Source organism: Crocuta crocuta, unplaced genomic scaffold, assembly GCF_008692635.1.
Source record: "Crocuta crocuta isolate KB4526 unplaced genomic scaffold, BGI_CrCroc_1.0 scaffold142, whole genome shotgun sequence".
NCBI classification, from domain to species: Eukaryota; Metazoa; Chordata; class Mammalia; order Carnivora; family Hyaenidae; genus Crocuta; species Crocuta crocuta.
The window spans coordinates 1,817,275-1,881,362 of record NW_027528892.1 but is presented as its reverse complement, the minus strand read 5'-3'; the positions used below and the strand labels follow the sequence as shown (position 1 = coordinate 1,881,362).

General features: G+C 43.8%; 2 protein-coding genes across 2 annotated transcripts in view; both read right to left on the bottom strand.

Moving 5' to 3' along the window:
• Positions 1-3,666: 3,666 nt before the first annotated feature.
• On the bottom strand, positions 3,667-39,870 carry NLRP5 (NLR family pyrin domain containing 5). Its single transcript, XM_077756910.1, has 12 exons — positions 39,582-39,870; positions 35,939-36,016; positions 33,618-33,674; positions 27,975-29,565; positions 26,095-26,265; positions 24,167-24,334; positions 21,290-21,460; positions 19,077-19,247; positions 15,988-16,158; positions 14,019-14,189; positions 12,372-12,542; positions 3,667-3,799 (listed from the first exon to the last, which is right to left on the bottom strand). The coding sequence occupies exons 1-12, from the start codon at positions 39,868-39,870 to the stop codon at positions 3,667-3,669; spliced, it is 3,342 nt and encodes a 1,113-aa protein (XP_077613036.1).
• Positions 39,871-48,790: 8,920 nt separating this feature from the next.
• NLRP8 (NLR family pyrin domain containing 8) overlaps positions 48,791-64,088 on the bottom strand; it is an 18,988-nt gene continuing 3,690 nt past the window's right edge. The window contains 9 exon segments of the mRNA XM_077756946.1: positions 48,791-48,920; positions 49,958-50,128; positions 53,212-53,382; positions 55,632-55,802; positions 57,024-57,188; positions 59,670-59,837; positions 61,395-61,567; positions 61,729-61,765; positions 62,586-64,088. The exon segment at positions 62,586-64,088 is cut by the window's right edge and continues 61 nt beyond it. Coding sequence (XP_077613072.1) covers positions 48,791-48,920; positions 49,958-50,128; positions 53,212-53,382; positions 55,632-55,802; positions 57,024-57,188; positions 59,670-59,837; positions 61,395-61,567; positions 61,729-61,765; positions 62,586-64,088 — 2,689 coding nt within the window.

Genomic DNA, 64,088 nt, shown 5'->3' with positions numbered 1-64,088 from the left:
GTTTTTCCCCCCCCCCCCCCCCCCCAAGGACATCTGGCAGTGTCTGGAGGCAGGGGGGCTCCATGGTAGTGGGCAGAAGCCAGGGAGACTCCTTGACATCCTGTCTTGCACAGATCCTCCCCCACAACAGCGCTAACAGGGCTGTTACAGGAAAACCTCACAACTGGGAGGCGTGGGCACTTCTTTCCGCAGGTTTGGTTTCGAAAGATAAGGCTGGTGCTCTACTACCATCTAGTGTGCATCTGGGGAAGTTCAGGGGAATTGGGGCGCCACAGAAAGGCAGGCTAGGAATCCTGACCTGAAGCCCCTATCCCTGCGACACCCAGAAACGATTCCATGGGTGGCCAGTTCCAGGTCTGGTTAACTCAGAAGCACCGGGAGGCTGTGGGGAGTGACTGAGGGGTACACACGGGCATGAGGGAGGTTTTGGGAAGATGAACCGTTCTGTATATTTTGATGAAGGCTATCCAACTGTTTGTCAAAACTGAGAACCACTCACTAAACGGAGGGAAATTTTTACTGAATGTAAATCATATCCCAAAGCCAGGTTTAAAAAATACAAACAGTGCAGAAGAAAAGTGGCCTTCTCAGGCTCCAAAGTCAACAACGGCTGGCCTGCTCTTGTTAACATGCCACTGTCTGATTCTTTGTAGGATGTTTGAGTGGACATTTGCAGCTTGTACTGGTCTCCCTGCTAGAATGTCAGAGACAGTAGGGACCTTGCTGCCTTTGTGTGCTGCTGAACAGTCAGCCCTGGCCTAGCGGCCAGCACATAGGGACTGGGCATTTCCAGGAATAATCACCACTTCATCTCCCCCATTTGGAACTTGGAATCAAATAAGAAATCAGGAGTTAGATATAGATCACAGTGTCACTTCCAACACTCAAAACTCCATTTGTTGAATGGCTTGTACTTGCAGATTACTAACACTTTGCCTTAATCAGAGTCCTCCAGCCCCTGGAAACTTGCTACATGGAACAGGAAAGCCAAGGACAGGCTGCTTGAAAGGAGTGCCCAGAGGGGCTAAGCCACACAGGTCTGGTGTCTTCCTTCTGGCCTTACCAACTAGACAACTTCTTCTCTACCCTTGGAGATGGCTCGGGGTACGGGGAGGAGCAAGATAGAAGCTGCCCTTTCCAACACAGAAGTGAGTTGAGAGTGGCTTCCCCTAGAGCCTAGAGCAGAGCATTGGACAGACTATAATGTGGCCCCATGATCCTTTCATTCCGATGTTCATGTCCTCATGGGGTCTCCTCCCCTTGAGTGTGAGGACTTGTGACTTAGAGCCAAATAGAATACAGCAAAGTTGGTGGGACTTCGCTTCTGTGGTAACATGAAATAAGAAGTCTGTTTTGCAGAGAGACCCCTTGCTAGCTTTGAAGCAGCAGCCTGCCATGTGGAGGGGGTGATATGGCAAGTATGTGGGAATGCTCCCTGGCTGACAACCAGCAGGAAAAAGCCTGAGGCCCTCCATCCAACAGCCTGCAAACACATGAGCACTTCTGGGAACCGCTTGAGTTTGGAAGAGGTTCCTTCCCCAGTTGAGTCCCAGGTGAGACCACAGCCTCATCAGACACATTCATCGTGGCTTCGTGATACCCTGTGGAGACCATGTGTTTTAAGCTGCTAAGTTTGTGACAATATTGTGAACTGTCATAGATAACACAGGTAGGTACTTAATAAATATTTGTGGAATGAATGTTCTAGCTGCCAGGGAGCTTTTCCAAAATTCTTCTCCTCAAACTGACCATAAGAGGCAGGTAGCATTTTCCTTATCTTACGGATAAGGGAACAAAGGCCGATGGAGGTTGACATTTGTCTAGTGTCACTGAGCAGAGCCAGGATTTCAATACGGATCTGAATAAGAAAAGCTGTTGCCTTCACTCTGATCTTCCTTTTTGGGCAGGAATTTTCCAAAGCGGGACATATGTACTCTTCAGGGGGAGGCAGGGACAAGCAGTACTCAGGAAACTCCATTAAACACAGAAGGCAGGCATTAGGTATTTTTTAGCTACATATAACATGATATTCTTTAAAAAGACCAAAAGAGTGATGCTTTATTAGTATTTAACAAAAGCGTTAGGGGTACTGCCTCACTGGGTCTGTAGGTCAGATGGTCACATGTCCCACGTGGGAGAATAGTATTCTGAAGACTGAGGCATCTCCAGTTTAGAAGGTATCACTGTGACAACCCTCCCCCATTCATATCCTATAAACCATGTCCCACTGGCCCAATGTACAGCATGATGTAATGTGAACACTCCCAGAACATGTGTTTAAAAAGTATTCCTGGGGCACCTGGGTGGCTCATTCAGTTGAGCATCCGACTCTTGATTTTGGCTCAGGTCATAATCCCAGGGTCATGGGATTGAGCCCCACATTGGGCTCTGTGCCAACAGTGCAGAGGCTGCTTGGGAATCTTTCTCTGTTCCTCTCTCTCTGCCCCTCCACCACTCATGTGCACTCTCTAAATGAAAAATAAACATTAAAAAAAGTATTCCTGCAAAGACACCACAGATTGAAGATAATGCTAACAGCATAAACCCAGGGAAACCACAGGGCTCATGTTTCTCCTATACCTGGCATAAACTTTTCATCAGCCATATTACAGTGATGAGAGGAGGCAGGCCAATCACCATCTAATTTGAGCTGACATGGAACAAGCCTAAAACATTTCCAGGTTTGAAAAATTATGCCTAGATTTGAAGACCAAATGAGTTGTAGATTGTGCTTAGAATAGAGCCTGGCATACAATAAAGACTATGTGTGTTAGGTATCATCATCATAGACTAGATAAACAAATATAAGGAATAAAAAAGTACATATTGGTGAGAACACCAAGAATTTCCCACTTTCCTAGGAAGAGACTTATTGTTCTGTAGCCATGGTAACAAGTAGCCACCCAACCAGGTCTAAGCCCACTAAATGGATCCAAGACAACTTGCCTCAGTGAACATGCTTTGACAAGCCAACTGAGGACTCCCCTTAGTGTCTGAAATTCAGCCAATCAGGAAGGAGTTAGTCCAGTGAACACAGCTGTGAATGACTAAGCAGTCTTACCTGAGGAGCTGCATGTCAACTCACCCCAAAGATTCACCAATCCCTGAACTTCACACTTCCCCACATCCCTGCCTACATGAGATCAGCAGTCTGCTCTTCTCAGAGGGATGGTGGTAGACCAGTTCTTCACTACAGTAAGCAATACGCTTGGCTTTGTATTTATATTTAGATACTGATAGTCACACCTTCTTTGACTTTCATATTGTGCTTTAATATTTTATTTTTTAAACTCCAGAAGTGCATCACTAACATTTGGGGGCCTCTTTTCCTACTCTTCTAGGTCACATCTCCACTGCTCAAGACCACATGGAACTTATTCCCTAAATGCTCTTAGTGTTTATTTTATTTTCTCTATATTCTCTGAGTAGGACAGACATTTCATAGATACTGAAATCCTAGGACTTGAAGGTCACACCCTATGTCAGAGGCAAATCCATAGCCAAGACATATTGGACACACAAGAATCGCTACCAATGAGGGCTTTGTGAAAATCAGAAATCATATTCCATCTGTGAGAGGGGAGTCCTGGGCATAGCTTGTCCAAGAAGACCGCTTTCAATGTTCCTCCATCAGAATGCATGTGGGTGGGGAGGGTTTTCACGTCTTCAGTTTTTCCACCAGTACCGGTCATCATCATCAAAAGAATACCAACCGTCCCCAATTACAATGTGTGGCTTGAGTAGCTGCGCCTCCTTCAGCAGCTTCCTTATTTGAGGGGGATATTGCCATTCCCACAGCCTGGGGAGGCAGAAGGAGGACATGTTACTCTGGGAATTTGCTTTTTTGAAGTTTATTTTCAGACAGACAGAGACAGCATGAATGGGGGAAGGGTTGAGAGAGATGGGGAGAATCCCAAGAACCCACAGCTGGCAACGCAGACCCTGACATGGGGCTTGAACTCACAAACCATGAGTTCATGACCCGAGGTGAAACCAAGAGTCAGTCACTTAACTGACTGAGACACTCAGGCACTCCAGGGAATTTGTTTCTGACCCTTCTCCTTTCTTTAAAGTTCCTGGAAACCCTACCAATGATTTGAAATCTATTTTTGTACTCTTGAGGAGAAGCAGAAGGTTCCCCATAGAACAAGAGGAAATCCATACATGGAAAGGCACTCTTCAAAGCGTTGGATGCTACACTGAGCTTTTTTTTTTAATTTAAAAAAATTTTTAATGTTTTATTTATTTTTGAGAGAGATAGAGACAGCATGAGCAGGGGAGGGTCAGAAAGAGAGGGAGACACAGAATCTGAAGACAGGCTCCAGGCTCTGAGCTAGCTGTCAGCACAGAACCCCATGCGGGGCTCAAACTCACGAACTGCGTGATCATGACCTGAGCTGAAGTCGAACGCTCAACCGACTGAGCCACCCAGGTGCCCCAACACTGAGCTTTTAGAAGGATCTGCCCTTCACCATGATCCTGAGTCAGGCATGATTATTCATCCATCCACAAACTCCTTGAGAACCTATTTTGTGTTAGGTCCTATTATAGGGTTTGGAGGCATTAGTAATGAACAAAGTCCCTACCCTTGTGAAGCTTATAAATTCTAGGACAGGAGAGAGAGATAGGTGTTCAAATAGATACAAAGCATCTTCCCCATTTTGCAGATAGGGAAATAGGTTTTTGAAAGGTCCATTAGTAAAATCTAGGTCTGGCTCTTCTATGCTAAGCCCCAGGGTCACAAGCTGTGCTTGTCCAAGGCTACACTACTTTTTTTTTAAGTTTGTTTTTACCTTCTAGAATTTATTTTTTAAAATTTACATACAAGTTAGTTAGCACATGGTTCAACAATGATTACAAGAGTAGATTCCTTAATGCCCTTTACCCATTTAGCCCGTCCCCCCTCCTACAACCCCTCCAGCAAACCTCTGTTCTCTATACATAAGAGTCTCTTGTGTTTTGTTCCCCTCCCTGTTTTCGTATTATTTTTGCTTCCCTTCCATTATGTTCATCTGTTTTGTATCTTAAAGTCCTCATATGAGTGAAGTCATATGGTATTTGTCTTTCTCTAATTTCTCTTAGCATAATATCCTCTAGTTCCATTCACAATCTGCAAATGACAAGATTTCATTCTTTTTGATTGCCGAGTAATGCTCCATTGTATATAAATATATACCACATCTTCTTTATCTATTCATCCATTGATGGACATTTGGGCTCTTTTCATACTTTGGCTATTGTTCATAGTGTTGCTATAAACATTGGGGTGCATGTGTCCCTTCGAAACAGCATACCTCTATCCCCTGGATAAATGCCTAGTAGTGCAATTGCTCATAGGGTAGTTCTATTTTTAATTTTTTGAGGAACCTCAATACTGTTTTCCAGAGTGACTTCACCACTTTGCATTCCCACCAGCAGTGCAAAAGAGATCCTCCTTCTCTGCATCCTCACCATCATCTGTTGTTGCCTGCGTTATTAATGTTGGCCATTCTGACAGGTGTGAGGTGGTATCTCATTGTGGTTTTGATTTGTATTTCGCTGATGATGAATGATGTTGAGCATTTTTTCATGTGTCGGTTGGCCATCTGGATGTCTTCTTTGGGGCAGTGTCTATTCATGTCTTTTGCCCATTTCTTCACTGGATTATTTGTTTTCTTGGGTGTTGAGTTTGGGAAGTTCTGTATAGATTTTGGATACTAGTCATTTGTCTGATATGTTGTTTGCAAATATCTTCTCCCATTCTGTCAGTGGCCTTTTAGTTTTGCTGATTGTTTCCTTTGCTGTGCAGAAGCTTCTTATTTTGATGAGGTCCCAGTAGTTCATTTTTGCTTTGGTTTCCCTTCCCTTCGGAGGCATGTTGAGTAAGGAATTGCTGAGGCCAAGGTCAAAGAGATTTTTGCCTGCTTTCTCCTCTAGGATTTTGGTGGCTTCCTGTCTTATGTTTAGGTCTTTCATCCATTTTGAGTTTATGTCTGTGTATGGCGTAAGAAAGTGGTCCAGGTTCATTTTTATGCATGTTGCTGTCCACTTTTCCCAGCACCATTTGCTTAAGAAACTGTCTTTATTCCATTGGATATTCTTTCCTGCTTTGCCAAAGATGAGTGGGCCATACATTTGTGGGTCCATTTCTGGGTTCTATATTCTGTTCCATTGATCTGAGTGCCTATTTTTGTGCCAGTACCATACTGTCTTGATGATTACACCTTTGTAATACAGCTTGAAGTCCGGGATTGTGATGCCTCCAGCTTTGGTTTTGTCAAGATTGCTTTGGTTATTTGGGGTCTTTTCTGGTTCCATACACATTTTGGGATTGTTTGTTCTAGCTCTGTGAAGAATGCTGGTGTTATTTTGATAGGGGTTGCATTGACTATGCAGAGTGCTTTGGGTAGTATTGACATTTTAAAAAATATTTGTCCTTCCCATCCAGGAGCATGCAATATTTTTCCTTTGTGTGTGTGTGTGTGTGTGTGTGTGTGTGTGTGTGTGTGTGTGTGTCTTCTTGAATTTCTTTCATCAGCTTTCTATAGTTTTCAGTGTATAGATTTTTCACCTCTTTGGTTAGATTTATTTCTAGGTGTTTTATGGTTTTTGGTGCAATTGTAAATGGGACCGATTCCTTGACTTCTCTTTCTGTTGCTTCATTATTGGTGTATAAAAATGCAACCTATTTCTGTGCATTGATTTTAGATCCTGCGACTTTGCTGAATTCATGGATCAGTTTTAGCAGTTTTTTGCTGGAATCTTTTGAGCTTTCCTTATAGAATAACAATGTCATCTGCAAAGAGTGAAAGTTTGACCTCCTCCTGGCCAATTCGGATGTCTTTTATTTCTTTGTGTTGTCTGACTGTTGAGGCTGAGGCTGAGATTTCCAATACTATGTTGAGTAACAGTGGGGAGAGTGGACATTCCTGTCTTTTTCCTGACCTGAGGGGGAAACTTCTGTTTTTCCCCATTGAGGATGATATTAGCAGTGTGTCTTTCATATATGGCTTTTGTGATCTTGAGGTATGATCCTTCTATCCCTACTTTCTTGAGGGTTTTTTTTTTTTTATCAAGAAAGGATGCTGTATTTTGTCAGATGCTTTCTCTGCATCATTGAGAGGATCATGTGGTTCTTCTCCTTTCTTTTATTGATGCAATGAATCACACTGATTGTTTTGCAGATATTGAACCAGCCCTGGTTCAAATCCCACTTGGTCATGGTGAATAATTCTTTTAATGTATTGTTGGATCCAGTTGGCTAGAGTCTTGTTGAGGATTTTTGCGTCCTTGTTCATCAGAGAAATTGGTCTGTAGTTCTCCTTTTTAGTGAGGTCTTTGCTGGTTTTGGAATCAAGGTAATTCTGGCTTCATAAAGAGTTTGGAAGTTTTCCTTCCATTTCTATTTTTTGGAGCAGCTTCAAGAAAATAGGTGTTAACTCTTCCTTAAAAGTTTGGTAGAATTCCCCTGGAAAGGCACCTGGCCCTGGACTCTTGTTTTTTGGGAGTTTTTTTTTTTTTTATTACTAATTCCATTTCCTTACTGGTTATGGGTTTTTTCAAATTTTCTATTTCTTCCTGTTTCAGTTTTGGTAGTTTATATGTTTCTAGGAATTTGTCCATTTCTTCCAGATTGCCCATTTTATTGGCATATAATTTCTAATATTCTCTTGTTATTGTTTGTATTTCTGCTGTGTTGGTTGTGATCGCTCCTCTTTCATTCTTGATTTTATTTATTTCAGTCTTTTTTTTTTTTTTTTGGTGAGTCTGACAAGGCGGTTATCAATTTTGTTAATTCTTTCAAAAAACCAGCTTCTGGTTTTCATTGCTCTGTTTTGTTTTGTTTGTTTTAGATTTTGGTTTTGATAGCATTGATTTCTGCTCTAGTCTTTATTATTTCTTGTCTTCTGCTGGTTTGAGGTTTTATTTGCTGTTCTTTTTTCCAGCTCTTTAAGGTGCTGGTTAGGTTGTGTATATGAGACCTTTCTTCCTTCTTTAGGAATGCCTGGATTGCTATATACTTCTCTTATGACCGCTTTTGTTGTGTCCCAGAGTTTTTGGGCTGTGGTGTTGTCATTTTCATTGGCTTCTGTATACTTTTCAATTTCCTCCTTAACTTCTTGGTTAGCCCATTTGTTCTTTAGTAAGATGTGTTTTTTTTTTTTTTAATTTATTTCTAGGAGAGAGAGAGCATGAGCAGGGGAGGGTCAGAGAGAGAGGGAGTCACAGACCGAAACAGGCTCCAGGCTCTGAGCTGGCAGTCAGCACAGAGCCCGACGCAGGGCTCGAACCCACGAACCGCGAGATCACGACCTAAGCGAAAGTCGGACGCCCAACCGACTAAGCCACCCAGGCGCCCCAAGTAAGATGTTCTTTAATCTCCAAGTATTCGTGGTCTTTCCACAGTTTTCTTGTGGTTGATTTCGAGTTCCATAGCATTGTGATATGAAATTATGCACAGTATGATATCGATCTTTTTGTACCTGTTGAGGGCTGATTTGTGTCCCAGTATGTGGTCTATTCTGGAGAACGTTCCATGTGCACTGGAGAAGAACGTGTATTCTGTTGCTTTAGAATGAAATGTTCTGAATATATATGTTAAGTCCATCTGGTCCAATGTGTCATTCAAAGCCATTGTTTCCTGGTTGATTTTCTGTTTAGGTGATCTGTCCATTGCTGTAAGTGGGGTGTTGAAGTCCCCTACTATTATGGTATTATCATCACTGAGTTTATGTTTGTGATTAATTGATTTATATATTTGGGTTCTCCCACATTTGGAGCATAAATGTTTACATTTGTTATGTCTTCTTGGTGGATAGATCCCTTGATTATCATATAATGCCTTTCTTCATCTCTCGTTACCATCTTTATTTTAAAGTCTAGATTGTCTGATATAAGTATGACTACTCTGGCTTTCTTTTGGTGGCCATTAGCATGATAGATGGTTTTCCATCCCCTTACTTTCAATCTGGAGGTGTCTTTACGTCTAGAGTGGGTCTCTTGTAAACAGCATATAGATGGATCTTGTTTTCTTATCCATTCTGTTAACCCTCTATCTTTTGACTGGAGCATTTAGTCCACTGACTTTAAGAGTGAGTACTAAAAGATATGAATTTATTGCCATTATGTTGCCTATAGAGTTGGAGTTTCTGGTGGTGTTCTATGGTCATTTCTAGTCTTTGTTGCTTTTGGTCCCCTCCCCCCCATCATTTCTCCCCTTAGAGAGTGCCCCTTAAAATTTCTTGTGAGGCTGGTTTAGTGGTCATGAACTCCTTGAATTCTTGTTCATCTGGGAAATTTTTTCTCTCTCCTTCTATTTTGAATGACAGCTTTGCTGGATAAAGAATTCTTGGCTGCATATTTTTCTGATTCAGCACATTGAATACATTCTGCCACTCCTTTCTGGCCTGCCAAGTTTCTGTGGATAGGTCTGTTGTGAAACTGGTCTGTCTTCCCTTGTGGGTTAATGACTTTTTCTTCCTTGTCTTTCTTTCTTCATGATTCTTTCCTTGCCTGAGTATTTTGTGAATTTGACTATGATATGCCTTGTTGGTGGCTGGTTTTTGTTGAATCTTGTAGGAGTCCTCTGTGTGTCTTGGATTTTGATGTCTGTGTCTTTCCCCAGGTTAGGAAAATTTTCTGCTATGATTTGCTCACATGACCCTTCTATCTCTTTCTCTCTCTCTTCATCTTCTGAGACCCCTATGATTCTGATGTTGGTCCTTTTTAATGAGTCACTGATACCGTAAATTCTTAAATCATGCTCTTTTGCCTTAGTCTCCCTCTTTTTTTTCTGCTTCATTGTTCTCCATAAGTTCATCCCCTCTCTTTGCGATTCTCTGCTCTGCCTCATCCATCCTTGCCGCTGTGGCATCTATTTGAGATTGCAGCTCAGTTAAAGCATTTTTTATTTCATCCTGACTAGCTTTTATCTCCGCAGAAAGGGATTCTAATCTGTTTTCAACCTCAGCTAGTATTCTTATCATCATGATTCTAAATTCTGGCTCAGATATTTGCTTGTATCTGTGTTAAGTCCCTCGCTGCCATTTCTGTTCTTTATTTTGGGATGAATTCCTTCATTTCATTATTTTGAAGGAAGAGAAGGAATTAATAAGGTAAAAAAATTAAAATTAAAAAATTAAAAAATCACCAAAAAAATCAAATAAAGGATGCTAGATCGTAGGTGTGTTCTGGTCTCATGGTTGAACAGAGCTTGATAGATTAGAGAAAAAAGGGAAAAATAAGAAAAAAAGGAAAATGAAAAAATGAATACAATGAAATAGAATAAAATGAAATGATGGAAGTAAAAAAGCGAATTTGAAAAATTTACAAAGAAGTAGAAAATATAGTAGAAAGAACTAAAGATAAACATTTTTTAGAAATGGAAAATAAAAGTAAATTTGTTCTGTTTTCAAGAATAAGAAAAGAATATTGAATGGATGGACCAGTGAACAGACTGAAGTACGGTTTAAATGACATCGTTCCCCCTAGAAGTCAAACTATGTCACTTTACAGTCTGTAAACTAAGCAGGCGGAGACTTGTTCCTGAAGAGCGAGGCTGGCCCTGGTGGGCGGGGCTTAGTGTCGCGGCGCCGCCCTCCACTAGATGGCGCTGCGTAGCTGACNTCGCGCGGCGCCCCCCTCCCCCTACCCGCCTCGTTCCGGCCCAGCGGGAGTGGTGCTCCCGGTCCACGGGGGCCCTGCCTGTGGGGAGTCCTCCCAGCAGGGGCCCCTCCCCGGGTGGCCCGAGGACCCCGAGGACCTCGCGCTCGGCTCCTGGGGACCCGCCTTTGCCGCCGGCACAGCGCCAGGTACGCGGCTGTGGAGGTTCGGACTCTGCCTTCGCCCTGATTACAGTCTTGACGGAGCTTAAACCCTCCCCGTTCTCCTTTTGAGTCCAGTCCCTTGCGTACTCCCTTCTCTCCAGCTGCTTTTGTGTGTGTGTGTGTGTGTGTGTGTGTGTGTGTGTGTGTGTGTGTGTGTGCGCGCGCGCTTGCTTTCCGTACTCTCCCCATGTCTCCGTCCCGTCCCCACAAGCAAAAGCAGCTCCCTGCCCTCCGCGCCTTCTCCCCCTGTTCACCTCTCAGTGTTCAAGTTGTGTAGATTGTTGTGTTAATTGTCTCCTCAGTTTTCTAGCTGTGCAGGGTGGTTTAGTGTTGATCTGGCTGTATTTCAGGGATGAAAAGTGCAAAAAAAAAAACCAAAAAAAAAAAACACCTTCCATGCTGTTCTGCCATCTTGGTCCCTTGAAGGCTACGCTGCTTCTTGAGTGACCAATACAAATATGCTGTCTTTTGACCCAATCTTCTGCCTTTTCTGCTCATTTGCTGAAGAGATCACTGTAACAGTTCTCCTTGGCCACATGAACATCTCCAAATACACTAAGTCATGCCTCCCAGTCCATCTTCCCCCTCAGATCCCACACGGCAACCACCCTTGCGTCCTTCCTGGTTACAGTGTATGCCGACGCCCGACCCCTGCATAACCCCCTCCGCTGTAGGCCGGGCCCTAAGGACAAGACACGCTCTCAGTCGGGCAGTTTCCTATTGATATAAATACAGGACACCCAACCTGTACAGTTGTCCATCTTCACTGTTTTTCAGTGTGCAGTTAAGTGGCGTTAGGTACGCTCACACTTGTGCAGCCATCCCCACATCTGTCCTCATAACTTTTCATCTTCCCCAACTGAAGCCTTGTGCCCATGAAACGCCAACTTCCCATCCATCTCCGCCAGCCTCTGGCAGCAGCACCTACTTTGTCTCTATGGATTTGACTCCTCTAGGGACCTCACTTAAGTAGAATCATGCAGGATTTGTCTTTTTTGCATCTGACTTATTTCACTTAGCAAAGTGTCCTTAAGGTTCATCCATGTTGTAATGTGTGTCGGAATTTCCTTTCGTTTTAGTGCTGAATGATACTCCATTGTGTGGAAGTACCACAGTCCATTTACTCATTCACCTGTCAACGAATGCCTGGGTTGCTTCTACCTTTTGACTGTTGTGAATAATGCTGCTATCAACATGAGTGTACAAGTAATTCTTCCACATCCTGGTTTCAGTTCTTTTGTATATGTACCCAGAAGTAGGATTGTTGGATCATATACCAATTCTATATTTAGTTTTTTAGGGACAAACATCTTATTTGTATGATGTCCCTCCACTCTTCCTAAGCCCATCCAAAAGCAAGCCCTGTGAAATCAGGCACCTTGCCTCTATGCCTGTGTCCCTGTATCTCCAGCACAGTGCCTGAAACACGGTGGGCACGTAGTGGTCTAATAACAATGTGGTTGCTGAGCCACAATCTCAACTTCTGGGATAAAGTGTTTCTACACCAACCAGCATGCCTGTAGTACAAGGAGGTTTTTACCTCAGGAGACAATGCCAGGGACTTACCCAATTATTTGTAGGTTAGATGTGGGTTGTGCAAAGGCTGGACATAGCTTCATCATTCCTGTGGCGCTGAAATTGTTCCGCATCAGGTTTAGGCTGGTCAGGCGTTGGCTGCAGAGGAGAGCCGAGGCCAGTGCCTCACAGCAGTCTGAAGTCAGTCCACATGCCTCCAACCTGTAGAGTCGACATGCCAAGAAATGCCTCCAAGATCAGTGACTAGTCCTTCAGCCCATCTGACTATCAAGTCACTGTGTAAGCCTGAGTGGTGGGCTCTACCCACAGAAGTTTCTGCTTCACAGAAACTCTGGGGAAAAACCCAAACATTTGCTTAGTTTTTTATTTTAGAGAGAGAGAGCATGGGGAAGGGGCAGAGAGAGAGAGAGAGAGAAAATCTCACGCAGGCTCCATGCTTAGTGTGGAGCCCAAAGTGGGGCTCAATCCCACCACCCTGGGATCATGACCTGAGCCAAAATCAAGAGTCAGATGCTCAACTGACTGAGCCACTCAGGGTTCCCACCCTGCCCCAGTGTTTGCATTTCCAGTGAGTTCCCAGACACTGATGTGGTCACTGCTGCTGGTTCTCATGGTAAGAGCCACTGGATGACTTAACTGCAGTTGTGGAAAGAATGAAAGATAAAGGTTGAGAGCACCTGTAACCAGGGAACAAAACAAGGCACATGGAGAAAGACTTGCTGAGAAATCGACATTTCATGTGAAACTTAAGAGACAAGAAGTAAGCCCGGTGAATAAGGCCAGGAAGCAGCAGCTGGAGCTTAGGATGTTATATGGCTCTTGTGGAAGGAAGGGGTGGGGCATGTCTGAGATATGGAAAGTCAACCAGATGGCCAGAGGGGAGCCAGAAGCAGTGGTGTGAGAGGAGGCTGGAAATTTTAGGTCATATTAAGGGTTTAGGATTTTGTCCTAAGAGCAATGGAGAGGCAAATAACATTGTTAGATGTAGATATGGTATGGTAACCGTGTTCTCACATGTTGGAGATGAGTTTTGAGGTATTTATAACTCAAACCCTATAACTCGCTAGAGCAAAATACTGATGATTGTTTAAACTGGGTGGTAAGCCTACAGGTTTTCAATGTCTCAGTCATTTTAGGTTTTGTATATTTGGGAATTTCTTGTGATAGAGTAAAAAGTCTGTGGCATGGAGCTCAAATAGTTTTAGCTGCCTAGAGTTAGATGGTGAGGTGGGATTGAATAAGGCTTATTATTGGTTTTGCCTCTAAAATAATATCTAAGCATTTATGAAAACAGAAAATCTCTACTAGGGAGGCTGTGGAAAGAGACAAGGGCAGGTAATTCAGTGATAGTATAAGGCATTTCATAGCTGATTATGGGATTCCCAATGTGAGTGAAGTTAACCTCTGATAGAGGTAGGGATTCCTCCTTTACTGTTGCAGAAAGAAGGGAATATGGGTACAAATATTAGCTGGTTTCATGGTGGAAAGTCTTTGGGTTCCCTATGAAAGGGATTTATGCTGATTTGAAGGGGGTGATGTCATTTCTTAAGCACCAGGAAGAACAAAGCAGATTCAAATGGAATCAAAGTCAGAACACCGTCTTTGTTCAAGCAACTTCACACTCAGGTCCCCGTTTCTCTTCACCCAGCCCTCAACCTGGTGACCCCAGGAGCTCACCCAAGCCTCCTCAGAGAAGCCTTCCTGTGCTTCAGTCCCTCGCACAGTGCTATGACACCATGATCACCCAGGGCATTGGCGGCAAGATCCAGGCTCTTCAGGTGTTTGCTCCTTGAGATCACATGGGACAGATTCTTGCAGCAGGCAGCAGTGAGGTGACACTTAACCAATCTGCAAGAGGAGAAGAGCCCGTGTCATTTGAGGAGAGAGTGCTTCAAGGAGATGATGCCCAGAAACAAAGGTGGGACATTTCTTTTACTCCTTCCTAACTGGTAGCCTTTTTGTTCATTCCTTAGAATGGCATAGAATGTGCAACTTCCAGTGGCTCATGTGAGGAGGGATGATGGGGTCAGGTGGGGAAAGTATGTGATGTGGCTGGAGGTATCTTTGGAAAAAAGATGAGCACATCAGAGCTTGCTTCCCACCTGGAGATGGGATAAGGATTCTCCCTGGTGGACAGGAAGAAAGACAGGGAAAGAAACCCACAAGAGAGAAGTTGGTAGAGTCCCTGATGAAAGACAGAGCCCTGAGTGGGTGAGAAAAGATGACAGAGGACAGAAGGTACTGAAATGCGAGATGGGCTTGGGGTTTGAAAGGAGAGGGGTCTCTGCTTCTGTTCCCAGTATGAACGGTGAAGGAGGGAGTAGATACGCCCCTGCAGCAAAGACCGGATGACTCATCTGAGTAGAAATCATGGGAACATCTTCACTGTTTCCTGTCTTCATCTTAAAGTGAATGATCCCATCAGGGATGAGAGAGTCCATCTTCATGAGGCATTCACACCAAGAATGAGCAAGAACGCGGTTGTTAGGACTCACACCTGCCCATCATGTGGGAATCCAGGTCTTGGATCCCAGCATGGATAAATGATGAGGTGAGGACCATATAATCCCCCAGCACTTAAATGTAATCCCAAAGAAATGGCATCTCCAATTGACTAAGCTTTAGTTTCTACTCCATGCAAAAGTAGGGCTTTCATGACAACAAACATTTATACTTGGAGGGGGCACTCTCATTTGTGGGCCATGATCTCTATCCAGTTCTTTTATTTATTATTGGGGAGGAAGAGGTCTTACAATGGTCTTACTTTTTGGTTCACTAATTCTACTTTTCTAATTGATGAGAAGATACTACCAAGTACGCAAATATTTACAAAGTAAATATGACGTATGTCCGACGGACATATGCTCAGTGTCTGGCTTTAGGGGATTTTAAAAGTTATCATGCATCATTAAATGGAATAGTTACTATTATGGTCTGTAGATCCTTGGGGGACAGAATGGGAGACCAAAGGCAAGATTTTGGCTCCTTGGGAGTTCTGGTTTCCCCCGGGAATGACTGGTAGGGGTGCTACAGGAGACTTCACATGTAAAATACATACAGCCCTGTGCCCACCACATGGCAAGAAAGCCTCCAGTGGTAACTGCTGGAATCCTTTCTTTGTAACACTAAAGGCCATTTAGGCATTTGGAGGAATTTGCCCAAGTAGTAACAGCGTTTACTTCTTGGTTGTGAGATTGGAGATTTATTTCCTCTCATTGACATTTTTTAACTTTCCTATAGTCTGTTTAAGGATGGGATACTCTTAAATAGAAGCATTCCAATAAAATATAAAGGAATGTGAGTCCCAGAGGGAAAAGGTCTTGAGAAATATAGACAGCCCCTCCATCTTCACCCTACAGACAGAATGAACAGAAGAGTAACTTAGGACAATAGGAGGTGCTCTGAGAAGTAGACAGGTTTTAGGAATCAAGGGTGACCCAAACGGCAAAAATCCTGTCTTAGGACTTCTGTTTGGACTCCTCTCTCTGTCCTTCCCACACTCACTGTAGTGTCCCCTGGAAAACATGAGCCTCAATTGACCCTAGAACTGGTTTTGGTACCAGTCTTCTGCTCCCACCTCTTAACTCTCTAGGCACCCCAGGCCCCAGTATGGTAGAGTTGACCCCCAGCAGCCTTTGAAACTTACTCCAGGTCCTGGAGGTGACAAGATGGCTCCATCATGACCTCACACAGAAGGTTCATCCCATCATCTTCCAAAGGATTCATGCTAAGGCTCAGGTGTGTCAGATGTCTGTTGCCCATAAGTGCAAATGCAAGAAAGCCACATCCAGCCACATCCAGGTTACATTCTTTTAGTCTGCAGGGCACACGCAAGGGAGAGAGGAAAGTCATACTCAGGGTGTGGTGTAACCTTGGCAGAGCAACTTCTGTTGGCCCCAGTTTCTTCCTGCTTTGGGAGGAGGATATATAAGGAGTTACTTAAGATTTTGGCTTGCTCTGGAAAATAGTATGGAGGTTCCTTGAAAAGTTAAAAATAGAACTACCTTACAACCTAGCAACTGTACCTCTAGGTATTTACTCAAACTTAACAAAAAGATAGATTCGAAGGGGCACATATACCCCAGTGTTTATAGCAGCTCTATCAACAATAGACAGACTACAGAAAGAGCTCAAATGTCCACTGACTGATGAATGGATAAATAAGATGTGGTATATTTATATAATGGAATATTACTCAGCCCTGAAAAGGATGAACTGTTGCCATTTGCAACAACGTGGATGTCTAGAGTGTATTATGCTAAGTGAAATAAGTCGGTCAAAGAAAGACAAATACCGTATGATCTCACTCATGTGTGAAATTTAGGAAACAAAACAGAGAAGCATATGGGAAGGGGGGAAAAGGGGAAATAAACCCTAAGAGACTTTAACAATACAGAAAAACAGAGTTGATGGAGGACTGTTGGGTGGGGAGATGGGCTAGATGGGTAATGGTGATTAAGGAGGGAACTTGAGATGAGCACTGAGTGTTGTGTGTAAGTGACGAATCACCAAGTTCTACTCCTGAAAATAATTTTACACTATATGTTAAGTGACTACAATTTAAGTAGAAATTTGAAGGAAAAAGAAAAAGAAGGATTCAGATTGGGTAATAGGATTATCAAGAAGTTCCTGGCTCGATGCCTGGCATAACACATGTGCCGAATGCCGTTCAAGATCCTCTGTTTTTAATTTTCCTTCACACTCAGTGTGTTAGTTTCCTATTGCTGCTCTAACAAATCAGCACAAACTTAGTGGCTTGAAACATACGTTTATGATCTTGCAGTTCTGGAGTTCAGAGTTTTACTGGAGCGAGAATCAAGGTGTCCACAGAGCTGTGCCTTCCAGAGGCTCCAGGGCATAACCTTTGTTCATTGCCTTTTGTAGCATCTACAGGCTGCTCATATTCTTAACTCCCAGTCTTCAGCCACCAATTGTATCCTCTGACCTCTGTTACCACATGTCTTCTCTCTTATAAAAATTCCTTTGACGACATTATAGCTACACAGAGAATCCTAGATAATTCCCCATCTTGAGATCCTTAACTCAGTCGCACCTGCAAAGTCCCTTTTGCCATGTGAGTTTACATATTTACATTGGCTAGGACACGGACATCTGGGGGGAGGGGCACTATTCTGTCTGCCAGGCTCAATATCCCCCATCACTTGTGAGAACTCACTGTAAGATAGACATGTACATCAAAGTCTTATTTTTTTTTTTTTAAATAGAATTTATGGCTAAAGGTACATCATCAGCCTAGATCAATTTTTTGCTTTTACAGAGTTATTGGTCAATGGGATGAAAGGGCAGAAGGTAGAGTGACCCCAGCGAGGCGAAGTGACAGTATGGAAGAAGTGTAACAAAAATCTTTCCATCTCTGGGGCGCCTGGGTGGCTTAGTCGGTTAAGCGTCCGACTTTCGCTTGGGTCATGATCTCGCGGTTCGTGGGTTCGAGCCCTGCGTCGGGCTCTGTGCTGACTGCCAGCTCAGAGCCTGGAGCCTGTTTCAGTCTGTGACTCCCTCTCTCTCTGGCCCTCCCCTGCTCATGCTGTCTCTCTGTCTCTCTCCTAGAAATAAATAAAACATTTTAAAAAAATACTTTAAAAAAAAAAAATCTTTCCATCTCACAACCAGACCAAAGATATAGCCAGAAGAGTAACCTGGCCACACGGGGCGGCAGTTTTTAAAGCAGTTACTGAGACATCGTCTTGTAACCCAGCTTGAGTACACAGCATCTCCTAACTGTGTGCGTGGCCCTCCCTGGAGCTGTGGAATGTTGCCTCTGTGACTCCCATCATCTGAAAATCTCGCTACCAGAACCTAAGCTCTGTAAACTTAGAGAACACATCTACCATTTCCGTGTCTCTAGCAACTAGGAGTGTTTGCCCACGGCAGGTGCTTCATGAATGTGGTCGATCCTCATTATTCACGGGTTCTGTGTTTGCAGCTGTGTCCCCTTGCTGAAATGTACGTGCCGCGCTGACAATCCACACGCATGGTGCTCACGGTCCTTCACGGACACGCATGCAGGTGCGAGCAGAGACAGATTTGAGCCGCCCAGGGCCCACGCCCCCAGCCGAGGCTGATCACAGCCTCAGATTCATCGTAAGCAAAGTATCCTTTTCATGGTCCACTGAGTGCCATGTTTTTCATGTTTTTGTGGCTTTTGTTGGTCATTTTGTTTAAAATGCAGTGCCAATGTCTACTGTTGAAGTGCAGCCCACTGTTCCACACACAGAAGGCTGTGCTGTAGGAGTGGGGAAAATGCTTCACATACGAGCTTCCTTCAGGCATGAGTGATGGAGCTGCTGGCCCTGAGCTCAATGCTAACGAGTCAACAATACATATTAAATAAGGGGTCTTTAAACAGAAACACACAGTGCAAGGGTAGGCACTGACTGGCTGAGGAAATGTGACCAGAGGCTCGCAGGACCTGACCACGTGTTCCCGTACGAGCAATGATTCGGTGTGTATGGTGACTTCACAGAATGTAACCGTGCTAACAATAAGGACACTCGCCTGTATGTGGATGAATGATGACTTCCCACTGAGAGAAAACAGAGGCAGAGATGGAATGTTCCACAGAAGGAGGAAATCGGGGTGGGGGTGCGACAGGCTGCAGCCCTCATCGGCTCCCTTCATCCTAACACTGCTCCCCACTGCTTTGAGTTGGGCGAGTGGTACATGCTGTTTGCAATGAAACAGTGCAGCCCTCCCAGGGGAGGCCGTGGGACTCACATCAGCCTCTGTAGCCCACAGTTGGGGGATTTCATGGCTCGACACAACAGATTCACGCCTTCACTCCCCAGGCTGTTGCTGGACAGGCACAGGTGGGTCAGACTCTGGTTGCCGGTGAGGCCTGAGGCCAGGTCCTGGCAGTCGGCAGCGGTGAGGCCGCAGTTCCCCAGTCTGCAAGGAGGGAGCCCCCCAGGAGGGAAATGTTGAGGTCTGTTCTTAACATTCCCCCCCCTCCATGTCACTTGTGCCTGATGTGTCCCCACAGCTGTACGGCGATGTCACACCGTATCTGCGTGTAACTTGTGAACTCAACGTCACCTAAATGGCGTGGGTGACTAGACCAGGCATCAGCCACAAGGGGCAACACCCGGGAGATGCCATCCTGCTCTCTGTCCAGTTGTTTTTGCTCCTCACATGTACTAAGGTGTGAGGTGTTGCTGAGATTAGTGACCTTCCCATTTAGAAGGGGACCTTCCCTTCCCATCGGTCTCTCAAAGCTTGATAAGCCATAGCACGTGCAATTAGGAGTTTCATAGTACTTCTGGCATGGGGTTGTGACAAAGTTAGAGGAGTTAACATAACACATCTAAGGTGCTCAGAGCAGTGCATAAAGCAAGTGCTAACTCCGTATTACTGATAGTGATTTATTTTGATGAGGAAATGCTGTGGGGGTTGGATTAGAAGGGGGTCAGGATATGTAAGCCTGAAATATGCCACTTTGGCCTAAGGAGGATCTTGAGCTGAGAGCAACTGGGAAAAAGCAGACACAGGAAGAGCTCTCTGCTCCCCCCCCCACCTGCCTAAAACAGGGCATGAATTTCCCTTGTGCATGTGTCCCTCCTCTTCGATACAAGAGAATGACTCTTGTCACCAAAGATGGACATGACACTGNTTCTCCCCCCCCCCCACCTGCCTAAAAACAGGGCATGAATTTCCCTTGTGCATGTTTCCCTCCTCTTTGATACAAGAGAATGACTCTTGTCACCAAAGATGGACATGACACTGAGGTGAGTCATCATATAAACTTTATCTACCATTAGGTCCCGCCATATACTCCATAGTCACCTACCCACAATATATCAGTCCCTAGAAGCCCCAAACCCCTTTTACCTAGTTCCCCCTCCACAATTTATCATACTTTGTTAAAATGCTATACAAGCTCAAGTATATCCACTCCTTTGGGTTCCTCACATCTTTTCTGTGAAGCCCCCATGCATATTAAAAAAAAAAAAAGTAGTACCAATGAAACTTGTTGGTACTCTCTCCCTGTCAACATCAATTTAATTTTCAGGCCTCAGATACAGCACCCAAGAGGATAGATGGAAAGTTTTTTCCCCTCCCCTACAGACTAAGGGAGAGAAGATATATTTGCTTCTCATGTGATTCTTCCCATGCACACACACCCCCCCCCCCCCCAACCCACCAGCACTCAGGACTTTAAAGTCATTTGTGCCATTTAGTTTTCAATTTTTGCTATGACTTTAGCAACCAAACTCCCCATGAAAGAGGGATGTTATTGCCACAGCATGCTTTGGGAGTGGTGGGGGAGACAACTTTGCCCAGACTGTAAGTCATCAAGGGGGAAACTTCTAAGTCATAGATTAGACCCTAGATGTCGAACTGGAGCTCATGTTTTGGCTTTGCCTTTTATTCCCTAGGTGACCTTAAACAAGAGATTTCCCTTCTTTTGGATTCTATTTTCCTTATCAGCAAATGGGATGAAACTAATTCCTCCCTGGCAGGGTGTTTGTGAATATGGCATCAATGAGAATAGAACATCTGGCATAGAGCCTGATGCTCAAAGACCCTGTCGATGGCGGCTCCAACCACAAGCCTAAGAGTCTCCAGGATTTTGGTGTTGCTGAAACTTTCAGGTGGATAACACAGCATTGCTAACTATAAGCTAAACGCTCTATTTGTCTTTAACCAACCTCTCCCCATTTCTCCCTAGCCAGCAGCCCCCAGCAGCCATTGTTACACTTGCTGGTTCTGGGAGCTTGGCTTCTCCCCTAAACTTTTGCATTAGTGGCGAAGACACAGATGTTATTTACTGGTTTACCGGGTCTTTTTAAAATACTCAACATCGGGGCACTTCCATGGGGTCACGACTACCGTTGTAACCCTTGGATTATGTGTCAGCTAATTTCCTTCCCCACAGCTTGGACCATCTCAGTTGAGAGGAAATGGCCCTGGTGAAAAGTAGTTCAACTCACATCAGCTTCTGCAGGGTGCACTGGGAGGCAATCAGGGCGTCGCAGAGGGGCTTTACACCCTGGCTTGTCACCTTATTTCCTGCCAGGCTGAGAGATTTTAGGCTGATGGACGTAACAAGGATTTGGGAGATCACCATGCAACAGGTAGGGGTGAGTCCACAGTGATCCAGCCTGCGGAGATAGGCAACATGAAGCACAGTCTCGGCTCTCCCCCCAGAGCAACCTGTCTCCCTGCATGCCAGACACTCTGGCCATTTTGCTGATTTTTGGACACTGTTTGCTCTAGGCTCAGGGTCTGAGCATTTGCTCTTTCTTCTGTTTGCAACATCCCTCCGTTTCCAACCCCACATCTTTATGTGGTCCAGTTTTTCCATTCAGGTCTCTTGAATGTCACCTCTTCCAAGTAAACCAGTCTCCCAGCCTTACTTACCTGTGCCTGCCTCACCCCACCCGGCTCCCATCTCTCCAGCACTGTTTTACACATAGCAATGATCGCCAGCCCATGTTTCATATATTTGCCCTTAAAAACAGTTGAAATAGATCTAACATATAATATTGTATAAGCTTAAGGTATAAACATGCTGATTTGAAATACTTCTAATTTTAATTTTTTAAATTTTTTTAAATTTATTTTTGAGAGAGAGAGAGCATGAGCAGGGAAGGGTCAGAGAGAGAGGGAGACACAGAATCCGAAGCAGGATCCAGGCTCTGAACTGTCAGCACAGAGCCCAACACAGGGCTCGAACCCATGAACTGTGAGATCATGACCTGAGCCGAAGTTGGACGCTTAACCAACTGAGCCACCTAGGTGTCCCTGATTTGAAAAATTTTTTTTTTTTTTTAATTTATTTTTAGGAGAGAGAGAGACAGCATGAGCAGGGGAGGGTCAGAGAGAGAGGGAGTCACAGACTGAAACAGGCTCCAGGCTCTGAGCTGGCAGTCAGCACAGAGCCCGACGCGGGGCTCGACCCCACGAACCGCGAGATCATGACCTAAGCGAAAGTCGGACGCTTAACCGACTAAGCCACCCAGGCGCCCCTGATTTGAAATATTTCTATACTGCAGTAGGATTGCCATTGTAGCATTAGTAAGCACCTCTATCAGGTCACATAATTATTTCTTTGTGGGGGGTGGGAATGATTAAGATCTAGTATCTTAGCAGGTTTGAGGTTTGTAATACAATCTTGTCTATAATGATTACACTGTGCGCTAGGTCTATAGGACCTATTTATGTACTAGTTACAACTTTGTGCCCTCACACAACATATTTCTATTTTCCCCTACTCCCCCAGTCCCTGATAACTCCTACTTTACTCTGTTTTTATGAGCTGAGCTTTTTTCAGATTCCACATGTAAGTGAGATCACAGAATATTGGTCTTTCCTGACTCAACTCTGCACAACGCCCTCAGGGTCCATCCATGTAGATGCAAATGGCAAGGACTTCCTTCTTTGTTAGGACTGGGTGCGTGTACTTGCTTATTGTTCATCTTCCTCTCTAGAACCACCAAGGCCACGAGGATAGGGGCCTGGCTTGGGATGGCAGCTCGCCAGTTACAGAGCCAATTAGCCTTCTGCAGTTGCTCTGTGTCAGTGAACAAAGCTCAAAACCGAGCTCGTGGTTCTTCTCAGCCGCACACGCATCCAGGAGTGGTGTCTTTCCAGCAAGTTAATGTGATGACACACACACCCAGGATTCACGAGACTGGGACCAGCCACCAAACTGGAAATGACCAAAACATCCTTGGATGGTTGAATGGTTACACTGTTTTATCCTGTGGTACTGAATACTAAGTACTCAGCCCTAAAAAGGAACCTGCTGTTGATACACAGACCAGCATGATGATAGATCAGAAAGCATTTGCTGACTGAAAAAATCCAGTCACAGGGCAGTGACGTACTGAATGGCTCCACTTGCACTGCTCAGAGGGCGGAATTGTAGAGATGGAAAACATCAGTTATTGCCAGGGATTATGGATGGCGTGGCTGGAAAAGGTAACGGGGTTCATGGTATTTCTGGACCTTGGGTACAGTGTGGTTTTACAGATCTGCACGTTTGACAAATTGACACGGAATGACATACACACACTGGTCAGTGTCAGCATCCCGGGGTTGACATTGTACTACTAGTTATGGAAGATACAACATTCAGAGAAATTGCCTAAAGGGTTCCGCTCATCTAATTAAAAAAATTTTTTTTAAAGTTTATTTATTTATTTTGAGAGAGACAGACACAGTACACAAGCAGGGTAGGGACAGAGAGAGAAGGAGAGAAAGAATCCCAAGCAGGCTCCGCACTGTCAGCACAGAGCCCGACTCGGAGTTTGACCTCACTAAGCAGGACAATGACTTGCGCTGAAGTTGAACACTCAGCCGACTGAGCCACCCACCTGCCCCAGATTTCGTTATCTTCATGAAACATTGAAAGTTAGCTTTTTGTTGTGGTGAAGTATGCCTCACAAAGTTTGTAAGAGTACAGTGTGTGGTGTTGAGTGCATATTTGCTGCTGTACAGCCATTTCCAACACCCACCTCCAGATTTTGCCGACTGCCTGATATTTAGCAACTTCCTGTGACCAAGGATTTAAAAATAAAAAGCAGCGGCATCTGGTTGCTCAGTTGGTTCATCGTCTGACTCCTGGCTTTGGTTTAGGTCATGATCTCATGTTTCATGAGACTGGCCCCACGTCTGGCTCTGTGCTGATGGTGTGGAGCCTGCTTGGGATTCTGTCTCTATTTTTCTCTCTCTCTGCCCCACTCCTGTTCATGCTGTCTCTGTCTCTCTTAAAATAAATAAATAAAACATTAAAAAAAATAAAAAGGAAATACAACAATGGCAAAACCAAAATAGAAAAACCAAAAGCCATCCCCAGAACTTACCTCAAAGACTCCAGCAAACAGTTTGGGTGTCTTAATGCTTTGCACGCCATCATTAGATCTTCATCTTTCAGGTGGGTGTTTTCCAAGCTCAGGTATTTAATATTACGGTTGGTAATGAGAGTCGTCCAGAGATGATGAAGGCCAAGCGTAACCTGTGCACCTTTAAATCTGCCAAAGAGTAGAAAAGAAAATAGTGCATTAGACATAGGTGACAGTTATATCTCAAATTTCCCTTTTCATCTTCTCGTATTACAACTCTCTTATCTCTCACTACTTGCTTAATTTGATTTTTTAAATGTTTATTTTTTAGAGAGAGAGAGCGAGAGAGCGAGCGAGCAAGCAGAAAGGGGCAGAGAGAGAGAGGAAGACACAGAATCTGAAGCGGGCTCCAGGCTCCCAGCTGTCAGCACAGGGCTCAGTGCGGGGCTCAAACTCACTAACTGCGAGATCATGACCTGAGCCAAAGTTGGACACTTAACTGACTGAACCACCCAGGTGCCCCAGATTTTAAAATTAAAAAAAATTTTAAGTTATCTCTCCACCTAATGTGGGTCTTAAACCCAAAACCCTGAGATTAAGAGTCATACGGTTCATTGACTGAGCCAACCAGGTGCCCCTAATTTATTCAGTTTTAAAGCAACAACTACTTGAACATCTATGATGCAGCAGGCACTGGACACAGTATTAAATGATGCTGATATTCCATGTTCTCATGGAGCTTAATCTCGTGGGGGGACAGTTGGCGAAGAGCTGAACAAGACAGCTATGCTGAAGGATGAAATTCAGTACAGTCCATGAAGAACAGAGTTACAGGGGTGCCTAACTGGCTGGGTAGCTGGAGCATGTGACTCTTCATCTTGGTGTTGTGAGTTCACATTCTCTACACTGGGTGTAGAGAGCATTTAAAAATAAAATCTTAAAAAAAAACAAAACCCTGCAAACAGATATGATCAAGTTCAAACTGAACAGAAAAGTCAAATGTCACAAAAAGGAGTATAATGGGATACTGTTTGGATTTTTTTTTTTTAAAAAAGTCATTTTCCAATGTATACATATAATGGCATAGAAAGTTCAGGAGATGTGAAAGTAGTTAATTAGAGAAATAGGAACCTGGAGAGGTGCAAAGGATTTACCTAAAACCCTTGTAACGCCTGGATCTCATTACCATTTTGATGGACTCCTGCTGAATTACAGACTCCGTGCTGACAGGGAGGGACTGCAGAACCTCACAGCAGGAGCTGAGAGCAGGGGCTCCTATCGGGAAGGGGTGCACAGGGGAAACACCAAGATAAAGCCAGCAGAGGAGCGTGGTGTAGGACGGAGGTGACCAGGGCTCTGTCAATATTCCGGCATTGCCAGGCTCCCTGGCACAGCCCAGCTTAAGGAAACTCCTCAGGGAGGAGACAGAAGAGGCAAGAAGGGGAGAATGTTTGCATGGAGAAGTTGACTTGCTCTAGTCTGGGGGTCACATGTGCTTTGCTTAGACTCTTGGAGGGAAGGGTCTGGAATAGAACTCTGTCTGAAGTACAACTAGCATGTCGTCTCCTACTCCAGGTGCTTGGTGAGTACCCTGGGCTCTCCCACAGACCCAGGAACTTCCTGGCTGTCCAAAGATTTGCTACCTTGTTAATGAACATAAAAGCATTAAGAACTGATTCAAAGCCTCTGATCTTGTTCTACCCGTTTGCCTGAAATGAGCTCCCGTCACCTCTGCCCCCGGTAACAACTCCTGTTCGTCCCTCAGTACCCAGACTGAATGAATCTGCCTCACAGGGTCTTTAGTTACTCCCCCTGTGTGCTCTTGGGAATGTGGTTCTGGTAACTTCCACAGCGCTTATCCACTCTGATTACATTCTCAGATTGGTCTTTTCTCATAAGTGGGAGAGGAGAGCAGTGACATAGGCATGCCAAGGGGCAGGAACACTTACATCAGATTCTGTATTTTACAGGCTGGCTGCCTCAGCGTGGTGCAGAGGGTCTTCATGGCCGGTTCATTCAGGACGCTGCCACTCAGGTCGAGCTGCCGCAGGCTTGGGTGGGTAGTGAGCACGACGCAGAGATCTCCCCACCACTCATCAGCAAGGGTCTTCACTGGCACCCTATGTTGGAGAAGGAAACAACATTTGCTTCCACAGGATGGAGTTTAGCATGAGCAAGTGCCCCCGTCGGGTCAGAGGAGGGAGACCAGTCCATCACGGTAAGACAGGGATGGCTTCTGAGGTTTGAGGCCAATGTAGTGACATCACCTTGTGTTTTCCGTGAAGCCTCTCCTACCCACCCTGCTTCCTGAACATTCTGACACCCCAGGGGGGTGTGCGCAGGTGGCATGGAGCCATCAGCTCTATAGTCAGATGTGCCCTTAGATTCCAGCTCCCCCTGGGTGTGAAAGGGCGCATTTCACATGGGTGTTCCTCACAAAGTTAAAAATAGAACTACCTGTTGCTCCAGGAATCCCACTTATACAAAGGAATTAAAATCAGTACCCTGAAGAGATGATATTTGCGCTGTCTTCACAGTAGTCAAGATATGCAAACAGCCTAGGTGTCTGTAGATTGGTGAATAGATTAATTAAATGTGACACACACACACACACACACACACACACACCAGGGAATATTACTCAGCTTTAAAAAAAAAAGGAAATCCAGGGACACCTGGGTGTCTCAGTCCATTAAGCATCTGACGGCTCAGATCATGATCTCACAGTTCATCAGTTCACATCCCGCACCAGGCTCTGTGCTGACAGCTCAGATTCTTTGTCTCCCTCTCTCTCTCTCTGCCCCTCCCCAGCTTGCACTCTGTCTCTCTCAAAAATAAACATTTAAAAATATTTAAAAAGGAAATCCTGCCATTTGCAACAGCACAAATGAACATAGAGGGCATTATGCGAAGTGACATAAGCCAGTAACAGAAAGATATGCATGATTTCATGTGGAATCTAAAGTAGTTGAACCCATGGAAGGAGAGCAGATGGTGGTAGTTTCCCATGGCTCCAGGAGGGGAAAATGGGAGTTGTTGGTCAAAGGGTCCAAAGTTTTAGTTCCACCAGATCAGTATCTAATGTACAGCAGTGTGACAATAGTTAGCAACACTGTACCCTTTACTGGAAATTTGCTAGAAGGATAGTTCTTAAGTATTATCACCACACACACACACAAAAGAGAACAGTAATTATGCAATGGGTATGCTAATTAGCTTAATTGTGGTGATTATTTTATGTATATCAAAACACCACATTGTACATCTTAAATATGTACAATTAAAAAACATTTTGAGAGAGAAAGAGAGAGAGAGAGAGAGAGAGAAGAATGAGCAGGGGAGGGTCAGAGAGAGGGAGAATCCCAAGTAGACTCCATGTCCAGCTTGAAGCCCAACATGGGGCTTGATCCCATGACCATGAGATCATGACCTGAGCCGAAATCAAGAATCAGATGCTTAACTGACTGAGCCACCCAGGTACCGTTATGTACAGTTTTTATTTGTCAATTATATTTCCATAAAAAAGAATTAAATTGTACCCCCATTAAAAAAAAGAAAGAAAGAAAGAAAAAGAATGGGGTACCTGGATGGTTCAGTTCGGTAAGTCTCTGACTTTGGCTCATGTCATGGTCTCGTGGCTCATGAGTTCAAGCCCCGCATCGGGCTCTGTGCTGACAGCTCAGAGCCTGGAGCCTGCTTCAGATTCTGTGTTGCCCTCTCTCTCTCTGCCCCTCCCCTGCATGCTTACTCTCTCTCTCCCTCTCTCTCAGAAATCAATAATAAACATGAATATAAAAAAAGAATAAAATGGCAGAGGTGAAGGACTCACTCTTGGGGACTCAGGGGCTGGGCCTCAGTGAACTCATCCTTTGAGAAGCCCTCCTGGACATCCATCTGAATTTTCCGCAAATATTGGCACCGCTGGAGGCAGAAAGCAGACACCAGCAAGTCCATTCGCCGGTTCATTGGAAGCCACACTTCTTGGAAGCTGTTCAATGCCAAGCAAACAAAGTCTTCATCTTGAGTCTCAAAAAGACAGTGGAAGGAGTCCAGGAAGTCTAGAGGGGAGGGGGTGCTGGGCTGCTGACCCAGCAGGGAGATCCAGCCCAGAAGCCCCTGCCTCACCACCAGGGGGATGGGACATCCCAGGAGGACTTCCAGGGCCCCCGTCACCTCTTTGCTCATGAGGCCAAACAAGAAACGCTTCATCTGGAGCAAGTGGGCATTGGAGCTGATTTGTCTGAGCTCCACCAAGCTCCTTACGTTCTCCAAGAACACAGGGTACGGATCCCACTCTGTTTCTAGTCCTTCTAGAATGTAGTACAGGGCAGCACAGAACTCCTGGAGGCTGGGGTGCAGGAACGTGTAGCAGCTTTCAGGGCCGCTGTCTCGGAGAAGGATGCTCATGTGAAACAGAGCAGAGAGCTCGGACTCCCTGAGTCTGTGAACACCCAGGTCATCTCCGTAAAACACAAACTTCATGTTCCATACTCCCTGCACAGCCATGTGGCACAGGCTCTTCAAGATGCCTCTCTCTTCCTGGCTGAGGCAGCACTGGGATGGGTCTTGTGGGGTGAGCTGGTGGAACACAAAGGTGGCATACAAGCCCGTGAGGGTCTGGCAGGAAGAGGGAAGGCGCTTTCCCGACGCCTCGTGCAGATTCAGAGCCTCGCAGACGAGCCACCCCAAGATGGGGACCTGGCACTCGTTAAAAAGCGGGTAGTTGTCTACCACTGAATTCAAGACTTTTGTCTTCCGATGCTCATTCTTCGTGTGCTTAAGAAGCAACTGCATCCTTTTCTCCACAGAGATGCCCCTGACTAACAGGTAACGGGGGGACGGGACCATGGATTTGAGCTTTTCTATGCCCGTGTCTCTGACAGTGATCATCAGGGAGGCCTCAGGGAGCAGGGCTTTCTTCAGCAGACTGTGCATCAGAACAGACGTGGGTTGTTTGTCCCCCCAGTCTTCACAGAGACCCAAGTCACCATCTTTGAAGACAAAGTCCAGGTCATCGAAGCCATCAACAATAAACAGCAGCCGTTCTGGTTGGGACATGATCTCTGTCACTGAAGCCTGAGAGTCTGGCCACTCCCTGGAAATTAGCTCTGCAAAACTGCCCTCCCTCATCCATGGCATTTCTCTGGCACGGAGGAAGAAGACATAGGAGAACATTTCCTGGTAGAGTTCACCTCGCGCCCAGGACAGCAGGACCTTTCTGGCCAAAGCTGATTTCCCGATTCCCGATTTTCCATGCAGAACCACAGTGTGAGGCCGGAAGCCCCTCTGGTCTGGATTAAAAGCGCCAAACAATATTTGCATTTCTGCACAGTCAAAGGCAAAGTTGTCAACACCACAGTGTGCATCCGACTTCGTAGCAAAAGTTGTCATCACGTGAATCTTGTAGTCACCTGCATTACCTCCACAGCCCGAGTTGGACAGGGGAAGGGAGAAGCAAAACACAGGAAACAAAGTTAGAAGGAAGTCTGGATTTCAGGAAAAAGCAGAACAGAACATGTCCCCTAAACCCGGGGCCCAGATCAGTGGATCCTAGGTTAGACCCCGTATGTGTATATGGTACTTTTCTTTCTCCCTAGCAGTGGCTGATAACAACCTCCCTCCTTCATTCAAAGATCAATTCCTTAGAGCTCATGAACATCCTACAAGGAATAACTCTATTTTTTGAGGAACCTCCACATTGTTTTCCAGAACTCCCCTAGGACCCAGCAATAGCACTGCTAGGAATTTACCCAAGGGATACAGGAGTGCTGATGCATAGGCGCNACAAACTGAGGACTGATGGGTGTTAAGGGGAGGGGAAGGGGGGTGATGGGCATGGAGGAGGGCACTTGTGGGGATGAGCACTGGGTGTTAATGGAAACCAACTTGACAATAAACTATAAAAAAAATAGCTTTATTTGTCCCTTTAGCCCCATCTTTTTTTTTTTCAGCATTTAATACCTGACACATTACGTTTTTGTTTGCTTCTTGTCTGTCTTCCCTCAGTAGACTCTGTTCAGGGACTTTGTTATTTACTGTTGTATCTTTATTATTTAGAATGATGCCTGGCACCCTGCAGACACTCAAGTATTTGTTAAATGAATAATCTATGCCAAACACTCCTGTGTAGTCTCTGAGAGGCAGAGAAGCATAGGGGAGCTGAGGATGTGTGTGCCGTGGCCCTGAATTCTGGGCTGGCAGGACAGGCGTGAATCTCCCATAGCTCCAGGCTGGTGTGGAGAAACACCTCCATGCAATGGGGAATCCCGCCCTGCCATGGGGAGGCAAACATGGCCCTTGAGGTCAGACAGGTCCTGCTTGAAATTCCAGGCTGTCTTGCATGGGGTCAGTTTCTGAGCCCAAGTTTCCCCACCTCTGAGACGAGATTAAGATCCCCTTGAAGCATTGCAATAAATATTTAAGACAGAATGTGCCTTCAAAAGTTATTAGCACAGGGCCTGGCAAAAATGATCAGTGGCCACTACTGTCATTACAGACTATTCTAGCACTTTTCATAAACGGCAGTTCTTTTGTGCATCTGGTTATTGCCTAGTCCCAAGCTTGTGACGGAAGTTTAATTGAAAGCACTTTATCTGCATACCTCCAGCCTCTTCAATAGCCTATGACATCGGACAGGTACTCAATAACATGGGGGGAAAAAACCCACCTCCTCTAATCCTGGGTCCTTACATTTGCTGGTAATACTATTATATTTTTTAAAAAGATGACAAGATTCTCTCTGTACAAGTGTATAAGGCAATTACTATGTCTACATAAAATCTGTATATAGAAGTTCTAAAACTTAAGCTCCATTATTCTGTATCAGGGAACGGTATTAAGACACCTGTATTAAAACTACAGGAAGCAGGGGCGCCTGGATGGCTCAGTCGGTTAAGCATCTGACTTTGGCTCAGGTCATGATCTCATGGCTCATGAGTTCAAGCCCCGTGTTGGGCTGTGCGCTGACAGCTCAGAGCTTGGAGCCTGGAGCCTCCTTTGGATTCTGTGTCTCCCTCTCTTTGCCCCTCCCCTGCTCATACTGTCTCTCCTTCAAAAATATATAAACATTAAAATTTTTAAAAAATTTTTAATGTTTTTAAATTTATTTCTGAGAGAGACAGACAGACAGACAGTGTGAGCAGGGGAGGGTCAGAGAGAGAGAGAGGGAGACACAGAATCTGAAGCAGGCTCCAGGCTCTGAGCTGTCAGCACAGAGCCCAACATGGGGCTCGAACCCACAAACCGTTTGATCATGACCTGAGCTGAAGTCAGACACTTCACCGACTGAGCCACCCAGGTGCCCCTAAATTTTTTTTAAAAACTACAGGAAGCAGACCTTGAGGTCTGAACAATCTCTATTTGCTGAGCTCAGACTGATGCGTTATCCTCAAAGGACAGACTATGCTCCTGAGCTGTAGGTTTTCAAAGAGGGAAGGAAGCCCCAGGAAGGTCAGTCTGCAGTTGAATTTGGGTCTTCCCTGGACACCTCTTCTCTCCTGGACTCAAGGATCACATCTGTGACCAAGAGTTCCAAGTCTCCCTCTGTGTGGCTGACTTCTTCCCCAAGATCCTAGGATCCTGTGTCAAACTTACCACTTTAAAGAGTCACAGGGACCTCAGATTCAGTGCATCAAAAACTCAGGTTTTACCTCCAACAAGAAACTCCTAACTTTCCTTTAAGTGGCAATTAGACAAAAGCTTCTATTTATGAACTTACTTTGGAACAGATATTTGCCTGAATGCTTTCTCCATAAACCTAATTTTAGCCCCATCTCACCCGTATGGTGGTTTGGTCATCTACAAAATGGGGATATTAAAATCTCCCTTATGAGACTGGTGTAGGATGCTATGACATAATCATAAGACCTGGAAAACAGCACCTGACCTATGGCAACTATTCTAGAGAGGTCATCAATATTGGTATCTATTACCAGTCATCCCAACTGAAAATGGACAACATTGGCAACTACTGGGTCTTCAAGCATTTGTGCAGTGAAATATTAAGGCTAACATAGATTATATCACAGAGGTGGAATAAAAAGCCCAGCTTGAAAGTCAAATAAATCACCGATTCCTGGCATCACCATCCATCAGGCTGTCTAAACAGAAAGGCAGCAGCTACTCCTGGCACTTTTTTTTTTTTATGAAATCCCAAACGTCAACTTTTATTAAATACCTCAGATGTCAAATTACTCTGTCCATCAGCACTTCCTTGTACATGAATATTCATAGTGGCTTTATTCACAATTGCTAAGAAGTGGAGAGAACCCAAATGTCCACTGTCTGATGAACGAATAAAGAAAAGGTGGCCTACCTACAAAACAGAATATTATTCAGTGGTAGAAATGAGCCAAGTGCTGGTTTGCATTACAACATGGATAAATATAGCAAACATGCTAAATGAGAGAGGCCAGTCATGAAAGACCACACTTGTGGGATACCATTTATGTCAAAGTCCAGAACAGGCCAGTTCATAGAGGCAGAAAGTATATTAGTGGTTGCATAAGACTTGAGAAAGAAGAGATATAGAGTGATAATGGGTTTGGGTTTCTTTTGGGAAGAGGAAGAGGCTCCGGAATAAGATAATAGTGATATTTGCACAACTTTGTGGGTATGCAAAAACCACTGAATTGTACACTTTAAAAGGGTGAGCTTTTTGGTACATGAATTATAGCTCAGTACAGAGTCTCAAGTACAGTGCCTGGATGGCTCAGTTCGTTGGGAGACTGATTCTTGATTTCGGCTCAGGTCATGATCTCTGGGTTTGTGAGATCGAGCCCCGCATCAGGTTCTGTGCTAGCAGTGAGGAGCCTGCTTGGGATTCTCTCACTCTTCTCTCTGCCCCTCCCATGATTTCTCTCTCTCAAAATAAACTTAAAGAAAAAGAAAGAAAAGTCTCAAGTAACATTCCTCAGAGAAGCCTGCTGTCACTTCCTTGACTGGTCAACTGCTGTTTCATATAATCATGGCACCTGAGATCTCATCCTCATTTTGCATTTTGTTTGGTTTAGTTAACATGTAAGTCTATATGGCTATATCCATCTATCCATCTAACCAACCCCTATGCTCCTATCAATTCTTCAAATGGAAGGTATTCACAAAATAAAGGTTGACAGAAGGAATTGGGGAAAAAGTACCAACCAAGTACTTTTAAACAAAGCACTTGATTACTCTGGTCTATATTTAGTGCCTGTCAAATGAGCTTGTGCTTAATGTCCGAGTTCACCAGAATCCCAGGTCTTTGGAATTTATCCTCATGCAAAGTGACTATAGATGATCTCAGTGAACCTATGGGATGTCCTTGGTGATGATTCATTCTAGGATGTCTTGGGCAGGAGACTGATGCACCAGAGACAAATACAGATGAGCAACAGGAAAGTAGATTCCTCTGCCACCCAAACTCCATAGATTGATTTTCACCTGGCTCCATTCTAGGATGGTCAAAAACGATTAGTGAATCATATTTCTTTACCTTGTTCTTTCAGCTCTGCTGCTGTGACACCGTCTGGTTCTATGGCTTGTGAAATCTCTGCAAAAGAGAAGGAAGAATAAACTCCCCCATTCTTATGTGAATATTTGAATCCGAGAGGGCACAGACCCACATCTCAGGACCAGTTTGGAACATGGCAGCCACAGGCTCAGCTAGAGATGGTAAGTGTATGTAAAATAAGCACTTGATTCAGAATCAGAAGATGTGAGGTTCTGGTCTCATTTCTGCTTTTAATTCTTTGGAGACCTTCGAGCAAGTCATTAAAATAGGGGATAAAAATCTGGTGGTTGAGAACCAAGGGTCTGGAGTCAGACACAGGATTTAAATGGAAACTCTGTCACTTCCTGCTTGTGAAGTCTTAGTCAACTTGCTGGGTTTACATGCTTCTGTGGGTTCATCTGTAGAACTAGAATAATAGTTCCTATGTTGTGGAGTTGCTCTGAAAATTAAATCAGGTGTTTTGGTAGAGAAATAGCATAGTCTCTGGTGCATAATAGCTACCACTTATTGAGAATAACCATTATATCTACTTATTAAAAAATAGTTTCCTATTGTGGCTAAGTACATACTTAACATAGGTGATGTGGGAATGACCTTATGGTATTTAAGGAATAGTCAAAGGGTGTGTGTTAGCCTTGCAAATTAAAAAAAAAAATGATGGAATAAATTTAACAGAAAATCACTTAAGCATTTTAAAGCAGCAGAATCAAGTTTTCAGATGTACATTTCTAAAAGATCACCTTGGTTATTATTGTATGGAAAATGGATTGCATATACCCAGAGTGGAAATGGGTAAGAAATTAAAAATAAATGATTCTCATATACAGGATGTGGGTAGAAAAACATAGAAATGGGTTATACTTTAAATGTAGATCTCGTAGGATTTTAATTCATGGATGGAAGGTGGAGAGAGAAAAGACTAAAAAACGACAAGGCTTTTGGAATGAATAAGCAAGTGGATAGCAGTCCTGTTTACTGAAATCAAAACAGAAGAGGCAGATATATAGAAAACCAAGAACATCAATAAACAGCAGAATACACGGTCTTCTGAAGCGTGCATATAACTTTCTCGAAGACATGCCACATGTTAGCTCATAAGACACAACGTGAAAATGAAACAACATACCAAAACTTACATGGCATGGAGATAGCGTAGTGTTAGAATGTCTACACTTGTAGGGTTTGAGTGTACCATTTAGCCTCTGGGTCTTCAGTTTTGTTACCAGACAACTGGAATCACAGCCACTACCACACAAGATAGGGATCTAGGAGACTGAAGCACTTGGCACCATGCTTGACCCGTAAGGTCTCAAGGGGTAGCTCTTGTGTACAATGGTACCTTAGAGGTGTTTCCCAATGCGGCTTCTAAGACCCCAGCTTTTGTCCACTTTGATCCTACTGCCAAGATTAGTCAGTCAGTGTCTGTATTTCATATCATCGCTAAATCACTGCTTAGTAATCTTTAAACCCAATAAGATATGATTTTGTCGCTGGAAAGCTAGTAATATTTGGGACTTACCCTGTTAAGCCTAGATTTACATTAAACTTGGAATAACTCATAGCCTCTGGGATTCTGAAACTCTGACTCATCAGTCCCTCAGACTTTAGTTTTGAAGGGGATTTTCCTGCCCACAGCCTGAACAAAGCTGCATCAGCAGGAGGTTGGTCCCAATTCTTTTGAGGCGTTAAACTTCACGGTCAATGTTGATTGCTAGAAGACTAGAAATATGTAAGTGGTAGTGTGGGTAACAGTGGGGAAGGCGTGCTGTCTATACAAGCCTACATCTTTCCGTGTATGTTTTTGCTTCATTGCTTTGAGCCCTTTTGTTGGTCTCTTTTTTCCTCCACTGAAGTGTAAGCTTGATGAATGCCGGGGATTTGCATGTACTTTGTCCATGGATGTATCACAAGTACACAGAGCAGTGCCTGGCATGTCTTTGGTACTCAAATATTTGGGGAATTGTATTGAACCTAGTTTCATGTGATCTGGTTCTCCTCACCGAAGCTTTCAAAACAGATTGTTAGGTAGAACTTGTCCTGGAAGGATCATGGAGTTGTCCAAACTGAAGATGAGAACTCAAAGAGTTGTAAGAAAGCTTTAAGATCACAGAGCTCTTTGGACTCAGAATAAGAAAGACCATGGTTACCAGATCCTCAGAACCCATACAGTCACCTGACAACAGCATGCCAAACTAGAAAGAACACTGGACTATCAGGAGTCATGGTTCGAGTCCCAGATGGGCCGCTAACTCATCACCATGTGGCTTTAGACATCCCCATTTCCCCACCATGCCCATACCGACCTGGTACTTCTCTCATGCTCAGTTCTTGGTCATTCTTCACTGATGTAGAATTTTCTGGTATTTCAGCCAGTGAATATCCTGCAAACGAGAGTAGATGAAACAACTGTCTCGATAAAGTCATAGCAGTTTCTGAGACTAGGGATGAGATTGTCCCCTGCCTAAATACCGAGGGGAATGAAGACAAGCCTCAGGATCTCAGTTTATTCCATGAAAAGATGGTAATGGAGACAATGGAGTCAGATCCTCAAGTGGCACCAGCAAAGCAAAGCAGCAGAGACATTGTAAAGACAGCTCTGATTTTGAATTTGTGAATTCCAGTCCCAGTTTTGCTCTAAGGCCTTGGGTAATTAACTTAATGAGGCAGTTTATTGTGGCCATCAAGAATTTATCTTCAAGAGGGGCGCCTGGGTGGCTCAGTTGGTTGAGCGTCCGACTTTGCCTCAGGTCATGATCTCGCGGTTCGTGGGTTCGAGCCCCATGTCGGGCTCTGTGCTGACTGCCAGCTCAGAGCCTGGAGCCTGTTTCAGATTCTGTGACTCCCTCTCTCTCTGACCCTCCCCTGCTCACGCTGTCTCTCTCTCAGAAATAAATAAATAAAAGAATTTATCTTCAAGAGTCAACCTCAACACCCCTCGTGAACTTCAAAGTAGTCAACTACTCACTAGAGACCTGTGAATTATCCAAAGAGAGGTGCCCAATTCATGCATTCTAACACTGTTTACTTCTCCAGTCTCCTTGCTGCAAAGCAGCTCTTCCAATGCTTCTTGAGATGAGGTAATGGAACCCCATCCACCCAAGCTCATGCCAGAAACACAGGTGTCATCCCTGATAACATTCTCTCTCTGCAGTTAGTCCCACACAACTGTTTTGACAGCTTTTGAAACATCTTCAACTGAATTTCTACTTTCTCTAATGGCCACTGCCACCCTGGCCCAAGACACCTTCATTCCTCCCATGGGATGCCAGAATGGTTTCCTAACTGGTCTCCCCACACCTATTCATTTATTCCTTCTGGACTACACAACACTTCAGCAACAATGTTGAAATGCCGGTTGGATTGTTTTTACTCCCTCCCCATTCAAACGAATGGCTTATGCGTTGCTATTAAAATTATTTACGATTCTGTATTGTCTGACTTGTAGCCCCACCTCCCCATATTTATCTCTTGCCTTGTTCCCTCCAGTTCTTCGTGGTCTAGCCAAGCTCTTTGTTAAAGGCTTCATGATGCTCCTGTCTTCTACTCATCATGTTCTTCTCTAACTATGCACAATTAACTTGACTAGCTTCTTTTCTTTGTATTTGTTCAGCCTGAACTTCACCTCTTCTGGGAAGTGATTCTAGCCTTCACTTTCTTCTGGCCTGGAATAGAAATCTCTCCTTTTTCTACACCTTTAAAAAAATCACCCATTTATTTCCTCTTCTCTGCTGCACTGGAAACTATAAATTCTCATGGGTCATGTGCTAGAGATTTAAAGCTATGTTCAGTAATGAGTCCCATCTTTGTCACCTGTAAGCTCATGAACTGGGTCATGGTGCAGAACTTGGTAGAACCTCTATTTTAGCTTCTTCATTGGGTGGGTTTGAGACTCCATGGCAGGGCAGTTTCAATGTAATGCCTCACCTAGAGTACTGACTCAGTAAACATCACCTATCATTTTAGTTTTATAACCTTCATTTCCTGTGAATAATACCAGCGTGTTTTTTTTTTTTTTTTAAATACACACAGGTTTTTTTTAAGCTCTGAAGGATAGTTTCTCTTAAAGTCCTTTGAAGCTGTAGATAGAGAGTTACATCTAGGCATTTAAGGCCAATCTGACTGCTTGCCCTTAGGACTCTTTTCTAAGTGTTCTGTCCACAGTTGAAGAAGAGAATTCCTCTTGATAAAGGAGGGCTTTTATCTTTTTTCTCCTAGGTTTCTCCTAAATACCCTAAGAGAGTCACACAGTATGATATGAATACATTGCTATAATATGGGCACCAAGAGTCTGACAGGGTCAATCCTTAGAGTTCCTTGAGCCTTAGTCCTTCATCTTGGGGCAAGAAATATGGGAGACACCCACTGTACAGCCACCATAGTGTTCTCAGTCAATGAATGAAGCTTTGTGCTATAGAAACTTTGCAACAGCACATGTAAGCTGTTCCAAGATGTGGAATCCAAGGGTCAGAGTAAAAGGGGATTTGCCCAAATCTAGATAGAACAAATGGAAGGTCCGGGGCTCAAGCTAAGGATTTAAAACTCTAAATCCTGTCTACTAACTTCAACCAAATTCTGTCCATGTAGAGGGTCTGTCTACTCAGTTCTTCTCTTTCAGGGTTTCATAGGGTACTCTAATTTCCAGTCAGGCAACATGGCCACTGAGTGACTTCTCAGTTCAGACTTACCTTGTGGAGGTGAACCCAATTAGAGATCAGGGATACCTTCCCCATTCCCAGAGGGCTTGATGTCATCTCCTTTCTCTCATACCCCCAGATTTGTCCCAAGTCTTACTCACTTTTCATCTCTTTCCTTGCCTTCTCAGAGAGTGTGGATAGGTTCATCTTTTCANAAAAATCACCCATTTATTTCCTCTTCTCTGCTGCACTGGAAACTATAAATTCTCATGGGTCATGTGCTAGAGATTTAAAGCTATGTTCAGTAATGAGTCCCATCTTTGTCACCTGTAAGCTCATGAACTGGGTCATGGTGCAGAACTTGGTAGAACCTCTATTTTAGCTTCTTCATTGGGTGGGTTTGAGACTCCATGGCAGGGCAGTTTCAATGTAATGCCTCACCTAGAGTACTGACTCAGTAAACATCACCTATCATTTTAGTTTTATAACCTTCATTTCCTGTGAATAATACCAGCGTGTTTTTTTTTTTTTTTTTTTAAATACACACAGGTTTTTTTTAAGCTCTGAAGGATAGTTTCTCTTAAAGTCCTTTGAAGCTGTAGATAGAGAGTTACATCTAGGCATTTAAGGCCAATCTGACTGCTTGCCCTTAGGACTCTTTTCTAAGTGTTCTGTCCACAGTTGAAGAAGAGAATTCCTCCTGATAAAGGAGGGCTTTTATCTTTTTTCTACTAGGTTTCTCCTAAATACCCTAAGAGAGTCACACAGTATGATATGAATACATTGCTATAATATGGGCACCAAGAGTCTGACAGGGTCAATCCTTAGAGTTCCTTGAGCCTTAGTCCTTCATCTTGGGGCAAGAAATATGGGAGACACCCACTGTACAGCCACCATAGTGTTCTCAGTCAATGAATGAAGCTTTGTGCTATAGAAACTTTGCAACAGCACATGTAAGCTGTTCCAAGATGTGGAATCCAAGGGTCAGAGTAAAAGGGGATTTGCCCAAATCCAGATAGAACAAATGGAAGGTCCGGGGCTCAAGCTGATTTAAAACTCTAAATCCTGTCTACTAAGTTCAACCAAATTCTGTCCATGTAGAGGGTCTGTCTACTCAGTTCTTCTCTTTCAGGGTTTCATAGGGTACTCTAATTTCCAGTCAGGCAACATGGCCACTGAGTGACTTCTCAGTTCAGACTTACCTTGTGGAGGTGAACCCAATTAGAGATCAGGGATACCTTCCCCATTCCCAGAGGGCTTGATGTCATCTCCTTTCTCTCATACCCCCAGATTTGTCCCAAGTCTTACTCACTTTTCATCTCTTTCCTTGCCTTCTCAGAGAGTGTGGGTAGGTTCATCTTTTCAAAGATGTGAATAGATATTTCCCAGGCAAGAGATTCTCTATAATGCTCATGCAAGAGGAAGGCTAGCTGTTCCACATTGGCATTGTTCACTTCAATCCATGGAAAAGAGCACATTGCTAGTTCTGAAGCTTCTTGCATGAGCAATTCCTTAAATGTTTGAAATTCTTCCTTTCCTAGCTGCTTCAAACACCACTGTAGTCCATAGTTGGAAAATGAGGGTAATTTGACTTCTCGCATCTTAGTGGAAGGCTGAGAGCTTAGGTTTTGATGGAAAAGTGGATTCTTAGGTAGTATGGAGTAAATGATACCTGTAGAAGAGTAACAAGATTCAAAATAGGATCTTGCATCAAAGTCTCAAGTTAATACAACCAACCTCAGTTAACTCACTAGAAACAATATTTTCTGTTCCTTTTGTCAAATGCATAGAAAAGCCCAACTCATGGGTAATAATTCTTCATAGACTTAAAATTACTTGACATCATATCTATTTATCTCATTACAAGAATACAAACTCTGGGATGTTTTGCTGCTTTTATCCCTAGTTCCCCAAACAGCACCTGGCTTAGAGTCAGATTCAAAACACTTAAAAGAATACAAAAATACTAGTTTGAAAGGATATGTGCACCTTATGTTTATTGCAGCATTACTTACAGTAGCCAAATTATGGAAGCAACCCAACGTCCATCAATATATGAATGAATAAAGATGTAGTGTGTATTGTGTATATATACACACACATATATACACACATATACATATTGGACATTATTCAGCGACAAAAAAGAATGAAATCTTGAGATATGCAACAGCATAGAGGGAGCTAGAGAATATTATGCTAAGTGAAATAAGTCAGATGGAGAAAAAAAATACCGTATGATTTCCATTATATGTGGAATTTAAAAAACAAAATGAGCAAATGAAAAGAAGAGACAAAGCAAGAAACAGAGAACACACTGATGACTACCAGAGAGGAGGTGGGAGGGGGGATGGGAAAACAGGTGAAGGGTATTAAGAAGGACACTTATGTGATAAGCACTGTGTTGTATGGAATGGTTGAATCACCTGAAACTAATATTACACTTGTATTAACTACACTGGAATTAAAATAATTAAAAACAACAACTAAAAACCTGAAACACTTATCAGTGGTGCCCTTAGCTAATAGGCTATACTCACAAAAACTGGCAAATAAGTGACCACTACTTACTGAAAGTTAGTCACCCTGTTTATTTATATTATTTTTAATATTTATTTTTGAGAGAGAGAGAGAGACAGAGCATGAGGAGGAGAGGGGCAGAGAGAGGGAGACACAGAATCTGAAGCAGGCTCCAGGCCCTGAGCTGTCAGCACAGAACCCGACACAGGGCTTGACCCATGAACTGTGAGATCATGACCTGAGCCGAAGTTGGATGCTCAACCAACTGAGCCAGCCAGCCCCTCTTATTATTATTATTATTGTTATCATTATTATTAAAGTAGGCTCTACATCTAATGTGGGGCTTGAACTCATGACCCTGAGATGAAGAGTTGCATGCTTTACCAACTGAGCCAGCCATGTGCCCTAGTCACAGTTTTTAGATCAGTTGATTCCTAATGTGTCTGTTAACATAATATGAAGTTACATAAACATAGTAAAGATTTATGGTGTAAAAAAAATGGATAAACATTTGAAAATCTTATATGATAAGGGCCTATCTAGAAAATATAATAAAAATACAAACAACCTGATTAAAAATGGGCAAACGATCTGAATAGACATTTCTCCAAAGAAGATCTACGAATGGCAAATAAGCACATTATGAGATGCTCAACCTCACTGGGGGCATGAGAGTCTATGCTCCCTCCCCCCTCCATCAGCTTGTTTTATATGTGTACATCCATGACCCCTGCCATGCATTTCTTCTCAGAGTCGTCCAGAAGGCCGATCTGTGATGACAGACATTTTGTACTTGGTAGGAATGCTCCAGGAAGAATTCTTACATCTAGTAAATGTCCTCTTCCACTATTATATGGCCTCTATAAAAGGGACAACCAATACCATTTGGGCATTTTTGGGCTGTTCTGGTCTTGCCCAGCCATTAGTTTTTGCTGGAAAATAAAGCAATCAAAAGGACTGTGTAAAGAACACTTTAAGGGCTAAAGTAGACGGCAACTTGCTTTTCTCCTCAGGAGCCTTATTAGAGTGGAGGTTAGCTGTGCTGGACATTCCTACCTTGCTGTGCTCTTGCGTCTAACTTGTAGATACCCAGTGAGGCCCTATCCAGCTCCTTCCTGGTACTGGAAGCATCTCACCAAGGTGCAACCGGACTGTAAGGGGCATGTTTGGTGAAACTTGGGAGTTTTGCTGTTGCTGCTTAGAGAGATGGGGCACCCACTCCCTGTGCCCTGGACTTACACACTGGATTCTGGTAGTTTCTCTCTGCCCCTCCCCTTGCCATTCTCTACATGTGGTTTTAAGGGGCAGGGGAGTGGCTAAGATTGCTTCAATTTACAATGAGAGAGTCAGGCTAAAGAAACAGAAGATTATAAAATACAGTAAAACCTTGGATTGTGAGGAGCTTGTTCTGCGAGGGTTCCACGAGATGAGCAAACGTTTCTAAGAAATTTTAACTTGATAAACAGCCGATGTCTTGCAGTATGAGTAGTACATGATACTGAATGTCACATGATCACAACTGAGCCAATGCCTCTTGAAATTCACTTTGATATACAATGCTTTGGATTACAAACATGTTTCTGGAATGAATTAAACTCACAAACCAAGGTTTTGCTGCACCTGGAAGGAAACGTGGAAGGAAGGGTCTGGGCTGGGGAGACAGGCTACTGTGACAAAATGGAAGATTTCCTAAGCTGGAGTATTTAAGACTCTGCTTTCAGAGATGAAGTGTTCTACATGGGCACAAGTTTTCCTCCTAGGATATAGGACACAGGGGATCACAAATGTCTGGTTTATGAGAATTGTCTCAAAACAGTTCAGAGATGGTACTCAGACTGTTATCATGGACTGACCAGCTGCCTGGAGAAGGAAGTGGAGTGTTTGGGAGTGGGAGCTAATGGCCCACAAAGCTGAAAAGAATCAGCCTTTGCAGAAAGTCCACAGATTTCTGCTCTTAAAAAAAACAAAACAAAACACGAAGCCAAACAAAAAAAAAACCCCACCAAAAACCCCACAAAGCTTCAGCATTGGGGCGCCTGGGTGACTCAGCTGGTTAAGCATCTGACTCCTGGTTTTGGCTCAGTTCGCGATCTCACACGTTGTGGGTTTGAGCCCCATGTTGGGCTCCGTGCTGACAGTGTGGAGTCTGCTTCAGATTCTGTGTTTCCCTCTCTTTCTGCCCCTCCCCCACTTTCTCTTTCTCTCTCAAAATAAACTTAAAAGAATTAGAACTAAAATTTCCTGTTTTCCTCCCTCCAACATAAAACAACCTGGATACATGGAGATTGAAAACAAAGTAAAACAACCCCCTGCCCCCCCAATCTCCCAACTATTTGGTTAAGTGACTAAGTGAATATGGGGAGCCCATTTAAAGGAGAATACATTTCAGATGGCCACACCTGAATAAGGATATAGACATGATTTGAATTGAACGTTTGCCTCACCATGCAAANCTTGGGAAGGTTATTTTTAGGATGGGAAGCCTAACAAAGTTTATATGCGCAGAAGGAAAAGTAAAAGTAGAAGCAGGAAACGAAAACAATTAAATGAGTACTTACTCTTTTCTAAATCCCTTCTTAGACAATTTATGGCAACTCATTTAAACTTCCCACCAGTAATGTTAACATTCAAAGAGGGTTACGGTCTTCACTTTACAGAGTGTTTGAGGAAAAAGCATTTTAACACACATCAGATTATAAGGCTCCACCTCTTCCAATACATCCCAGGAGGGAGCTGATAATCAAACCTAACAGTAGGAGGGGAGCCCAGGTGGAAGGGCTGGCCTGGTTGGGGCGGGGGCGGTAGATGGACACCTTCCGATGTAAAGCTGCAGAGGGACTGGGAAGAGAGGAAGGACATTATTTCCATATAGGGCAGGGTTGTAGGCTGGAAGATGTACATTAAGAGAGGTGGTTAACATTATTTTCTGGAAATAAATGACTAACCAAAGCTTTCCCTTTGTCTTTATCCTTTATGCCATCTATGTCCTACAAGAGCTTTGTGTACTGGCTTCTTGAATGATCTCATAGAAGCAGTTAAGATTACAGGGCTTGAGAGCAGTCACATGCAATTTTACATGTTGATTCAGTCCTTACTACTCCAGGCCAGGACTGAATTTGGTTGCTCCATTTAGTTGCTCTGTGACTGAATTTCCCCTTTGTCTNAGTAGAAGCAGGAAACGAAAACAATTAAATGAGTACTTACTCTTTTCTAAATCCCTTCTTAGACAATTTATGGCAACTCATTTAAACTTCCCACCAGTAATGTTAACATTCAAAGAGGGTTACGGTCTTCACTTTACAGAGTGTTTGAGGAAAAAGCATTTTAACACACATCAGATTATAAGGCTCCACCTCTTCCAATACATCCCAGGAGGGAGCTGATAATCAAACCTAACAGTAGGAGGGGAGCCCAGGTGGAAGGGCTGGCCTGGTTGGGGCGGGGGCGGTAGATGGACACCTTCCGATGTAAAGCTGCAGAGGGACTGGGAAGAGAGGAAGGACATTATTTCCATATAGGGCAGGGTTGTAGGCTGGAAGATGTACATTAAGAGAGGTGGTTAACATTATTTTCTGGAAATAAATGACTAACCAAAGCTTTCCCTTTGTCTTTATCCTTTATGCCATCTATGTCCTACAAGAGCTTTGTGTACTGGCTTCTTGAATGATCTCATAGAAGCAGTTAAGATTACAGGGCTTGAGAGCAGTCACATGCAATTTTGCATGTTGATTCAGTCCTTACTACAGGCCAGGACTGAATTTGGTTGCTCCATTTAGTTGCTCTGTGACTGAATTTCCCCTTTGTCTGTGACAAAGAACACCCTCAGGATTGTATTGTGCTTAAATAACTGTAAGCTGTGGTTAACGTATAATTAACACAATTAACATAGCGACAGCCCTGAGCTTCCAGAAGACCTGGTCCAGACATCAGGTGATCTTGAGCTTGGAGCCACAGGACCCCCAGCTCTGCCCTCTATTTTAGACCTAAAGACTGGGAAGGATTGAGGAATGTATTGGAGGACCCCAAACACACGTGAAAAGTGCTCTTTTATCAAAATGGGGAAATGGAACGCTTCACTCTTTCAAAGCATATCTTTGGTTCTTGGGTTCTGGCTAGTCTAAATGGAGAGCGTGGGCACACAGAGCAGAGTTTAAGGAATAGGTCCTAACCAGTGCTAGAGAAAGAAAAGAGAGAGGAAGTTTCTAGGAACAAGATGGGAGAAAATACTCACCAACTTTCCTCCAAAACCAGAGTCCACTCCCCGGCCAAAAGGCAACCACACGGTGAGGGTCTTTGGGGAATCCTGGGTCAGTGACGTTGTTGCTCCCCATTGGCTGGCCTGGGCTCCACATGGCCAGAGCCAGGGTGATGGGGAGCAGCTGTTTTCTGCACCTGCCCTTGCACTATTGAAGATGCTGCCTCATCCTTAGCACACCTGTGCTCAGCCCTCACTTAGTTGTCCCAGGGCAATGTTCTTATTTTACACAGCCACATTTATTGACCAATGTCGAATGCCACTGCTGTTGTTTGTTCAATTGACTTTCTCCATAAAACTCCTTTTTTTAATGTTTATTTACTTAGAGAAAGGGACAGATGGGGAGAGAGAAAAAGAGTAAGGGAGGGATGGGGAGGAGAGAGAGGGAAAGAGAAGAGGGGGGAGAGAGAGAGAGAGAGAGAGAGAGAATCCCAGACTCTGCTGTCAGCACAGAGCCTGATGTGGGGCTTGAATTCCCAAACCATGAGATCATGACCTGAGCAGAAGTCGGACGCTCAACCGACTGAGCCACCCAGGCCCCCCTCTCCATAAAACTCTTATCTGGATTCCCTGTGAACTCATAGTAAGCATTCCTGTTTGTTATCAAAAGAACGTTCTCCAAAATTCTCCCCTTCTGAAGTGTCCATCTTGGGCAATAGAAATACCAGCCACTTTGTGCCTTGAGTCTCCACATTAGTGGTTGTCTCCTGGAGTTTTCCCATCCTTCTGCCTGGCCTCCTAGCTTTATTGAAATATAATTGACAACACTGTGTAAGCTCAAGCTATAAAATATATTGCTTTGATACACTGATGCACTGGAAAGTGATTGCAGCAATGTTGACAATCCTATAGGGTGCCTCCTATTCCACTAGTTCCCAAACTTCACCCCAGGTCAGAATCACCTGGAGGAAGTTTAAAACCCCTCAGCCCCGAGCCACACCCTATTCCAGTTAAGTCTGGATGTCTGGGGCTGGCAGCCAGGCAACAGTGCTTTTATTAAAGATTCCCAGCTAAAAACCTTGTGCCGCAAAGACTGGGGACACTGTCACACTTTCAGGTATGGCTCTTCTCAAGGCACATTCCCCTACCGCTTTAGCAAAGGGGGTTTCCTGGGCCCTTATGGGGAACCTGTCAGTGGGTGGATTCTCTGGCTTTCTGTTGCCCCCAAGTAAGGCAGTTCAGGCAGCCGCACCTCATTCACTGTGGATCCTAGTGCTAGTGCATTATGATCACCTGTTAAATTCTGGGCTCTGGAGAACAAATCAAAGCAAATGATATTTGCAAATGACATATTGGATAAAGGGTTAGTATCCAAAATCTATAAAGAACTTAGCAAACTCAACACCCCAAAAGCAAATAATCCAGTGAAGAAATGGGCAAAAGAAATGAATAGACACTTTTCCAAAGAAGACAACCAGATAGGTAACAGATACATGAAAAGATGCTCAACATCACTCATCATCAGGGAAATACAAATCAAAACCACAATGAGATACCACCTCACTCCTGTCAGAATGGTTAACATTAACAACTCAGGAAACAACAGATGTTGGTGAGGATGCAGAGAAAGGGGAACCCTCTTGCACTGCTGGTGGGAATGTAAACTGGTGCAGCCACTCTGAAAAACAGTATGGAGGTTCCTGAATATTAAAAATAGAACTACCCTATTACCCAGCAATTGCACTACTGTTTATCCAAAGGTTACAAAAATGCTAATTCAAAGGGGCACATGGACCCCAATGTCTATAGTAGTGCTATCAACAATAGCCAAACTATGGAAAGAGCTCAAATGTCCATAAACTGATGAATGAAATGTATATATACAGTGGAATATTACTCAGCAATGAAAAAGAATGAAACCTTGCCATTTGTAGCAACGTGGATGAACTCGAGGGTATTATGCTAAGCAAAACAAGTATTATATGATTTCACTCATATGTGGAATTTAAGAAACACAACAGATCAACATAGGGGAAGGGAAAGAAAAATAAGATAAAAAAAGAGAAGGAGGCAACCTATAAGAGATTCTTAAATACAGAGAACAACCTGAGGATTGCTGTAGGGGAGGTGGGTGAGGGGATGGGCTAAATGGGTGATGGGCATTAAGGAGGGCACTTGTTGGAATGAACACTGGATGTTATATATGTAAGAGATGAATCAGTGGGTTCTACTCNGAGGGGATGGGCTAAATGGGTGATGGGCATTAAGGAGGGCACTTGTTGGAATGAACACTGGATGTTATATGTAAGAGATGAATCAGTGGGTTCTACTGAAACCAACACTACACTATATGTTAACTAAATTGAATTTAAATATTTTTTTTTAAAAAAAACAAATTTTAAATGGAAAATTTGATTACCTATATTTTTCTCTACCCTTTAAGGATGTGGTGGAGGTGGGTTTGAGGATCCCAGCTTCTCTGACTTTGGTAATGAAACCCTTCTAGAGACCAAGAACCAGTGCAGATGATACCTGATCATTATTTTGTGTAGAAAAAGGTGAGTTTTTCAAAAGAAAAAAATTGCATGGTTGCTTGTATATCTTTGAGTTCCAAATGCTGTCCTAACTACTTCGATCATGTACAACATAATTTAGACCTGAAAAGTTCAGTCTGCCCCGTGATGTACAGTCCCTTCCTGTGATGTTGGAGAGGAGGTCATCCACACATTCCTATAGCTTCTCAGAGTTCTGTGGGGCACGAGAGACAGACCATGCAGGGTACCACCCTCGAGCAAGGATCTAGTTCAGCCTGCTACATGTCCAAGAAATATTTGCCGTAATTTGCTTTTTTGTATAAATCGACTAAACTCATTAAAAGTTCAGTTTTTAAAAAGTTTATTAATTTTTGAGAGAAAGAGAGAGAAAGCACATGTTGGGGAGGAGCAGGGAGAGAGGGAGAGAGAACCCCATGCAGGCTTCACACTCCATGAAGAGCCTGACATGGGGTTTGATCCCAGGACTGTGAGATCATGACCTGAGCCAAAATCAAGAGTCAGACCCTCAACCAACAGAGCCACCCAGGTGCTGCCCCCCCAAAAGTTCATTTTTTAAAAGAGTTCCTGAAACACGAGGTGATGTTCCTTTTCCATCCCTTTCTGTATTATCTTCCTCGGAAATGTCCTCTGGACACTTTCTCCAGACAAGGAACAGATTTCTTCCTTTTTTTTTTTTTTTTTTAAGATTTTATTTTATTTTTATTTTAGAGGGAAGAAAGATAGAGAGAAAGAATCCCAAGCAGGTTCCACACCCAGCACAGAGCCTGATGCGGGTCTTGAACTTGGAACCGTGAGATCATGACCTGAGCTGAAACCAAGAGTCCAATGCTCAGCCAGCTGAGCCGCCCAGGTGCCCCTGGGATTTCTTCCTTCCTAACCATTGATATACTAGTCTACTCATAAATACAGAACACTTGAAAAGCTCTCAAGTTGCATTTATGTATACATTTTTAATTAAATTATTTTGATATACTTGTAGGCAAGTCAGTTACTTCCCAGAGACAATGTAAGCATGGCAAATTCAAGGACTTCTAGAATCCAGGAGTGGAAGAGGGCTGGTGTCACCAATGCAGTGACTAATCCAAGTCTAACACATGACCCTCAACATCTCCAAGGGAGCCGGTTAGAGGCCATGCCCCACACAATTTTCCAGAACCATTGGGCCATTCCAGACTCAGAATGGCCCACGGAATAGGCCAGAATTTCCCAACTTTTCTCTAGGAAAAAAATATCCATGGCAAGGTCACCAGATCACTCCATCCATCTTGTCTCCTCCCAGCACTCAGTGCTCCAGTCCTGTATGATCCTCAGGACTTCGCTCTTCACGGCTGGGCCCTCCAGCCTCATCATCATCTCTGGTGCATAATCCTGCTTCGTCTCCCTGTGAAGGACAAGAATCAGGATTTTTTGTCTCACATTTGGGGGGTGTGTGTGTGTGAGAGAGAGAGAGTGAGAGTTCCTAGAAAAGTATGCAGAACCTTAAGACAGAAGTTCACCACCCTGGAGACCACTCTGGTCCCATGCAGCAGACCAAGGCCAGGGGTACCGCTCTGGGGAGTCAGGGATGGAGGCAGAGGGCTTCTGTCCAACCAGTAATGTGGCCGGCAGCCTCAGATGGCCCAGTGATCCTGCTCCGTTATTCTCACTCTGGTGGAGTCTCCTCCCTCCCTGGGCTCTGGTTGGTCTGTGTGACCAGCAGTAAAGGGCAGAAGTGGTGGATGGCAGTTTCAACCTGAAGTAATCAAAGACTGGGGTCTTTTTTGGGCGTTGTCTCTCTCACTTATTCTGGAGGAAGCCAGCTGCATCGTCATGAGCAGCCCTACAGAGAGCAGTAGAAGCTTCCTGCCAATAGCCAGATGGGTGAGCACGGAGATCACTTTTCTAAATCTCCATCATACCCCATCAGCGAAGACCATGAGCTAGAACCATCCAGTCAAACCACTCCCATATTTCTGACCCTGGGAAAGGTTATGTGAATGAAGCGATGAAACTTGGAGGTAATTTGTTACAGAGCAACCAATAATGAAAACTCCAGATACCCTTCAACCTCCACCCAGAATCAACCACTGACTGAGAACATTTTGGTGTCACGTCTCCATGGAGGACGCCACCATCCCAGTTCACAGATGGAGAAACTTAGACTCAGAGAGGTAAAGGAACTTGTTCCGTCACATGGCTGGTAAGTGGTGATTAACTCAGTTAAGACAAGGAGGGAAGGTGAAGGACAGAAAGAATTTACAATCGACAGGAGGATCCAGGTGAATGTTCCCATCAGGCACCAGGAAATATAAATTCCCAGGAAATGAGAGAGGAAGATCAGCACCATCTGCAATAGCTTTTCAGGTCCAGAGTCTCCCTCTTTACGGGGAACTTCACTTGGGCTGCTGTTTCTGCACAGGGAACCCAGCAGAGACTTACAAAACAGCCCTTGCTTTCCACTTGCGCTGCTGAAAAGCCTCCCGCAGGAGCAGTATGCCCCTGCGCCCAATGTCATTCTTGCTCACGTCCAGGTACCTTAGGCTCTGGTTGTGGAGGAGCATGGAGGCCATAGCCTGGCAGCAGACAGAGGTGAATAGGCACCTTTCCAACCTGTGGAGATAGTAGAGAAGTGGTCACGCCCCACATTTGCGAGCTCAGCCAATCCGAACCCTGGAAATCACTAGACAAGCGGTCACACCCCACATCTGAGAGCTCAGCCTGTCCGAACCCTAGAAATTACAAAGCGGCCATGCCTCCTATCTGAGAACTCACCCAATTCGAACCCTAGAAATCACACACCCTGGAATGAGGCATTTCCTTCCCAACATGTGTTAAGTGTGTACTATGGGTGCATTAGTTTCTTTGTGTAGCTTAGGTTGGCTGTCCAGGGTAAGCTATAAAAGTCCTAACTCCAAAGAATGAGGACCCACACAATCTCTTTCAGAAATTGTCACTGTGCATTAGCTTTGTTCATTCAAAAAAATATTTATTTAGCATCACCTGTGTACCAAGGCACACAACCATGAGGAAAACAGCATCCCTAGCTTCCTGGAACTCATAGTTGATTGGGGGTGGGGGTGGGGTAGGCAGGTCACCAGATAAATATAAGCAAAGAGCATGGTTTCACTGTTCTAGAATAGAGCCCTTTGTCCTCACAGGCAGTGTTCATGGCAAAAGGGGAGGCAGGTCCAAAAAGGAGCTGAGTCACAGAAGTGCTGGGTATCAGAAATTGAGAGCAGGCATATAAGAGGAAATGGTGTGTGGGTGAGCGAAAGGTAGAGGAAGGGGGTTGTTTTGGCTCTCATCTTTGAACAAGGTGTACAATCTCCCTAGGAGCAAGGCTATTATAAGCAATGCAAAACAGACATGACAGAGGAGCCCTCGGATCCCTGCATCCCCTACTTGTGCACTCTTCGCTGTCTTTCCCAGTGCTTGCCTCCCTGCCCTGTGCATCGCTGCTAGCTGATAAATGACAAGCTGGGAACTGCTGCCCAAGCCAGACTACAAGGGCATCACTCAGCTTTGCCTTAGCTTATAAAGGTCCTGACCTTCTTTCCATCAGGGAGGTACCAGGTCCTCCCTCTGCACACCAGCCAAAAAGTTCCCTAACCTCAATTAGAGTCACTTAAATAATTTCCTTTCAATGAGAAGGAGGAGGGAGAGTCATTCTAAATTTTTAAAAACATTTTATTTTTTATTAAAACATTTTTAAAATGTTTATTTCTTTTTGAGAGAGAGTGCAGGCGTGAGTGCATGAGCAAGGGAGGGACAGAGAGAGAGGGAGACACAGAATCTGAAGCAGGCTCCAGGCTCTGAGCTGTCAGCACAGAGCCAGATGCAGGGATTGAACTCATGAACTATGAGATCATGACCCAAGCTGAAGTCAGATGCTCAACCAACTGAGCCATCCAGGTGCCCCCAGGTTTTATTTTTAAGTAATCTCCACAACCATCATTGGGTTCATACACAAAACCCTGAGATCAAGAGCCATAAGGCATCCCTAAAATAATTCTAATTATAAACAAGACACACGGGTATATGAGGACCGTTTTTAAAATGAAGAGAAGTTTGGGTTCTTCTTGGGAAAAACAAAGATACAGATGACTTTTCTATAAGGCTGGAATTCCATAGAGTGATATCTAGGGGATTTTTAGAGCAAAAAGTTTGGGATGGGGAGAGGTCCATGAATTTTATACTCAGCCAAGTTACTGCTTATCAGTGAAAGTAGATTTTTGAAAAATAGTCTCACCCAAGTAAAGGTTTAAAAAACACAACATAAATGCTCATCTGGAAATTTATTTCATTCTTGAAAATATATTTCTCTCAACCTAAGAGATAAATCAGTATTTAAAACCCAAGATTAAATTTCTGGAGGAAAAGAATCGTGAGCTGGGACGCCTGGCTGGCTCAGTTGGGGAGCATGCAGCTCTTGATCTAGGGGTTGTGAGTGTGAGTCCCACGTTGGGTGAAGAGATTACTTAAAATAAAAAATTCTTTAAAAAATGAAAAAGAATAATGAGCTACAGTAAACAATGAATTCTTTTGTATTGGCTAATTATCAACAAAAGTGAAATCCATTATCAGGATATCCTAAGAAATTAGAGACGTAGGGGCGGCTGGGTGGGTCAGTTGATTAAGCGTCTGGCTCTTGATTTTGGCCTGGGTCATGATCTCATCGTTTGTGAGATGGATCCTCAAATCAGGGTCCATGCTGAGCATAGATCATTCTTAAGATTCCACCTCTCTGCTCCTCCCTCCCTCTCTCTCTAAAAGAAAAAAAAGAAAAAAAATTTTGAGCTGTAATATGAAAAAAAGATTTTAATGATCTATACTTAAAACCTAAATTATACTATTAGAGAACAGAAAATGTGGGCAGAAAACAGGCAAAGCACTTTCACACATACCCATTGATCACCAGAGAAGAGTGGTTTCCACATCTTTTCCAAATACTTAATGTAACCACAACACTCATTAAAAATAGAATGAATCTTGCCAAATCTCTGGCTAGTGTGCATGTTAGCACAGAGACCATTTAGGAGAAGAAGAAAAACATTATGTGTGAAAAAAATAATCCCTAAGTACAAAAGTTGATTTCAGAAGACCAGCTATCTGAGGGATCAGTCCACAGCCAATAAATACACTTTCTTTTACTGAATAGAAGACTATTTCCTAGAACAAGTGTACCATGCAAGGGCATCCTGGTCAAAGAGACTGGCCCACCCCTAGAGCACCACATGACCCAGCAGCTCCACTTCTTTGTACTCAACCAAAGGAGCTGGAGCCAGGATCTCCAAGAGTTACCCGCCCTTCATTCCCTGCAGCATTACTCATGACAGCTAGCCTCCAGAAACCGCCTGCATGCCCATTAGCTGATGAGTGGATAAGGAAAACGCGGTAGTTACACACAATGGAATATTACTCAGCTGTAAGAAAGAAGGAAATCTTGTCATTTGTGGGGTCAGGGAAGCACCTTGCCATAGTTATGCTGACTGAAACAAAGTAGGCAGAGAAAGACCAACATGGAAATAATTTGCATTTCCAACGACTCCCCAGATGAAGAAGTTCCCAGTCTGAGGAACCACCTTCAGAACCACTGCACACAAGCTTCCTGGAAAACCCGGATCCCATATTCTGCTCAGAGAATTTTAGAGACCATTGTCCTGGTTGCAAAGGAGGAGACGGGGGTAACTTACTCCAGAATCTGGAGGACAGACTCAGGGTTCTTGAGGGCCTCAAAGAGCAGGATAACACCATCATCCTTCAGGCTGTTAAAACCCAGATCCAGGCTTCTCAAATTTTTATTTTTATCCAGAGCAGAGGCTATGTCCTGACAGCACTCGGAGGTCAGGCTACAGTTTCTCAGCCTGTGAAGAAACATGTGTCAAGAAAACCAACCAAACACCCTTAGAATTTATTCCTTTCTTGCCCCCTACCCTGCTTTTTTTGGTATAACATCAAGATGTTATTAGCATGCCATATCATTCACCCATTTAGATTGTACAAATCAATGTCTTTTAGTATATTTACAGAGGCTCACGTTTGCCACAATTTTAGGACATTCTCAGCACCCCAAAAACCCTTTTAATTCTCAGATTCTTCCCCCAAGCCCACTCCCACTCTAGCAACTGCTGTCTGGATATTAATATGAAGGAATTGAAATCAGGATCTCAAAAAAAAATATGGCGTCTTTCATTTGCCATAATATTGTCAAGATTCATCCATATTGTAGCATGTATCAATATGTTGTTCTTTTTTATGGTGAATAATGTTCCATCATTTGGATACACCACCCTTTCTTCATTCACACATTGGCTTATAAACACTGGGGTTGTTTCCACTTCTTGACTATTGTAAATAATGCCACTATGGGCATCCGTGTACAATTTTTGGTATGGACATATGTTTTTATTTCTGTCGTGTGTGTACCTGTGAGTGGAATTCCTGAGTCATGTGTTAGGTCTGCCCGTAACCCTTGAGGAGCAGCTAGACCATTTTCCAAAGCAGTTGTACCATTTCCTGCCTCTTTTGGGGAAGCTGAAAGTGTAATGGGTTCAGGGGGTATTTTATGCCACTTTTCATTTCTGGTTTTATGAGCTAGAAAATTTATGGTTTAAGACCACCTGAGTTTATTTTCTGTTAATTATAGACAAAAGCACCATACATTAGTGCTCTGAGACTAATTTCAACATGTATGGGGTGGTCCCCCACACTAATAACCAATTCTTAGACATCAGTAGGGTCCAAAACCTCAACTCAATTCTGACACTATCTACAGATCATCAGATTGTACAGGTTAAGGGCTCAGCACTACAAGACTGCGCCCCCACCTCATCTCCTCCCTAGACACCAGTCATGAGCCTAGGCTATTACCTGTGCTTCTGAAAAATGGGTTATAAACTGGAGGTTTCAGTGCCCTCCTCCAACCCAGGTTGCCAATCAGCTGTTACCTGTGCTTCTGCTAGGCTGGCTATAAATCAAAGGTTCCCATGACCCCCTCCTTGGATTCGATTAATTTGCTAGAGCAGCTCACAGAATTCAGGAAGCCCATTTACTCATTAGAATACCATTTTAATATAAAAGGTTAGCAGACAGGAGAGATGTGATATGTAGGGCCAGGTATGGGGAAAGGATGGGTGTGTGTGCGTGGGGGGGGGGGGAAATCCATGTCCTCTCCAGGTGTGCCGCTTTCTCATCTGTTCATGCACCGAGAAACTCTCCAATCCCGTCCTTTGGGGTTTTTATGAGGCTTCATTACAAAGGCGTGGTTAATTAAGTCATTGGCTATGGGTGACTGATTCCATCTCCCACCCCTCTACCCTTCCCAGAGGTCAGGGCATAGGACTTAAAGTTCTAAACCAATTCATCACAAGGCTGGTCCTAGGGGCAATAAGCCTCAATCCTTAGGTACTTTTCACAAATCACCTCATTAACGTAATAAAAGATCCCTCTGTGGCTCTCACCACTTAGGTATTTCCAAGAGCTTGGGGAGCTCTGTGCCAGAAACAGGGACGAAGAACAAATACATACATCTTATGTTATAAATCACNGGGGCAATAAGCCTCAATCCTTAGGTACTTTTCACAAATCACCTCATTAACGTAATAAAAGATCCCTCTATGGCTCTCACCACTTAGGTATTTCCAAGAGCTTGGGGAGCTGTGCCAGAAACAGGGATGAAGAACAAATACATACATCTTATGTTATAAATCAGAGTATCATACATCCTGATGCCTAAGGGAAATCACTTAATTCATGATGGGGTGCGTGGGTGGCTCAGTCAGTTAAGCGTCTGACTTCAGCTCAGGTCATGATCTCGTGGTTCATGAGTTTGAGCCCTGGGTTGGGCTCTGTGCTGACAGCTCAGAGCCTGAAGCCTGCTTCAGATTCTGTGTCTTCCTCTCTCTCTGCCGCCCCCCTGCTTGTGTTCTCTCTCTTTCTCTCTCAAATATACATAAAAAATTTTTAAAAAATTCATGATCGAGATCAATGCATGCACACATATACACACATGCATGCACACACTCATGCACACATGCATGGCGTCCTCAATCACTCTGTTCTACTCCAGGCAGTCTCAAGAGGAGGACATTTAGAGACTCACACCAGGACTCACACCAGCCTCTGTAGTGGGCATGAAGAGTGTTGTAAGACACTGCAAAGCTGTTTTGCCCCTTCGTCCTTCAAGGCATTTTCTGCCAAGCTCAGATGGGTCAGGATCTCATTTCTCTTGAGGGAAGAGATAAGACTTTTACAAGAAAGCAGTGTGAGGTCACAGTTCTCCAACCTGTGGGGCAGAAAGACACAGACGTGTTACAATTTCGTTCACGTGCATGTCCCACACTGAGAGAAGACATGGCTACCCGGGCTGTCCTTTTCAGTGTGAAAGCCACATCACCCCTCTGTTACCACCCCTTAGGGATTTGGAGTCCTGAAGGAGAGGGTAGGAGCCTTCCTGTGAGGCTAGGGGAATGGAGGAAATGTGGGTCAGGAGACTACCAATAGGGATTTAGAAGGATGGGAAACAGACCACCAATGACTAAACAATACATAATGGGCATCGGGGTGGCTTGGAAGAAACAGCCCTTCACAAGCTTAAAAAATATATATGCTTAAAAGAGATGCATTAAAGACATGAGCAGGCATTCATAGTAGAGAAACCAAGATGAACAGTAAGGCCATGAAAACGTTTTCATAGTAATGAAGAAAATACAGGTTAAAACAATGAGGTACCACCTTCTTCTCAGCAGACTGGTTAAAACAGAAAGGAGAAGATGGATGGATGGTTAACAGCAGCGAAAGAGGAATTGGAGTTCTGGGAACTGGTGGCCACGGGCTGCAAACAGGTGCAGAGATGCTGGAAACAGATAAAATGGAAGATGGATGCTCTCCATAATCCAGAGATCCCACAGTTGCCGAGTTCATCACAGTGTGTGTGTGTGTGTGTGTGTGTGTGTGTGTGTGTGTAAACAGCCCAAACCTCAGCAGCCAGTGGGATGTTGCATATTCACACAAACGTGATCATTCAGCAGTGAAAGATGAATGGGCTTCCGAAGCCACTAAGCATGAAAATGTCGGTTGATCAGAAAAAGAATATGTACTAAGCTGAAGCCACTTATGTGGAATTCAAAGCAGCGGAAACCTGTGTGGTGCCCAGTTTAGGAATATGTATGTGGGGGGCCTGATCAGCCTGATTCAGGATGGCTATCCTGAGGGATGGGGCAGGAATCAATACAACTATTGAGGAAATAAAATAATACTGGTGAGCTTCTAGTTCATAAACTAGATGACAGATATATCGGGGTCATTATAACTATGCATTCCAGGGTCTTGGGTATAAATGTATACTTTTATGGAGACATTCTCCATCTTTCCTCAGCTTTTCATGGACCCATCTACATAATTATATCAGTCACCAGACTTAAGTTGGCACACATTCCCCCATTAATGCTTTTCTCCCAGAAGCACTCAGTTCACCAAACAAATGAACAGCAGTCAAGACAATAACAAAAAGATTTATGACAACCTCTTCAGTTAGGCCATGGACAGGTAATATTCCCCAAATGTCTCCAGGAAGCTATTTCCTAGTATTAGTGTCTTCAAGTGTATGTTACTTCTGAGATCCCTGGCAAGATCAATCCAACTTTTAGAGGTAAGTGAGCAGTCTTCCAGGCTACAGAGGCCACAGAAAAAAGCTCAGCCTGAACCCCTGGGGAAAATAGTACCCATGTAGCCTCATAGATCCCATCTATTGTCTCACATCCTTGTTCTTCACACAAGAGTGACTCCAGAGACTACTTCCATCTTCCCCAGCAGAAAGCTTGCACCAAATTCAGCATCTTAGTTACAGATTATCAAATAATATACACTTGGGGTCAGACCCAACTGGCACGGTCTTGCAACTGGGCTCTAACTATGAAGCAGGGACTCAATCCAGCCCTTGAAATATAACTTCTGGGGCGCCTGGGTGGCTCAGTCGGTTAAGCTTCCGACTTTGGCTCAGGTCATAACCTCACGGTTCATTGGTTCGAGCCCTGCATCGGGCTCCGTGCTGACAGCTTAGAGCCTGGAGCCTGCTTCAGATTCTGTGTCTCCCTCTCTCTCTGACCCTCCCCTGCTCACACTGTCTCTCTCAGAAATAAATAAAACATTAAAAAAAAGAAACAACTTCTTTTTACACTTATCTGCAAGATAATCTTCAAGATGAAGGACTGAGATTTCAGTCACATGAGATAAGTCTTTCCACATCACGCACCTGCCATCTTACCAAGCTAGGTTTCCATCTCAAGTTGACCGCTAGCAAACTACTGTACTGCACTGCCTGCAGTCTGGCCACCTGAGCCTGGTTCTGTAAAACATCAAGATTATCCAGGTGCCACTCAGCTCTGATTGGTGTGAAGGAACAGAGCTGGCAGATGGAAACATGAGGCTGCTCAAGTTGTGTTGGATCAGCGTCACACACAGAGAGGCTGGTGGGGAGGCTAAACACTTGAGTGCTGGTAAATGTTTAACCATCATCTCTGGAGAACAAAACCCCTGATGTGCAATGTTTGCCAATGTCTAGTGTGAATGCTCCCATGGTGGCTGATTTCATGCTACCAATAGAAGTTGTCGGACCCACAGTTGAGGTGAGACACGCAGGAACATCACACCACCTAAGCTCAACAACCCAGAAATACACACTGGGACTTGGCAAACTATGGCCATGGGCCAAGTCTGGCTGGCCACCTGGTTTTGTACTGCCTGTGAACTAAGAATTTAAAAAACTTTTTAGGGGTGCCTGGGTGGCTCAGTCATTAAGCATCTGACTCTTGATTTTGGCGCAGATCATGATCTCACATTATAGTTTGAGCCCCGTGTAAGGCTCTGCATCGACACTTCGGAGCCTGCTTAAGATTTTCTCTCTTTGTCTATCCCCCTCCCCACCTTCAAAATACATAAAAAGCTTTTTAAATGGTTAAAAAAACCAAAAGAATATTTTGTGACACACTAAAATTAAATGAAATTCAAATCCAGTGCCCATAATAAATATTAGTAAATTATATAGTGAACGGAGTTATTAGCAAAAGCTTAATAAATTAATAGCTGTTAATAAATTGTATTAGATACATAACAAATTAATAATAATACAGTTTTATTGGAACACAGCCACACCTATTCATTTACATATTGGCCATGGAAACTTGAGACCTATAATGGCAGAGTTGAAAAGTCATGACGAAAGACTGTATGGCCCACAAAGCTGAAAATACTTATCTGGCCCTTTATAGAAAAAGTTTGCTGAACGCTGGCATCAATAATAGTATAGTAAGGAAATCAGGAGGTGATGAATTTTGATGCTCTATTAGGTTTGTGTGTGTGTGTGTGGGTGAGCTCTATGCCCAATCTGAGGCTTGAACTCATGACGCTGAGATCAAGTCACATGATCTACTGACTGAGCCAGCCAGAAGCCCCTAAAANCCAATCTGAGGCTTGAACTCATGACGCTGAGATCAAGAGTCACATGATCTACTGACTGAGCCAGCCAGAAGCCCCTAAATTTTGTTTTTTCATATATTTTATTTATTTAATTATAAATCTGTATAACTTTTTAATAATGCTGTTTGAAAATCAGCTCACAAAACTCCTGTGTTCTTAGCAACCACCTCTTGCAAGCCAGTATGAAGTGGGTCAGGCTCACCACCAGAGGCTCTAGTCTCCATATCTCAGACACATCTAGGATATATCAAATTGTAGAGTGTAAAAAGTTGAGTGAAAGTTAGAACAAGGGAGTAGAATGGTGATTGCGAAGGTCAGGAGTGTGGGGGAAAAGGGAGAGAAGATGGTCTTTGGGTTGTAAGACGCATGAGTTGTGGGGATCAAACGTACAGCTTGGTGGCTGTGTAGTTAACGACACCGTATTCTATATTTGAAATTTGCCAAGAGAGGAGATCTTAAATGCCCCTCCCTCCCAAATGGTAACTAGGTGAGGTGATAGATGTGTTAATTAGCTTGATGGTGATGATTATTTCTCAATGTGTATGTATCTCAAATCATCAGACACCTTGGAAAAAAACAACAACTAGATGAAAAGAAAGATGACAGGCAGACCACACATGTAATCCCACCTCTGGAAAACCAGTATAAGTCTCTCTCAATCCCAGGCTTGTCTTACCTGAGACGTTGTAGATAACACTGTGGATATCTCAAGGCTCTGCACAGAAACTCCATGGTTTCATATCTCACTTCCGTGCCTTGTATTTCCATGTATCTCAGATACCGATTTTCAATCAAAACTTGGAGTAAGTCTTCATTCAACATGGAGGGATTCATATGTCTAAAGCTGGAGAGGTAAGCAGTGCCTACTTACAGTATGATCCTATTGGCTAATTAGTTCTTTTTACAAAAACAGCTTTACTGAGGTATTAATGATATGTCAATAAATGCATCTATCATATATTTAAGGGTTATAATTTGATGAGTTTGGATATGTATATATACTCATGAAACCATTACCACAATCAAGGTGGCTAATTACTCCTTCTTATACTCCAGCTTTATTGAGATGTGATCGACATATAACAATGTAGAAGTTAAGGTGTGTTGATTTAATACACTAATATATTGTAGAATGATTACTGCCTTCACATTGGCTAACACCTTCATCCCATTACAAAATTATCATTACTTTCTTGTGGCAGGAACATCGAAGATGGACTCTTGGCAACTCTGGAGTATACAATACAGTATTGTTGACTACAATCACAATGCTGTTTTATCAGATCCCTAGAATTTATTCATCTTCTAACTGGAAATCTGTACCCTTTGATGAACACATGCCCATTTGCTAATCAGTTCTACATTCAATTAGTCTAAACATACTCTATGCTTCTCTGTGTGGTCCAGAGCTCCGAACCAGGTTGTTCTCAGTTCAGCTTGACCTCCCTGGTTGGGTGAACTTACATATGTCACTTACCTTCCAAACTTCAGTTTTGAGTCCATGAGAGGAGAGCAGGATGCCTTCTCCTTAAGATGGGTGTGGGAATATACACAACACCTGTAATTGGCTCTGCACGGTGCCTAATGTACAGTAGGCGCTCAAGAAGTGTGAGCTAATGATAATTGTTGTAACAGCAGGAGAGAAAACAGGTCAGATACTGGGTGGGGGCAGCCACATGATGTCTGGTGGGCTTCAAGGAATTCTGAGGAGTTTCTGGGTTTTTAGGTATTAAAAAGCACAAGAGGAAGAACATGGGCTATTGGCTATGAGAATAGACTCTGGAGACAAGACGTCTCCAGTTTAAATCCATATTTTAAGTACATATCAGCTGTATCATTTTGTGCCTGTTTGTTCATCTGTGAAATGGGGAAGCCTACTCCATTTTTATGTCTTTTAAAATAAAATTTTTTTACTATTTATTTTTTGAGAGACAGAGCATGAGCAGGGGAGAGGGAGAGGGAGAGAAGGAGACACACAGAATCAGAAGCAGGCTCCAGGCTCTGAAGCTGTCACCAAAGAGCTTGACATAGGGCTCGAACCCATGAACCGGGAGATCATGACCTGAGCTGAAGTCAGATGCTTAGCAGACTGAGCCACCCAGTCACCCCACAGGAGGTGATGCATATTAACTAAACCTACTGAGGTGATCATTTTGCAATACATGCAAAATGTCATACGTGCAAAATGCACACAACATATGCAAAATGTCAAGTCATTAGTCTGCACACCTTAAACTTACAGAACTGTTTGTCCATTCTGTGTCAATACAACTAGAAGTGGGAAATACAAACATGGATGCTTCCTGCAAGTCTATGTGAGCAGAGGAGGGGAAGAAACATGGCATGAGAAGCAGACTATTTCCATAGAATTCCCTCCAACCAGGGTCCGTTTTATACGCACATTAGTTTTTGCAGTTGACACTGAGGGTGTCTCAGAGCCGCATAAAAAACCTTCGCTGAATTAGTCTCCATAAAAGTGTTTGTCACAGATAGAACTTCCAAATTCTCGAGTGTCTTAAACATGGAGCAGAAGTCTTGCCACCAGAGAAAACACTGATCACTGCCCTCCGGTCTGTGTGCAAGAGAGAGAAGACACCATGGCTCATGGTCAGAGATTAAACTTTCTAAGACCTATTATGACAAAAAGAAAAGTTTGGAATACCTACACTAACATGTAATTTTTTTGTTTAAATAAAACCATGTATGTTTCACATCCATTTTAAATGCAAACATATCGGGGCGCCTGGGTGGCTTAGTCGGTTAAGCGTCCAACTTTCGCTTAGGTCATGATCTCGCGGTTCGTGGGTTCCAGCCCCGCGTCGGGCTCTGTGCTGACTGCCAGCTCAGAGCCTGGAGCCTGTTTCAGTCTGTGACTCCCTCTCTCTCCGACCCTCCCCTGCTCACGCTCTCTCTCTCTCTCTCTCTCTCCTAGAAATAAATAAAACATTAAAAAAAAATGCAAACATATCAAAATAATACTGTATGTATGGGAGTGGGGAGAGGAATGGATGCAGGTTGTCAAAGCATGCAAACCTTCTACCATATTATATATTTGAAAGTTGCTAAGAGAGTAGATTCACACACACACACACACACACAAATTGTAACTGTGAGATGATTGATATGTTAAGTAACCTTATCATGGTAATCATTTTGCAATGTATACATATATAAAATCACTATGTTATATACCTGAAATGTAGATCAATGTCGTATGTCAATTATAGCTCCAAAAAGCTGGGATATGTATATACTAACTTCCTTCAAGAATTCCCACAAAAGTTATCAATGGGCTCACCAACACGAAAAAATTTCTCATGTTTTTTTAAAAAATAAATTTTTNAGAGAGTGATGGGCATGGAGGAGGGCACTTGTTGGGATGAGCACTGGGTGTTATATGGAAACCAACTTGACAATAAACTATTTTTAAAAAAGCCCTGAAAGTCCCTTGTGTAAGGGACTGCCTCAGGAAAAGTGGTCACCCTAGATGCTGGGGGGATGGCAGGCAAGGTCCCTCGACAGGTCAGGCTGCCCAAGGAGAGAGGAGAGCACTCACCCAGTGGAATGGAGCAAATCCGGGTACAGTGTGGACACTTGGGTGACGGTCAGGGTGAAGGTCAGTTCTAGACACCGCAGATGTTTACAGTGCTTAAGACAAAAAGCAGACACTTGCATGTCTTTGTTCTTGCTGATTATCAAAGCAGCTTTCTGACAATCATTTAGGATCTGACTCACAAATGCCTCCTCCTGGATTTCATGCAGACAGTACAATAGTTGTGGGACCCCATGGTGCGGGGTTGGGGGGCCACATTCATGTGACAGGGTTGCGACTTTCAGCAACTTCTTTCTATTACCTAAGGTCAGCTTGCATCGGAATGACTTCTCCGCAGCTAAAGCACACGCTTCATTTAAGAGGCCAAATAAGAAAAGCCCCATCTGAGTGAGATAATTTTTCTTTCTTCCTGGGTATGCTATCAGGCGTGTGACATGCACACGGTCCAACACCTGGAAATTTTTTAGACTTTGTGGGGAGCAGAGGACATACAACAAGGCAGCAAAAAATTCCTGGAAGCTCATGAAAGCAAAAGCATAATGGTCCTTGTCACCTGCAACCCTTTGAAAAATATTCACATGGAGAAAGGTAGCAACAGCGGTCCCATCCAGCTTGGCGTGCTCCAAGTCTTTCATGTCAAACACCCATTTCATGTTCCACATACCCTCTGCAGCCAAGTAACACAGACCTCTCAGTTGTTCTTGGTGAGTGTTACTGGGAGCTCCTCCAGTCTCGGTGGGATATAAGCTAGACAGATACTGGACAAATAGGGCCGTGGCGTTTGGATACACCTGCGTGAGATCTGCTCCTCTATCCATCTGCTGTCTCAGACAAGAACACACGATCCAGCAAACCACAGGGACCTGGCACATGGAGAAGAGAATTGAGTTTCCCATGACAAAACTCAAGGCTTCATCAGCCTCCCTCTTGTTTCTGAAATAGGTCCTGAAATACTTGGCTCTTTCTGCCATACCAAATCCTGTAAGGGTTACAAAGGAGGGATGTTTTAGGAAGGGCTTAAGTCTCCTCCGAGATGTGAACCTCAGGGCGATCAGTATGGTGGCTTCAGGAAGCATTCTTTTGCTTAGCAAACTGGTCAGGAGGACAGACCCGGGCAATTTCTGGCTCCAGTCCTCACTCAGGTTGGTTGGTATATCTGTAAGGGTCAATGTTACCTCTTCAAAGCCATCAAAGAGGAGCAGAAGTTTTTCTGGTTTGGACATAATCTTGGACATGAGAGCCTGTGACCCAGGCCATTTATGGGCAATCAGCTCTGAGAAGCTCTGCTTGTCCACCTGGGCCACTTCCCGGCAATGGAAGTAAAAAGCCCACCAAAACTTGTGGGGATAGAATTTGTTTTGTGCCCAATCCAACATCAGCTTTTTGGCTAGGGTTGTTTTTCCAACCCCAGCAACTCCCTGTAGGACCACAGTCTTAGGCTGTCTTCCTTGAGGTCTTCTGGGAAGAAACAGACATGGTAAGAACCTCTCGTGTCTCTCTATTTCTTGGTAGAAGAAGTCTACGTGGTTCCCAGGCCAAGAG

Coding starts and splice junctions, on each gene's coding strand:
- NLRP5 (XM_077756910.1), bottom strand. CDS start 39,870: ATGCGAGAAGTCAAATTACCCTCATTTTCCAACTATGGACTACAGTGG. Junction 26,266..27,974: donor CAGCCCCTGAGTCCCCAAGA/GTGAGTCCTTCA, acceptor TCTCCAACATAG/GGTGCCAGTGAAGACCCTTG. Junction 12,543..14,018: donor GCTTCTCTGAGGAGGCTTGG/GTGAGCTCCTGG, acceptor TCGACTCTACAG/GTTGGAGGCATGTGGACTGA.